Source organism: Amblyomma americanum, chromosome 3 (assembly GCF_052857255.1).
Source record: "Amblyomma americanum isolate KBUSLIRL-KWMA chromosome 3, ASM5285725v1, whole genome shotgun sequence".
Taxonomy (NCBI): domain Eukaryota; kingdom Metazoa; phylum Arthropoda; class Arachnida; order Ixodida; family Ixodidae; genus Amblyomma; species Amblyomma americanum.
The window spans coordinates 85,682,270-85,754,358 of NC_135499.1; the positions used below are offsets into that span (position 1 = coordinate 85,682,270).

At 48.3% G+C, this 72,089-nt stretch overlaps 1 protein-coding gene across 1 annotated transcript; it reads right to left on the reverse strand.

Moving 5' to 3' along the window:
• Positions 1–13,991: 13,991 nt before the first annotated feature.
• LOC144123876 (uncharacterized) lies at positions 13,992–29,583 on the reverse strand. Its single transcript, XM_077656599.1, has 2 exons — positions 28,916–29,583; positions 13,992–15,071 (listed from the first exon to the last, which is right to left on the reverse strand). Exons 1-2 carry the CDS (start codon positions 29,581–29,583, stop codon positions 15,056–15,058), a joined length of 684 nt encoding a protein of 227 aa, XP_077512725.1. The 3' UTR covers positions 13,992–15,055.
• Positions 29,584–72,089: the final 42,506 nt, after the last annotated feature.

Here is a 72,089-nt window from a genome sequence, read left to right on the forward strand (position 1 = left end):
AGCGGAAGCCACTAAGGTCTTGGACTGATGACCCCACCCCCAATCCACTCCGGTCTCCTTTTTACAAGTAAATGTTTGTTCTCTCTCTCTCTCTAGACCTCTCGGCCATGTTCTCTTTATTGCCTGTTTCGACTCGCGCTGAGAGCGTGTCTCGGCCATCGGCAGGGGATCTCGCGCTGCGTGCTCAACTGGTGCGGGTTGGATATCGTCGTTTTCGTCACTTTTCGCCTGTTCGTACTGCGCTGGTGGTGGTGGTAGTGGTTTTTATTAAAATAATAGTGAAAAGTAAGGAAAAGATTTTTGCTAGCCCCGGCATCTGCCATCGGTACTGAAGCACCTGAGCTGGGGCAGCGGAAATGAAGGATAGCAGGCAGAACGGAGAAATGATATGAAAGAGGCGAGGAGATAGGAAGAGAAGGTAGGGGGAGAAATAATATGTACAAACCATTTACTCAATAAGAAATGTGTCCATTTTGTGCGCGTGATTAGTTCATGTTGGAGGAATTAAAACACACGCGCACAGTACTGTGTTGGCTACAACTGGAGTGGTGCGTCCAGTTGTGAATCGTCCAAGGTAGCACTCGCGGAGCGTTCGGTCACTGCGTGTAACTACCTGACGGAGAACAAACAGACGGGACGTCAAGCCCGTCTGTTCGAGGAATGCACAACGGCTCACCAAGCTTCGCTCACGAGTGCGCGCACTGCCCCGCGGCCACAATAACGCCTTGATAAGTCTGGTAGTATGCCCAGCGCCCTATAGGCCGCAAGCGCCCTATAGGCTGCGAAAAAGTGGCTTCGAGAAAAGGAAAGGAGCATGTTACTGTCTCACTTGTTTGTGGACACCTGGGCAGTGGCGTGGAAGGGAGGAACACGCACGGAGTAATAACACCTAAGGAGGCACCTAAGGTCCACCTTAAAGGTATGTCGCGATAGCGTTAATAGCTCCATTCAGAGGCCTGGGGTGTTCTTTGTGCATGACTTCGGTAAGGTTCTGCCCATATGCCCATATATGCGGAATTGGTAAGTCTCTATATTCAAAGATCGCGGGGAGTTCACATACCGCTCCTGGCGCGGTGGTGCGGCGGTTAATATATGCTCAACTGCCCTGGCAGGTGGCTGTTTCAAACACAAAGCCAGGATTCTTGGTCATCAGTTTTAATTGAGAAGAAACTGCGGAATATTGTAAGGTATTACTGTAATGGAAATTTGAAGGCAATGGTCCATTCTTCCGTTGCGTAGCAAAATCGTTCTTTCGAAGTTTGTTCATTGCTCGCATCGACTAGACTGGCACAGAAAAGCAATGGGGAAGTTTTTTTACTCGAAAGCAAAAACGTTCATAGCAAACAAATGCAAGCCTGCCGAGAGGAGGCCTGCGGATGTGTCGATTGTTATAGCGAAATCTTGTGGTAAGGGAAAAAAAAAACTACGTCCATAAGCTATTTCCCGTTGTTAAATGCGCTTTTCCAGAATCTCTGGGTACGAGCCACGGGTGGGGCTTGGGTAAACTAGGTTGATCTCCCTGAGCAAAATCTCCGGGCCGATCATTAATTTAACTGCGACCTTTCAAGGTGGCCAAGTTGCGATGACGTCGCAACCCTTAGCGAAAAAAGGCTGTGATAAAAATGCATTTCGAACATATTTATTATTTTTTATTTATTTTGCATTTTTGTCCCTATGCTTAAATTGCCATTCGAATGCTTTCGAAGTATGCTAGGAGTATTATTTTGAACATTCTTATAAATGCATCAAAAATACGTTTTCTCTCCGCTTAGCATATTTATTATACATTAAAATATACTGAAAATACACCTTAAATAAATTAAAAATATACTAAAATACACTTTCAATACATTAAAGATATACTAAAATATACAATTAACACATTCAAAATATGGCAAATATATACATTGAACCCATTATAAGTATACTAAATCAAAAGAACGAACTTGTTGGAACGCTGAAATGGCGACGAGAATAAAAACATAAAAACATTGACCACCTCCAACCATCAGCCTCAACGTACCACGATTATCACTGCTGCTAGATTCGCCGAAAACTAACAACATGTCACCACGTACCCGCTGCGGTGGCTCAGTGTTTAGAGCGTTCGGCTACTGATCCGGAGTACCCGGGTTAAAACCCGACCGCGGCGGTCGCGTTTCGATGGAGGCGGTACGCTAATGCGCCCGTGTGCTGTGCGATGTCAGTGCACGTTAAAGATCCCCGGGTGGTCGAAATTATTCCGGAGCCGTCCACTACGTCAACTCTTTCTTCCTTTCTTCTCTTAGTCCCTCCTTTATCCCTTCCCTTACGGCGCGGTTCAGGTGTCCGCCGATATGTGGAACAGATACTGCGCCATTTTCTTTCCCCCAAACCCAACCAACCATGTCACCACGTCCGAGCTGCTGCCATTCCCGAGCTCCTCAGTCCACAATGACACCGCGTCAGGTGGCCTCGCTGTCACAAGCGGATCGCCCGCTTTGGTGGCTTCCGTACCGAGTGCAGCATCAAATATCCGTCAAGATGCAAGGCGATGCTCCTCCATTACGGTGGTGACGAATGCCGTGATATATATGACGCGTTACCTCCGACAGCCGCAGCCGCCGTCTCATCAACGAGCACCACCGCCCTGATCATACACCACTGCATTGGAACGGCTGACTCAACAGCTGAAACAGCTGACTCAACGGCTGGCGCCTGGCTAATAAGCAGGGCTGGAGTCAATCATTGGCGCAACTGTGCCTGAACCCAATGCATCACATATATCGCATCGCACCAAGAAGCCCGTATCACACTAGCCACGCTGTGCCACGAAGCGACATATATATAGAATGAGAACTAAGAGACTCGTCGATATATTGTAACCTCAAGAAACGCCTACTTAACCAATAGGAAAGAGGTGTGACGTTGTGTGTGTTTAAATTCGGTTTTGATTAGCGGTTGGTTCTTGGGAGTAGAAGACTCAGGGACATCCTTGGGCAGCATGCTGGGTGCGTGTGCCGGCGGAGGAAGCAGGTGATGCAACCGCGCGATGTAGCAGATTTTGTAATCCTGTGTAATCAAAAGAAAAAGCGTTACTGAATCGTTACACTGACTACCCATTTTCAAAGCACGAAATGGCCCTTCATACACCGATTGGCTTCATCATATAGTTCCTCGTTATTCTCGGACCATAATTGCCTTGTTCTTTGTCGCTGTTCTTTTATTTCTTTAAAGCGTATATTTACTACCGTAGACGTGCCAGCGGGCAATTAGAATAATTTTCCAGTATCGGCAAACCGGGAATCTTGCCCTATATCTGTGTACTAGAAATGGTTGGAAGTGGGACATAGCGTCTTCCACATACCACTTTCGTTCATTGAGAAGACTGGGCACTCACCAATGCACTGCTTCAGTCTCGCATGCTTTACGCGGCTAAGTCACCAGCTGTTTCTAATCCCCGTAAGTGCATGAGAAAAATGCCAATGGTATTCAGTGGCTTCCGTCAGAAATTATACGGTTTCTGCGGATGACCACTGGCATTTTACTTGAAGAACCACGAGAGCGAGATACTGAAGCAAACGGCGAAAAGAAAAAACACAGGACAACAGAAAAAAAGTATCACACGTGCATGTTCTTTCTGTATTCTCCTGTGAAGCTTTCTTCCCCATTGGTTGCTTCAGTCGCAGCCATGAATCAACTTTCCCGCAGTTTACGTCACTGAAATGCGAGAACGAGTCGGCACACACGTGTGGCTGCGTGATGGGAGCGTAAGAACAAGACTTTACAAAAGCCGTCGCCTCCCACTGGTATAGGGTCTACTGCAGCGGCTGCGAAAGTTGTCGTCAGTGCGCAGTGTTCTGCGCAGTGAACCCGAGATCCGTGACTCTCTTGGCATAGGTGGCGGAAGTGCTGGCAACCAAGGTTCTGCTTTGAAGTGAATCGAAGAAGGTAGCCGCTGCTTCCCCCTAATCTCCTGCAGCATACATCTTCATATAAAAAACGACAAAATTACGGGCACAACTTGAGACTACTTGCTTGCATTGAATGCGAAGTCATTGTTTTTGCTTTCTGTTTCCTTTTTATTTAATTTTCACTGTCCCCTCTAGTAAGGCGACGCATATTCTGGGTTCACCTTTGTCCCCCAAAGAAGAAACGCGGTTCCTTGACGTGTGAGTTGCGTGCTCGCCTCGCAGTCGGAAATTCCTGGGTGCAATTCCCCGCCACACTGTGAAACAATTTTATTTTTCTGCGACACCACGTTGACGTCATCAGAGATTTTTCGGGACCATTTTGCGGTCAACAACGCGGGGTTTCCGATGAGCGTTGCTGATGAGTCAGCAATATTTCTCATTAAAAAAAAAGTAAAGCGTGTACAGATCAACAACTTTCGTGCGGAGCCATCCACGAGTCTAAAACGTCTAAACGGCGTGCTCCTCGCGCTGCTGTTATCCGCACGAGCATCGCATACATGTGCGTTCGGGACGGTTCTGCTCTGCAGCGGCGGCCCCTGTCGGCGTTCGAGAGTGGCACGCAGCTGCAGCGATGAGCGGCTGTTGGAGAACACGCGTCCTTCTTCCACGAAACGGCTGCCGCTACAACGCCTTTCGCCGGAACAGCAATAATTTTTAAAACGCCCCGGTCGGTTGCGCGAGCGCAACCCATCTGAGCCGCTGTCTTCTCCGCGGCCCATAATGCGTGGGCCGTAACGAAGCAACGGGGAGACAGACACTCGACGGCGCCGAATAAAGCGGGGATGCGCAGCGCTAAGCTGAGTAGCCAGCAACACTCGCAGCGTCTGGATTTGACCGGGACCGGCAGCTCATTTTAGCACAGTGCGTGCACAGTATATGCTACCCATACAGCACACGTGCGTGTGTCCGGTAAAAATAATTTCTATAAAAGGCAACAAAGAAAAACCATTGTCGTATCATCTGCGCGAAACATCGAATTCATGCTCTCATACCGCAAGCATGGTAATCTCTAAGTGCAAATGATCTCTGTCTCTATTTGTGCACCGATAGCTATCAGGGACTTCATGAATTGTAAGCAACCCAACACTGCCTCTCTTGTGGGCGTCAAACAGGATGTTACTAAGATGGTACTGCGCATTAGGGGATTTGGAGTTACCTGCCAGGGAGTTGGAGCCGCCTGTCCTGTGCCACTTGTATGCGCTTATGTGGTACAGGTGGACCTCTAAGTGGATATACTCGTGGGGCTATTATGTCATAGCTTCAGCGCTGCTGTCGTTGTCAGCAGTACGCTCTGCGAGAGAGCGCGTCCTGCTGTATTGTTCCGCGCAGCACCGGCTCGGCGAAAGTCCAACGGTCCATTCGCCCATACTACACAAGACGTGCAAGTATAACAACACGCAAAGAGGAACACCACACAGGAAGGAGACACGACATCGGGCTGAGTCATGTCGTGTCTGCTTCCTGTGTCGTGTTCCTCATTGGGTGTTGTTATATATGCGCTATGGAGCAACTATAGCCCAGACTCTGAAGAACCAGGAGCACGAAGAGTGAGGATCCACAAATGATTTGGATGCGAGCATGTACTGCAGTCCTTATGAGCATTAGTTTCACTCTCGCCGCATCTACGATTTTCGCGTTCGGCGCACGGTCTTCACTGACATACACTGTCAGATCAGCAGCCACTGCCTTTACCTCCTTCGATGCCTTACGTGCGCACGAGCGCTGGTGCAAGTGCGGCTTTCAATGGCAAGGCCACCTGACTGGGCAGTTGAGCATCGCTTCACCGCTACACCACTGCGCCAGAAATGGTAGGAAGACTGCAACGGCTACATGAATGGAGAGCGTGACCAATTCCGCAAATGGACATTTAACCATTATCGCTATTCGAACAACTTCCACCGTTAACATTGGATATGAATCCAATGGAAAAATTTAACACTAGCGCACCTAGTTCGTATTTGACCTTACTACGCAAATCGACCATAATTTTTTTTTCATTTAAAGAACGTAGAGAACCAACAGTCAGCGACACGAAAATTACCACGAAAGTTATCCCCTTGGGTTGCCCGAACAGTTCAGTCTGCATGCTTTGCTCTTCATCAAGTGTTCAATACATAACTTAATTGCATGTTTAATCACTGATAGAAGTACTACGCGGCGAACAAGACCGCTGCGCGATGCTCCGGATTAATTACGAACACCCGGGGCTACTATCACCTGGGGGTCTGCAATCTCGACTGCAAACAAAATATTTTGTAGCTACCGCGAGGCCTGGCGGTATGACCTTACTGACATTCAAACACTGCGCAGCTGAACAGATGCTCGATTTCAGCACCCCCCCCCCCCCCCCTGGTTATTCCTACTCACCATTTATAATGGCGGGTGTACTGAGAATTGTACTAAGTTCCTTGTGTTCACTTACCCGAGCCTATGGTTTTACGCGTCAGGAACCTGCATCGGAAAATGAAAATGGGTTTTTGGGGAAAGTGATTGGCGCAGTATCTTTCTCACATTTCGGTGGACACTTGAACCACGCCGTAAGGGAAGGGATAAAGGAGGGAGTGAAAGAAGAAAGGAAGAAAGAGGTGCAGTAGTGGAGGGCTCCGGATTAACTTCGACCACCTGGGGATCTTTAACGTGCACTGACATCGCACAGCACACGGGTGCCTTAGCATTTTTCCTCCGCTTATGTTCATATTTTTCTGATAATAATAATAATTGGTTTTTTGGGGAAAGGAAATGGCGCAGTATCTGTCTCATATATCTTTGGACACCTGAACCGCGCCGTAAGGGAAGGGATAAAGGACTGACCGAATATGTTTTAGCATGGACCTCATGCGTCACAGATGCGGCAGAAGTAAACGTATAAAAGCGCCTGGTACCTTTGTTTACGAGCGTCAGGGTAATCCTGCGCAGCTTTTTCGCAGTGAAGCATTTCGGCTCTCCAACTAGATGATAACTTAAACAGCGACCTATGTCGCCAGCATCAGTCCACCCCTGTTATATTGCCGACGAAGGTGGCTGAGAGAGACGTTCGCAACGACCGCACACAGCCTCTGCTTAGGGAAAGCGTTTATGATCACAACTTGTAGGCACCTGATATTACTGTGCAGCAGTAGATGTAATAATAATAATAATAACAATAATAATAATTGGTTTTTGGGGAAAGGAAATGGCGCAGTATCTGTCTCATATATCGTTGGACACCTGAACCGCGCCGTAAGCGAAGGAATAAAGGAGAGAGTGAAAGAAGAAAGGAAGAAAGAGGTGCCGTAGTGGAGGGCTCCGGAATAATTTCGACCACCTGGGGATCTTTAACGTGCACTGACGTCGCACAGCACACGGGCGCCTTAGCGTTTTTCCTCCATAAAAACGCAGCCGCCGCGATGTAGAAGCCTGCGTTTCCCGCACTGAGTGCTGTTACCCCCGCAAAAATGCACAAACCGACAACCCGTAAGTTGACACGGAAGTCAAAGAGGAAGTCATGCATGCGTGCCTGAGCCTTGAAGGGCTTGCGTACAGCGTTATGGGAGCGCTCCCAAATTTTATTTATGGAAGCTGGCTTGCTGTAGTGGAATGGAAGAGTGGTTACAAAAACTCTGTATCTGTCACTTCGACCATGCTGAGGGAGAGAATGTTGGGTTGTTTTTACAACCACACCTCTATGAGCAACTTTTCATAGAGGAGAATAGCATTAGCCTTATGGCGTATATTATGTGACTCCGTCGTTCTCCCCTTGGTCAAAGAGGTTTTCACCCTGGATGCGTGCTCCTGACAATGGATAGCTCATAGCCACGTGCTCCAAGCAGGCTCGACAGAAAGCACGCTTGTGAGGGGGAAGTTTTATTTTTTAGGGCGAGAATACTATACTTCAGAATAAACCTTGGGCTCCTTGGTTTCAGTGACTGTTGGCCTCCTTCATAAACTTCATAACGAGCATCTCTTATCCCTTCCCTTGTCTGCGCATTAGCTTGACGAGGGCCTCGGTTCCGGCAGTCTTAGTGCCATACGGTCCTCGCACAGCTTCCGGCCTGGCCGTTCGATTACGTTTCATGTGGCACTAGAGGTAATACAGGACCTACTATGTCCGCCGCTATGAACGAAGGTGGCGCTAGTGAACATTCTCGAGGCTCGGTTACACTACGCATAAATTTCCCCCAAAAGCAGAAGATTGGACAGCCTTCTTCGTATCTGAGTTGGTAGAGCATTGGACGCGGATTTCAGAGCTCGTTCCCGACATAGAAAAATGCTTTTCCAGTACTTTTAAAATATTCTTCTTCCACAGAAGTACCGGCGGAATTGCTGGCGTTCAGCGCATCAGAGGAAAGCCGGAAGCGGCGCCGTCTGTGATTAAGGAAGAAATCCTACTGTCGCTCGATGGAAGGCAGCACGTAGCTATACGGGCATGGTCCAGAAGGACGGCACGAGGGGCCGATAAAATGAATCCCCATAATTTAGCACTATACCTTAGCTATACGCTGGTCAACTACTCATTTACCACGAGTATAATTACCACCATGGACAAGGAACGTCGCCATTTACCCTTGATACTGTCAGGTACCATAAGACGACGAAGTGGGCAAGCGGTGCGGGCAGGAGCGCTCGTGCCGTCGGATGAGGAGGCTGTCCGCGATTAAATCAAGCCATAGCCATCTGTAATGTCGTACTGTATTCGTTGGCTTTCCGTCATGTAACATTTGGCGGAGGTGCGGGGATTCATCGCCATCCTGGTCCTACGGTTTCGGCGTCCTGCGTGTGCCGCGGTCGTTGACCGTGTGTTCCTTGTCTGCACCGCCAGGCTCTGCCCCCGCCCGCCGGACCAGAACCGGCCTCGCCGTTTGCCCCAGCACCGTTCGCCGCCCCGACTAAAAGACACGACAGACTCATGATGTCGCCATGACCAGACCCTACGACCCCACCGATTTGAAACACGTGAGCACACAGCCTCTTGTCCATGCCGTTTTGTGCGTCCATGGACCTTGGCCATCGGCTCCAGGAGAACTGTGACCCGAAAGCTTCATCCGCCCAGGGCTCATCCGCTCATCTTCTCATCCGTCGTGGCGGCAAGCTCTTCATCTTATTCTGTTCTCTGTTTATCCCTTCTGCCATGCCCGTCGTCGCGTACTGCGTTTCATCGTCACTGCCGTTCTTCTAGTTCGCGCGATAGCTCGATGGCCCGGGTCGTGTCACGGACTACAAGACGAAATGGGCGTTGGCGTGGGCGAGAAGGCTCGGGCCAGTGTCCACTTCGTCAACTTCAAGTCCGTAAAAATATTCCATAGCCATCTGATATGTCCTAATAATAATAATAATAATAATAATAATAATAATAATAATAATAATAATAATAATAATAATAATAATAATAATAATAATTGGTTTTTGGGCGGGAAAGGAAATGGCACAGTATCTGTCTCATATATCGTTGGTCGAATATGTCCTGATACATGATTTAATATCTGCAGTGGGTCCTTGGACCTAAGATATTAAACTTATTTTTGAAATATGGCGGAGTGCTTGGCTTGAGGGGCTATGGCGCGGGTTGGCCCGGTATTGCACTGCCTCCGGGATCAGCCCGGGGCATATTAGCGCGCGCCTTTTCTTTCTATCTTTGCTTTCCTATCCTTTAACTCTCCTACTTTCAGCACGCGGCAGCGAGCGTGGCTCGGCTTGAGCCAGTAGGCAGGCCCGTGCACTTTCCTTTTTCTTCTTCCGCTCACCAACATACGTCAGTCAGTCAGTCAGTCAGTCAGTCAGTCAGTCAGTCAGTCACTCAGTCAGTCAGTCAGTCGGATATGTCCTACTGCATCCACCGGCGTGCTGTCATGTAAGATTAAATAAGTTTCTGTCGTGTTCTGAGTGGCCTACTTGTTAATGCAGCAGATAACAGCCCATCCACATCAAATACGCACCAAGACCTACACTTATTACCGTTTTTTTTTTCAAAACTGTAGTGAACTGGAACGACCTGCCCACAAGTGCTACCCTCCACACGGTCTCGATTTTTTTTAACACTGGCAAACAATGACTGTTCCATAAACGCAATTTTTATCCGCGCACCGTTTACGTAAAGCACTAATAGGAGAGGGTCTTGGGGCACAGTAGATACAAAATAAATTCCTTTTGGTTTTTTAGGTGCCCGCACTGGCTTGATAATTACGTTCACTCGACAATAACTTGACTCCCATTGTTCTGCTGTGGCTGGTTTCATCTGCTTTTGTTGAGGGCATTTTGGTTAACAAAGCTGCCATGCAGCTAAGGCTGTCGCCGAAGAACGCAGATCGAAGGAGATTATCACCCACTGGGGGGAACACCGCCCGATGTCTCAGAAGCCTGTTTTTGATGCACGCAACTCCCTGGCGCGACGTGCCCCCAGTCGCGCGCGGGCGAGCAACTTAAGCGCGCGTTTAATGTTGGCTCGACGAGACGTGCGACGCCGTTTCTGGTTAAAAGCGAATGCGGCAGCAGTTGCTCCGAATGAAGCCACTCGGCGCGAAACAAAAGACGAGCGTGCCTCCCAACGGCCGCTGAGCGCGCCGGGTGCTCCGGTCGCCGGGGAGCTGCCTATTCGACACTCAGGGTTTATGTCGCTCAAAAACTGCCTAAATAAACCACTTCGAGAGCGCAGCACGATATTAAGCCCCTCTAACTACAGATAACTAGAATAGACAGTGTAGCAAGCGGGGTTCTCCGCGTGTCAACAGCGGCGTCGCCATTTGCGGCCCGCTTGCAAGATAATCCGATCGCATCGTCTCCAGAAATGGGTGTATGAACACGCAGTTTGAATGGTAGCATTTTTTCGCCCAAAGCACTATCGGAGTACTGGCTGCGCAGCGGAAAAGAAATTTTTGGTTGCTTTATGCACCAAGCATGGGAGGCAACGCAAGTTACCAGTTCTATTTGAAGAAGTCAGCAACACCGTAGGAACGTATTCAAGAGCGAGCAACGGCAGCGCCGCCACTTCGTTTACCACTTGAAGGGCCAGGCATCCCATGGGAAGTCTCTACCGCACGCTACGCTGTCCCTTCTGGTACACTGTACCTAACGCAGATGATTTCTTTCGAAAATGGTCGTTAATTACCAGTGATGCTATTTGTCGGCAAACAAAAAATGCTTTGGAAGAGCACTATTCGCCTTAAGCCGGACACCGTGCCGGAAAGCACACGACAAGCAGGACTCGTCATGACAGTCGGTCTAATAACGCGCCTGGCTCATTCGATTACGCTAGGGGGTTAAAGCAGTCCCGAAATCTCTTACTTTGCTACTACGCTTTTTGAGGCACTGGCTCTCTCGTTTGGGCTCAGGCAATGCCCTGGAAGGTACAGCTGAGCACCAGGAGCTGTACGCGATATAAACACAGTGATCGCACAGCCATCATCACAGCCATTCGTATCATTTTATTTCTTTTTAAGTGAACAACACCGATGAGACCGTCCTAGTTTCTCTTTCTTATGAAGCCGGTTTTGTAGCTGGAGCTGCACTGGGCAAAGCAACGGTCCAAGAACACCGTTTTGAGAAATGAGCTTTCCTTACATGTTGTTCTATCAAAGGTAGGTTCGTGAAATTGAGGCATCAGGGCCCTTAGAGTGCATCCTTGGGTTGTATATATTGGCTTACATAAAAACCCGAGCGTATATAATAACTTGCAGCAGTTCATTCATATTCGGATTTTAAGAATACTAAAAAATGCTGTGGTTCCTAACTCATGAGTTGTGTGAGATAAGTATGGTCTCAGAAAGACCTCTTCACCCCCGTTCTGAAGAACCTACCTAGACATTGAATCAGGCATGCTCTGCTTGTCCCATATGATAATTCTATGAAAACGTGAAGTTTCGTCTCTTTTATCAGTGACGAGAGTACACTGGGTTTTGCTCCCCGCCTTCGGCGGCTGCGGAGGTGGGAAGGAGCCATGCGTTGAAAAAAAGCTGAATGAAATTGGCATGTTACCGAGGGCACAAGCACAACACTTGCGCCATCTCGTGAGAAGCATGAAAACGATAGCTGCTAGTTTCCCTGTGGACTCGCTGCTCTATGTGCTTTTGAGAATAGCTTTCGAGAAAATGTACTTGTGCGAGTGCCGCAGCCGTTGCTTATGGTCCTTGTAAGCTTAGAATTGCGTTAGAAGTTCTTTCTAGACATAGACTGGGCGTGAACTGCTGAGAATACGCAGCGCACACAGTGATTGTCGCGTGCCGTTTTAGGTACCTGAGTGAATAAAATTGTTAATTGTTGTTGTCGTATTTGTCAGAAGCAGGCGTCCTGAGCGCCTGTAGTTCGAGAATCCAAAGGCGCAGCCATCGCCTCGGCAGGCTCCACCTGTCGGTCAGCCGCTCCTGCCAGGAGGTCGGTAAGGGATTGGGAATAGCCTTACCTTGACAGACCAAATGCCAAACCAGGGAAGGGCGGTAACTGCTGTGTGGAAGCTGCGATGGACCATGCCTGGGTAAAGGTAGAAAAGCATTGTTGAGTCTGTAGGTGACGCCACACAACGGTCTGTCGTTTGCAGAGGGAAGGATAAGGAAGGCGACAGCATTGTCGAGGCTTGGTTGAAAGAGATGAGCGGGCATCGTCGTTGTTGGGAGCGTCATCTATGTGGGCCGGGAAACAGTGGCCTCGGAATAGTTCATGTCTGCGTGCCCGAGCACCAGGATAAGTTGGAATGCAGAGTGAAGCGTCATGAAGGCCCATATGGTGTCTTCGATGAGTGCGTTGCCGCCGCCTTCCTGACTGTGCAGTCTAACGCATTTTGAAAGTTATCTCTTCACTCTTGACCTACTCGGAATAAACTCCTCTAACACGATTCATTTTCGCAAAAACGTTGCTATGAAAACATCAGGTTAGCTAGCCGAAGGGTTCCTCTGTACTGCACCGTCATGTTTGTAGCGGACTAAGTGACCACTTAGCCAGTAAAATAAAAATTATTTGTCCGTTTCAACCGGAACGAGCCTGATGACCTTCAAGTCGCGTTAGACAGCTAGTGGGGCCCCCCAAAGGTCGGTATCCTCCAGCAAAGCGCCTTGAGATGTTTTCCCACGGCACAACGTCCGAGCTAGCAGCCCGTCCGCTTCTTCATTGTCGTCTTTGAGGCAACATGTTCTCGGAACCACTGTGCCTGGAGGTCTCATTTTTCTAACGTTTCGATTCTGATGAGCCCGTCCTCTGGACAACGGTCAACTTTGGGGGTTTCCTTTCATCCATATTCGCGAATTCTGTACTGAGAATGTGCTCTTTAGTGACACTGAGTGGTGGGGCGCAGTCGCAATACTCCGCTTGTTCGTTCGTTTTTTTCATTTACAAGAAATATTCCCAACGGTAACAGAGAGCTCGTCGTCATCATCATCATCCTCCTGGCAATGCCCAAAGCAGGACAAGGGCCTCTTGCATACCTCTCCAATTAACCCTGCCCTGTGACAGCCACCGCCGCCTTCTCCCCGCAAACTTCCTAATCTCATGCGCTTACCTAATTTTCTACTGCCCGTTGTTACTATTGCCTTTTCTTGCAGTCCAGTGGGTTGCCCTTAAGGACCATCGGTTATCTTGCCTTCGCATTACATGTCTCCCTAAGCCCATTTCTTATTTATATCTTTTCCATACCTCCCTGCGTTGTCCTCAATTTAAGCTGAACCTTTTGCAGGGGCTAATCAGCCGCTTGACGAGGCCCATTAGATCGCTTGCAGGGCACATCAGCGTAATAACAGATTAAAGCATGTTGACACAATCAGTAAGAGCAGGATGAATCAGTTTAAAATATCTAACATACTTGTTTGCAGTGCCTCTTGTAAAACTAATAACAGAAATATTGCATTTAAGATAAAAGTGTACAGTACCATTATACAAACAATAGTATAAAAATGCAATTTGCATGATAATTGAGCTCGACATTTCACTATACATAAACATTAGATAGACATAACGCAACACAACTACGTTGAAACACGAAAGAGCACAAAAATACTTTATTGCTGGCTTAGCAAATGTGTGTTTAACGATTTAAGCCTAAAAAGAAACGTTCTGTATTGACTGAGAGCAGACACCAAGTTGTGAGTTGTGTGCGTATATGCTTTGAGTACCAAAACGCACTGATTTATTCGCGCGAGTTGGTCTCCGAAATCTGTGATGAGGGCATTAGGAGATAGTGGTCGTGCAGGGAGATAAATGGTGGAAGGAAAGGTACTGATGGGAAGAGGAAGGGTAGTAGGTATGGGAAGAGGAGGAAAAGTGATGGGAAGAGAGGAACAGTGGTGGGAAGCGAGGTTTTGAGGATGTAGGTGTTGGGAGCACAGGAAGGAGGAGCGGCTGCCCATCTTACCAGTGGCGACAGCTGCTGGGAGCCCCGAGCCGGAACTTCCGAGATGGGGCCTCGACACTTGCATGTCTTGCGCCGACTTGGCTGCGACACGGATTTTGGCTGAGGGTGTAGGGTGCGGCCAGGGAACGGTTGCAATGGCGCCGGGCGCCCTTAGGTGAATTCGGCTTCTGCTTATGCATTCGTGAAACTGTCCGTCCGGTTGCTCTGCTGACCGACACATAGCCTCGTTTGCGGAAAGCTTCGACTGCTGAGAGCCCCTGTGCAGTTCGCGCAGGTCAGGGAGCAAGGGTGAGGTGCTCCTCACTGGGTGAGTTGGACGCTGCAATTCGGGCAGCCTAGTTGCACGGTTTCGAGCATATGTACACTGCAGCCTTCTGGGAGCCTAGGTTTTGCAGTGAGGGTGCACACTATAGGGGATGCCGCAGAATATTCTTACCCTTTGAACGTTGTTATGCTGACGGCCTTGTCGCGCTCTATCGATAATACGTGAAAGATCTGGGATCCTGGAGGGCCCAAGTTCACAATGAGTTCATGTTGAGTGTGCTGGAGTCGACACCAAACACCGTTTTTTTTTTTTCAGGCTGGACTCAGAAGCAGGAATTTCGCGAAAAGCACCGTTGATTATTACTGGGGTGTTTGAAGCATCTTTTTTTTTTTGCACGACAGAGGAGCGGAGACGACGAACCAGGCAAAGTTTCTCCTTTTCAAAGCTCTTCCTGAGTTTCAGCGTACACGACATCAGTGAGGCCGGCGGCTTGTCTTATCATCGTCATGCTCTGCACAGGACTCTTGTTCAGAGGTAGATGTTCCTGCAAACGGAAAACGATACTGGGTGAATTATAACACATGCGCGCGCAATTATCGTTGCGCAGTAAAAGCAGCCAAAACCCTGTCTTCACAAAGTAGTACTCGCCGCACAAAAAACACAAAAACACACAAACACAAAGCACAAACCCAATCCACCCGTGATACAATACTGGTGGGGTCGAGGTCTTCTATCGACCACAACCTCGGTATTTTGTGCTCTAAATACTTCGGCATACGACCGACAGTCATTAGCACCATGACGCACAGAAAATGACGCATAAAGATACTTGAGGGCAGTTAAGCTCCATCTTAAGTGTAGGACGCGATAGCGTTACTGAGTTAATGCCAATATATGCGGAATGGGCCATTCTCGTCATTACATTCATCGAACACTGGAAGCCCTCATACCAATCTTAGTGCAGTGGTGCAGCGGTTAAACAATGCGCCACTGCCCTGCGATGGCAGGTGCTGCCACCGGTGGAGCTTGTGCGATCCAGGTTGCCCTTCTCGAGCAACCACTCGCGAACAATCCTGAATTGAACTGCCACCTGCAACGGTGGGCAATTTGCTCACAATCCTGTGGGCAAGTTGTGTTGACGTCACAAGTTCACGTGACTTTGCGCCCCTGCTTCCTCCAAGAAGTAGGGTGGCCTAGTTGGCCACCTTAGCCCGGCCCAGCCGACGACGATGCAGGATTTTCTGCAGAACGGGGGCCCTAACTTACCGCGTTAAAACGCTAACAGAAGCGACAAGAAAAGAAAGTTGAACTGTATTTACGCTCTGTAGAAACTGTAGAAACTGTAGAAACTAGTAGAAACTTCCCGCAGCTTCTCGGGCTGCTGCGCATGCTACCTGTGTTCTGCCGCTGCGTTAGTCACGTGGCACTACCGGCGACCTCATGATCCGTCGGCGTCTGCGAGGGCGTGGGGACTGCAGTCCGCGTTAAATGGTGGAGCAGCCGTCCGTATACATAGCGGCCGCAGTCCCCTCCCACTGGAAATTCTCAGCTATGGAACGAGAAAAACAGCTCCTTTACCGATCGTACTGCGCAACGGCGAAGCAGCGAGTCTGCGCGAGAAAAAACCATTGGCGTGGGAAGCGGCGCTCGGAGTGCGTTCTGCGTTGTACGTTTTGCCGCTAGTGTGAGCGCGGCATTCCTCAACTGAGAATAGGCAATGGGAGGCGACAGCGTTCATTACGTAAGGACGCCTGCATCACCATCTAGTGCCTGTTGCAGTCCCATCGCGCTCGCTTTCGGCTATGGAGCATGAAGTGGCTGGTGATCTCACGTGGCTAGCACACCACGAAAACGCAGGTAACGTGAACATCACTCCGCTGAGCTGCGGGATGCCGAGCATGAGACGCCTCATAAGCGTGATAATGTAAATGTAAAACATTGAATAGATATGTAACAAAGCCCTCGAAATCTTGTCTTTCTTGACCACCCCTCCAGGAAAAAAAAAACGTTCCAGAGTCTCTGCTACAAGAGAGTCCTGAGCGGATAGGCATAGCACATCATATTACCGAAAAGAAAACGATTACTCATCTCTGAGAAATAATATTCACAAAAAAACTGCGAAAAAGCTCCCGCTGTAAAGAACATCAACGGTTAACGAAGCCCTCAAATGCAGCCGGATGAACTATCGGGGACCAAAGTCACTGACCCCTTTCCAAGTTCGGAAGAGTGCCGGACTTGTCGCACTGCATGCGAGCGCCACCTGACGACGCACACCTGTGTCGACAGCGGATCATGTAGTGCGGTAAAGTCCGCAACTTGGAAGGGGGTCAGTTACTTCTGTTCCCGATACTACTTTCATTGACTTTGAAGTGAGATCAGTGGCGTTGTCCACCCTAAATCACTTAAAAAATTAGCAAGCAAAACATGATGAGCAGGCTTATCATCTTATCATCAAGCTATCATGAACAGTTATCATTTTCCAGCCCTTTCTATGCAAATAAATCTGAAATATGCGGGAAAAAGTAGGAAAATGCCCGGCCGTATCACCAACATGCGATGGCCATTCACTAGTTGTGACATGCGATGTTATTTCTGCGCACAAGCTTCAAAAAATGCAAAAGTAAGACAATATGACGCAATAAGTACATTTCCTCGGAGTACTGAACTCCAGGACGCCCGAGAACCCAGACATCTCCTGTCGCCTCTCGACCTTCCACTCATAGGCCGCCCACAAAAACCAGTCACAGTGACCGCACTGCACGACACAGTCCTGGTTACTTCAACTAGGAGAGAAATTTGTACTGCAGCCAGGGGATCATGCTAGCAGAAGCACCCCTCTCCCCAAATATACGTACTACGTGCGGAATGCGCCCGCGCAAGAGCCGCCTGCAGGGACGCCGTAGGGGATCGCCCAAGAAGCAGTCTGCCGGTGGGGCGGCCGTATTTCTCGGCACTGCAGCCGAGTCGCAAGGAAGCCGCCGGTTGTCAGCGGATGATGGACAATGTGTGGAAGCGGTGGTGGAGCACGGGGCAACAGAGCGCAGCTATAGCCTTTCTCGGCCGACTCTGCGCTCGCCCGGCTGCAGACCCGACAGCGTCCAGGTGCGGCCCGACGGCCGTTTGTCGCTGGCGGTGTCATGCCCCAAAGCCTGACTCGTTCGTTGCAGGTGGTGTTGACTGCTCTTGCTTGCTGGTCTAGCTTGGGCAACTGGGCTGTGACCCAAAGCATGCGGGAAGAAGACGTGACGCCGGCCGTGTTGATGGATTTCCACGTTTCCCGTGCAAAATGAGGCCCAGTATGACATGTAACTGCACTCTAAACAAGACTACGCCCACGTGAGAGTAAAAAGGGAGTAGGCTGTCCACTAGTGTACTCCCATTTCTAAAAAGGGAGTGCGCTAGAGGACAGCTTATTTTACTTACACTTCTTTCTTTTTAGAGTGTGCCTAAACTTCACTGATCATTCGCAAATGAAGCATTTGCAGCTGCAGCAAGCATATCCGCGTCGCTGAGGAAGTCGTTGTTGAAGGGTATAGAACTGCACCAAATCAAATCAATTTATTTTCCCATCATGCACTACACATGGAGGGGGTGTAGGAAAAAGCTGCCGATGGGGTGCTTGACGAGTCTGCAAACCTCGGGTAAAACAGATATCTTCGACGGCAGCTGAAACCACAATGCCGAGAGGTTTTTTATATTATGCGTTGACATTATAGCGTCCAGGCATACCAAATAGGTCCAGCGAGAGGCTTGGACTGGCGTTTTGTGGAGTGCAAGAATGGGTATGTGCGGTAAGAAGCACATAGTTTCATACATTTGCACTCACCTTGGACTCTTTCTGCCACTGCCGCTTTGAGAGCTATGGTCCCCTAACTTACTTGCTTAATTATAGTTTGTTACGTTGTGGTGTTTCTGACTGATATCCGGGAGGTAGGATTGCACCATTTGTCCAGAAGCGGGTATAGAACTGACTTCAACCTAAGAGCAGTGTGAGACAAGGGTTGAACGGAATACTGTGGAACGGGTAGTAGCTCTTTACCAGAAGACTAATGCGGAGCACTGTGTTGTTACATTTTATTTGTCGCCTCGCAAAAGTTCTCGTTCTTGGACACAAGATCCATCAACACATAGGCACGTCACTAGTGCGTATATCTGTACGCGCATTCCTTGCGTGTTCACCCACGGAAACACAGTCGTTGATTAAGGTGTCCTGATGACCTTCGGTCGACATTGCATTCTGTTAGATCGCCTGAAAAATATACTGGAAAGCTGGCTGCAACATAAAGAGCACTGGCATGGCTCCGTGAAGGGGCCTCTGGATAGATGCCGCCACTGACCCAGTGCAGAGACCTCTGTAGACGTCTTGTGTGTAGAATAACAACGCTCACCGCGCACCACTGCATGCCCTTCACCGCGGTAGAATGTCCCCGCGCGGGAGGTGTTCTTTTTTGCTTAGCACTGCGCAGTAATGCACACGGCGCGACAAAATCTTGCTACATTCAACGACCGCATGCGTTGGTCGATGAAAACAAAGAAACCGGCCGCAACCGACCACGCGTCTCGGTCACACTCCGCGGGACGGGCGCGCAGAGGCGAGGGAGGGAAACGCGCCGAAGAAACAATTACCGTTACGAATCACTCGGGGTCTGCGTAAGCCGATCAGTCTTCATGTGCCGCCCGCCGAGAACGACGCGGCGGACGGTGCGAAAAAGAAGGGGGATCGCGGCCAGGAAGGTGAGCGACGGAGCTGGAAATATGACGGGGAAGGCCTGTCAGCCGCGCCTAATCAATGGACGCCGACACGGTGGGGGGCCGCCATGATGGATTCGCCCGCCGGGAGCAAGGACGGGCACGAGTCAGAGGTGGCTTTAACCAGCGCTGGGAGCAGTTGGGAAACAAACCTGCAGCACCAGCAGCGGCATCGCCATCAGTACCGCCAGGAGAAATAGCGGCAGCTCGGCAACACCAATACCACCGCGCACAGTTGGGCGTTCTGCGGAAAGTTCCGTGGTTATGTCCTTCCCTGGACGCCCACTTCCCCGCAGGGTGGCAGCACTGTGGCTTCGTCGACGAGGGCGCTCGTTTGCTACCGCACGTGCGTGAGCTCGACGGTAGCCCATCGGTGCTGACCCTTGGCCCTGGCCGAGGAATTAAGCTAAGTGCCGTCGGAGTCGTTCTCCCGCTTTTACCAGCAGATTGGTCGTTGTCGTCCGCGGGAAACTGCAGCGCCCGAGGACCTCGTTTGCTCGCGGGGGGTGAGAAAGTGATCGCCGGGAGAGGAAAAGGGCGGACGGGCCGAAATCCATTAGTTCGCGCGCGAACACTCAGTCATTGCCAGGTGTCAATTTGGGCCGTGATTTGTAGCCGTGGCCCGGGCCCCTCAACAGCAGTCGCTGTCTCCACCTCTGTCCTTTTTACCTCTCATCTTTATTTTCGCAGCAAGTCTAAAACGTCAGCCTTGGACCAGGACCAGAGGAAAGCAAAACTTTATTTTAATGTTCTTCGTCGTTCAGGGCAAAGAAAACGCGGCGGCAGTTGCCACCACGACAGACGGCATGGAGCTGTTCCTGATTCAATTTTCTTGCTTAGTGTATCAAAACGTATGTACTCATTGGGTTCGATCGATCACAGCAGTCGTTTCTATGGCATATCAGCTATAAGCAGCAGTCACGCTGGAGGGCAATCATGTCTTCTGTTATGACGAAAAGATGAGCCTAATCAAGCACCACGGAAGCGCAGTTTCTCACTGCTTCATATTAAAGCGCATTATTTAAATATCAATACGCGAGCTAACAACTTAGGAGATCGCGTAGGAGTTTCAGTAGGAAAACTTTATAACACGGAATGACGCCGCAGTGGCCACAGTCTTCTAACATCAAGCATTGCAGCAACTGCAAGTTTATACGCGCTTACGTGCAAACACGGAAGTCGTTAGTCGCATTGCGGTGCCTTTTTTAAGTACTTAGTTGTCTTGTTTCTTGGCTTACGTTGGGATATGCCGTCTTTCCTCATCGTGCTCTCGTGATCAGGACTTGCTGAATTGAACCTTAATGTCCTGGATAACGATCACAGTGCGGTGTACAGGTAAGCAAAGAGAACAGAGCAGCTGAGATGACAAATCAAATCAGAAAAAGGTGCTGATGCTCGAAGAAGGCGACCCGAATGGCGCCATGTGAAGACATGCATTGTTTATTCCTGACGCCATACACTGTTGCAGCAGTAGCCGATGACACGCGCATTGTCATGGCCCCTCTCAATAGGCACTGTCATTCCGGTTTTAATGACATTCTTAAGACTTGATCTCGGTCAGTCCAGGAGAGGTGCTACTCTTTCTAGCAGGGTTAATTTATTCATCTCATCAACCCTATCAGCACGACAACGTTAAATTGAAACATGCAGTTAAACGTCTATCTTACCTGCCGATCCATCTCTGCACATTGGTTACTTCATTCCGATATTTCATATAATTCATTTTATTTTTATTTGTTTGTAACATTCTTTCAGGCACAAACGGTCTATGATAACAGGGCAAAAGGCAGATGCTCTCTGCCTGACGAGGTCCCTGTCACCCATACAGTGCTCAGATATGTACAAAGGATTACAACATTATGCAACATTATACATCGTACAAGTGCTCACGTAATAATAAAAAAAATGACATCCAATACAGAGTTTATTTGGTTTTCAAAGCACGTATGCTTAAATGCTTTGAAGTGGAGAGTATGAAAATTTGAAAGGCATTTTTGAACCTTTTAAATGGTCTACGTTGCTGTGATATGTCAAGAAAAATGGGTGTGTATTTAGAAAATTATGGATTAAATACGTCAGTGTTTGTGTGCCATAGCTTGTTCTTATGACAGGTAGTGTAAAGACGTTCTTTCGAAAGTGGTAACGTGTAGTATTGGGCAGGTGCAAGTTTGTTAACAGTGATGGATTTCACATGATTTCGTTCTTAATATGAGTAGCAAGTTTCAGCTCATATAACTGGTTTATTTTTAGCACATTATGTCTTAGGAACACCGGTGCCGTATGTTCCAGCCGCACAAGGTTTTAGATGCATCGCAGAGCTCGTTTCTGAAAAACGATCAATTTGTCATGATTCGACTTAGACGGTAGACGGTAGTTGTTTATATCATCACGCCGACCTCCTTTATGTATCACTACAACTTTGGCTATCTTCGTGCTATCAAGAAATTCACCGCTAGCTAAAGCTTCATTACAAACATGACGTAAAGGAGCCATAAAATATCAGCAACAGCTATGATCGGCTCGTTTTTGAAGTCATAAACCCCAACTGCTGTGCTCTTTTTAAGGACGCAAGGAAGGACCTAACTTCAGTTTCCGTGCAGGGGTTCAGAAAAATAGGATTCGGGCTTTCAGCACACATACAGTTTTCTCTTTCCTCTTCGGTGCCACTAGAGTGCGAGTGCACACCAGCGTTCAAAGAATGGTCATTAAACTTTTGCGCTAGCGAAGTATTGCAGTATTCAGTACAATTAAGCATGCAATCGAGAACGGCCTTATATGAAGCTCCAGCGCAGAGTTGAATTTAATTTTGTAACGTGCGGATCATTTGCTGTGAGTTTCCAACTTTTCCATTAGGAAGCAATACAGCGGAGCTATAGCCTGTCTCAGGCCAGCAGGGAGACGTCGAAATAAAAGGTCGGAATGGCGCCCCAAACTTAAATGAGTCAAAACTGAAAGCGAAGCGGGTTGGTATAAGTTCATAAATTTCACCTTTCTCTAGTGTTTCGGTTTTGTTTTGCACTTCGTCCTTGTACAAACGAGTCTTTACGTGTGTGTCGCGCTTCGGTAAAGTAGTATGCACATCAAATTTCGGTTGCATGCTTTTTTTTTTCTCTTTGCAATGACCCGTACTACATTAGTATACATGATTCACCATCTGCTCTTTGCCTACGACCACTAAATAATTTATAATCGCATTTCTTTTTTCGTTTGGTTCGGTTTTGGCTTCAACAGCCAAGTGGTGGTTATGACGTCAAAGGTCCGTATAGGTCACGTGAAGCATCAGAAAAACTGCGTTGCAATCATTGCTCCTTCCCTCGTCGTGTTTCGGCTCTTGAGGCAGGCTGGTTTCATCGTTGTAGTGAATTAAAACGACGAAACAGAGATTATTTGTACTGCCAAGCACCTGACCCGCGCCACCTCCGCGCAGAGCAGAGAGGACGACAAAGCAGACATGGCGGCGTAAGGAGCGCTCGGGCTGGGCAAAGTTTCAGGGGTCCCCCTCTACGTCTGCGACTATCCTTCTTCTGGATGGTGACCATATGGTAGTTTTTCTCATGTTTCACGTCACCTATAAGGGCCTGCCTTTATAAAAATGGTCCATAGACAGTCTATAGACTATGTTGCCTTGCTATAGATATTTATTTTTGTCTATTCATAGTCTATACACTGCCCATAGACAAAAGTCTACTATAAGTGCATGGCCATAAATCCATAGATTGTCTATAGATTGCCTGAAGGATTTGTATCGCCTATAGACTGTTATCTACGGTTTGTTTATAGAGAGTCTAAAGACTTTATAGACAGAAGTCTATGGACAGTCTATAGACTGTCTAAAGATATTTTTGTAAGGGTGACGTTATAGCCATTGCTCGTCTGTTGAAAACGAAACCGGTGAGAGAAGAAATTATATTATAAATTATTATAAATTATTTATCCGTCGTAGTGGAATACCACGTGATGTATATCAAATCCTTACGTACCTTTACAAAGAAGAGAGCACGCAACTAAAAATTAGGTGTCTATACTCATTTATGTATGTCCAAAAAGCAGCTACATCTCTCGGTGGCTATAGGCCTTCAATAAAGGGAGATTTACGAGCGCGGACTCGCTCGCGCACGACCCTCTTGGAGCCGGCATAAACTACGAGTCACGCAAAATGCTCTCCCCTTTGTGCGACAACTGTCCATCACGACGGAGCTGCGACAGTCGAGGCGCGAGCTGCGGCTCTCTCATGAATAAGCAGCACGGACCGCCGTCAGCGGAGCCGCAGTACTGCGTTAGGCCTAGACGTAAATGGGCGGTCACGGCGACCCGGGTACACCGACGCGATCTGCGTGCTTTGAGCCCCGCTGTATGCCATTATCGGTCTGTGCCGACGCCGTTGGGTGCCGGCAAATGGAGCCGCCTGCGCCACGGAGTATAGACGTATCGAATACCACAGGGAAAGTTTAGGGCAGCCATGCTAGCAGCGCACTAAGGATGAGGCACAACAACAAGAAGTACGACGGGACAAGGCGCTGAAATATCAACATTTATTTTGAAAGACGAGGCGGACCAGTAATTAAAAAGTGCCCGATCAGGCCACGCCACGTGACCGCGAAAAAAAAAAACGAAAGATGACGCAAAAACTACAGGTGCGAAGAAGCGAGGGCAAGACCTCACGTCTCCAAGAAGGGAAATGCAGAATCAAAACAAGGCAAAAATATATCTTCCTACAAAGGAAACCAACTCAGGTAAAAAATTTGCGCAGCCCAAACTTTCAAGAAGGTCAACCAAGCACAAAAAACCAAACCTAGAGCCACCTGGAAGGCAAAACATATCGCTGAAACTATGACTATACGCAGGATGAAAAAACTTGATGAGCACGGATAAGCCAACACCAATACTGGTCCGCCTCGTCTTTCAAAATACGTCGCACTTCTTGTACTTGTGCCTCCTCCTTAGTGCGCTGCTAGCATGGATTTTAACCAACTAGCCCAACAACAATATTGCTTTAACGCACCGACGCTCATTAAAGACGCTATTCGGTTTATTTCGTTAGATGAAACACCATTTCGATAAGGACATAGATAATTCGACAGTACTTGAACCTGGAAAATTCGGTGAAAATGTGCACGCCTCCGATTCTCAGCTTCTTTAGAGTGTCCAATAATTTGTAAGAATTATCAGTGTCCGTTTGTACTGTGCAATGCTGTCTTATTAAGATAAGTGGGAAAACGAGGGCTGGACTTGAGACGGGTGCCACTACGTTGTCCTGCTCGTTAAGTGAGTGCCTTCAACCACTGACGTGGAATTACAGGCCATATGAGGCGATATTTATCTGCTCACGTCATGCACATGTTTGCATCTGCCGCACGCATACATCATAGCGACCCTCAGCAGTGGAAGCCCTGCAGACCTTATCAATTTCTTCCGTGATTTCAGGATTTCAGCGGCCGTGTGTGTCTTTCACTGTGGCTGTCCCCTGTCTTGTGCCTTGCTTTGTGTATCCACCATTCAGTCTTGATTTCGTCAACCTTGTGAAGGAAGGACTAAAGGTCGACCTCAGCTGAGAGAAAAACGGTCCGATGATCGATGGCCTGGTATCTGAAGCGTGAAAGCCGGCTGTTCACAGCCGATCTGCAGCCGAGGTGAGTCAGTTTCAATTCGCGTACCCCGCTACTAGAAGCGACCGCGCACGCCCCTATAGACAATCATAATCGGCGCAGAAATATTAGCTGTGGTTTAAATACTGTTCAGACTGGTTAGAGAGCAAAAGCTCTGGTGTATCAGGCAACAAGACGCGGCTTGGCGTCTGTTACGTTGAGTGCGTACCGTACAACTGTCAGCATTGGAGCTCGTCGAAGCGCCTGCGTCTGCATTCCTGTCCATGTCGCCGCCGTCTGTGGCGAGAGCAGCCTCGGTAGGCACCATTTCAACGCACCGATTGTCGCCATGCTAAGTCACATGACTTACATTGCGTTATACCATATGTGACGTCATCCGTTAACCCTCTGTTATTCTTACAAGTCGTGAAATTCTTTTTCAAGGTCAAGCTGAAGGTCACGCCAAGTGTTTAGCACTTGTAGTTATTCGTTGCTGTAGCAAAATACATATCAACATATCAACTTACATACATATCAACTTATTAATTACGAAAATTAATCTGTCTAATTAGTGTTACTTACTTAGGCTAAGCTTCCTGTATCCAGTGATGTATACGTGTGGACATTTTTATGTTGACTACAGATTATGCTCATTGCTGTGCTAAGACGTCATCATGGTTAACCACACTAACTAGTACATGCCTATATACTATCTTAGTCTAGAGATCGAGCGGAGCTACGCCGCGGCGAAGCGCGCTCGGTGCAGCGGTCACCTAGCTGTTTCTAGACGCATATCCGGTTGCTAGGGACGCCGTTGCTAACCGCCTGCTACTCCGCTCCATGCTCCGGAAACACGCAGCGAAACTTTGGCTCGGACTAGTGTAGTAGCTACAGATTTCACTCTAAAGGTAATATATGCTTCCTATACCTTCCGGATTGTTGTTTTGCGTGTATGTAATGCACCAAAGTCATTTATACACAGTAAAAAAAAAATGCACACTTAAAGCTTCCACGCCAATTACTGCGCCCTTTCAACCCCCTTACTTTTTCCTGTTTTTTAGAGTGCGCTCAGCCCGTTATCACCTTTAATGCACTCATGCACCTTTCAAAGGTGCACGGGTGAAAGGGTACTGCAGCTCATTCGAGGTCAACGGCGCGTAAGACGGCGGGAAAACTCGGAAGGCGAAAATCTGAATCCATTGAATTTTATTTTAATGCCTTACGTAAGAGGTATTACATGAGGGGTGGGGCAACAATAAATAATTATTGTTTATATTTAGCAGCCGTCTCTGCGAATACAGAATGTGGGAGGCTCGCGGCTGGACATCACTAAAAGTCACAGGCCTGTTATGATATTGTAATGCGAGCGATCCATCGCTAGCTGGCTTGTGGTCTTGTAGAAAGAGACATATTAGAGTTGATATTTTGTAGTGGATTATCTAGCTAACCACTATGCCACCGCAGCCGTGCCAAAATGGTTAGTGCATCCCCCTGTATGTGAGAGGTGCTGGGCGCGTATACGTCGGAGGTACGTTTTTAAGGTTTACAGTTTATGGGATTTAAAGTCCCAAAACGACTCAGGCTATGAGGGGCGCCGTAGTGGACGGCTCAGGAAAATTTCGACAATTGCAACAGTACATGGGACTCAAGCGTATAGCCTCCATCGAAATGCAACCTCCGCTGCCAGGATCGAACAGGCGTGTTTCGGGTCAGCACCCTATAGAGTCATAACCACTGAGCCACCGCGCCGCGAGGCATCATTTTCCTGGAGGGCACCTGAAGTGCAGTTTCTCCTGTCGGTGCTTGACAGCGCTCTTGTAGTGGACGACGACGTCAACGTTTAAAGAAGCAAAACTTATTCAAGAACTATGAACAGCTAACGCTGTAACCACCGGGCCCACCACAGCGGGGGGCGTAGGGGTAAAGCTTCCGCCTCCTGTGCGGGAGATGTTGGGTTCTTTGGTGAGAGACGCGTTTTTACCGGTGGGTGCCCGGCGGTGCGCCCTCCGAGGGTGCCCTGAGGGTTATCCGGAAGTCATCGGCAACGACGCCACTTTTTTAGGCAAGAGCCGTGAACAGCTAACGCTGCACAAGAAAAAGCGACGCCGACCAAAAGGAAGATCAAATGACGTTTCGGCTTCTTTACTGGTGCTTTGTTCTCAGTGAATGGAAAACGTAGTAGCGTTGGTTTAAGTGCAGGCATGACGGAATCTAGAAATTTTGAGTTCACAAGGTGGTAGGTTTCCCTCGTTTAAACTGAGGGTGTGGTGCGCTTTCGTTTGTATAATCTCTTCGGGCCAATTGCAGTAAAAAGTAAAAAAATAAAGTCACACAAGTTTAGCAGAAGGCGTCTGCTATGAAGATCACGCTGCAAGGAAAATACAGCGGCTTCATAGTGTGTCATCGCCAAAGACTCCTGAGTTCAGCTTCATGCCAAAGAGGATGCTATCCATACGGGCCCAGGCCACAGAGGTTATGCAGTCTTGGAAGCGAGCTCCATCTGCCGGTTGGACAGAGAGAGGAAAAAGTGGAGACGTTAGACAGTACGTTCCGGTTCGTTTCCTTGCCCTGGGGAAAGGGAATAGTCGATGGAGGACGTAAGTCACTTTGGCAGTTCTTGTGGCTGCGGTGACACAGTTATTTCTGCCACTCTTTCACCTATAGCTGCCCACTGCTAATTAATCGGGGGGTACCACTGCTGCAGAGACAAAAAGCAAAGATTCTTCTTTAAGAGGGTGCTTACAGAGTGCAAAATGGTAGAGAGTTTACTGACGACATTCGGTAAGCTTGATTACCATGTAGGCTTTGTATAAGTAATGACAGACGCAACCTACTTCATACACATGCGTAAAATAATAGACAAGAACGCGATTACAGTTCTAAGCAGAATAAACAATTAACACCTCAGTGAAGCGCTAACACTGGACAAAGTGCAGAGGAAGGTTCATAAAAGAATATTCCTGCATAATTAATTTTAAACTGCTGAGTATCAGGGCTTTAATTGCGATAAACTTCGCCTGGCATGCTTGTTATGGTAACCCTAACCATTTGGGACTATATCGATGCCATCCGAGCCATCCGTTGTGTCGCTTTGGGTTTCTTGATTCAGAATGAATGCGGAAGGTGCGCTAAAGGGACAATCAACCGATTTTTATCGGCTATACTTCATTGCCTGCAATCAAAAGCTTCTTGATCTAAAAAAACATACCCTGTTATAGAGCTAGAAACAATTCACAGCAATCTAAAATGTTTTTGTTTTCCACGGAGAGCCCTCTTTTATTTTTGTATGCGGCATATATGCAAAAATTGTCATTACAGACGCGGCGACTGCCCGCATCCTAGGCGGTAATGAGCGTGACAGACTGGGGCACATAAGTTTGCTTAGAACTACATTTTAAAGCTCTAAGGCTGTTTTAAAAAGATATCACTAGAATAAGATAGCTGGCATTTGTCACATATATCACTAACCGTATTCTGTCGGTATCAGCAATGCTGATGACAGCGACAGCGCAGCAGTCTGCCTTTTCTTTAAAACGTGGAGGGAAAGGAAGGTTAAACATTCGAAGACGCGGTGGCTTGATGCGAGAGAAAAGTACAGGTGCCTGAAGTGTCTGCCGACAAAAAGCACGCTACGTACTGTTCTCAGTCAAATTCGTAAAATGCAGTATATCTGCTCCTGGGGACATATTCCGAGTGCCAGTAGAGCAACAAAGTTTGAAAGCACGCCTCAAGGGTCGATCTAGCCTTGCTTTCATCTGTGGATGTAAAACATTAATTACTAAAGAAGCCGCTATTGTTACCCTGCTTCCTAGCACCACATATCGAGACCTACCATAATCTGCTAATACCTGTTTACTCGTCTCCGTTATGAATGGAAGAACTGCTGGTTTGTCATATTTGTGGCGGTTCACGCTCGTTAAACACTAAGCCAAGTGATCCGAGACTTGGATCCGCTTTCATGCTATGCGGGCTTACGGCTTCTTTAGGTTATCATCTCTAGGTTCACTTCGACACCAACAACAGTGGACGCCGCTCAGAAGAGCTCGCCCCTTGCCTGAAGGGTTGTGGCCGTCGTGGACGCAATGCGAGCCCTCCCGGAGATCGCCGGAAGTGTCCAAGCCATCCAGAAGAGCGACTTCTGCGCAGCGGCATCCAGGCGGTGGGAGTCCCATGCGTGCACAGTTTCAGTTGACCCACGGTGGACGACCTTGGCGGTTCGACCTTGACAGCAGTCTCGCCGGAGGCTGCCGTCCAGCCAACGCTTCGCTGCCAGGCCGAGAAGGGCCAGGCGCAGATTCCAGCGCGGCTGGGCGGCCGCTGCGGCGCGCGACTAATCCTCCGGGAACCGCTGCCATCCCGCTTGTAAGCCGCAGTGGTGCGCGCGGGGGCCACGCCGTTACCGCCGTGGGACGCCGAGTGACGCACCTCCCGCTCCTCGGAAGGGCAACGCGGCGGCCCAGAGACGTCCTGCCCCCTTTCCCCGAACCTGTCACTGTTCTCGCCCCTGTCGCGCTTTTTGCCCAACGCCTCGGGAGGGGAACAACAGCGGCAACCTGTTTCTCCGAAGCGTCGGAGATTCCTTTCCCTCGCCTCTGCGAGGATCTGTCGCTCGCCGATCGACTGGAGCCAGGGACGCTGCGAGAAGTCGCGTTTGGCTCCACGCACGGATTTCTGAAATGTGGTGCGGGCGATGATGCGGAACGCTGTCAAGCCGGCGCTCATTTTTGATTGCTTAGCGAATACAACGTCGGGAGCAGATATACAAGGAGCAGTCAGGAAGTAATCTTATTACTCACTCAAATAAAACATATAGGATACTGAGGATGAAATGTGCTATGTCAAGTTTCAACACAGTACCAATAGCGCGTTAAACGCAGTTGCGCCACCGCGTCACCGATGTCAAGATCACAAAAGAAAAAAATTCTTCAAGTATACCTTACGTACACCGCTTCTTACACGCCACCGTTCGTGCTGAAGACACTACCACCGCCGAGGGATTACGCCGGGTTCGGAACGCACTCCAGAAGGAGAACTGTGGGGGTGTGTGGATCAAAATTGAACCGAAAATGGCAGTGTAGCTAAAAACAGAATCGAACAGTAATCCAGTAGTGATCAAATCTGGTCGAATACAAACAGAATATTTTTACGAATATTCGCTCTCACAGATATTCGTAAGAAACAGCGAAGCTCGAGCTCAGGCGATGAGGTATGCGTCGCTTTGGCTTATGCAGTTACTGCTCTAGCTCTCAAAAAGAGCAGCAGTGATCTGAACTAAGGTGCACCCAGCACTACGTCAGCATAAACAAGTGAATGTTATGACTGTTATGCCGTGCATTAAAGCAAATTGTCATTGCTACTGACGACAACAGCGAGTAAACTAGCGCTATATCTCAGTATGTGAGACGGGAGAGGACTATGTAGCAGTCATTGCCTTCGAAATCGGCCATCAACGCGTGGTTTTCTGAGCCTGCCTGAACACTGCTGCGTCACCCAACATTCGATGCCATGTATGTACAAGCATTATGAAAGTCACCAAACGAATGGCCCTTGCTGTGGAGCTGAATCCGCCATTCCGCGCGGATCGATTGCGGCCTCATGTTGAGCAGTGCCGGAGTGGACCTTGTTTTACATGGCTCATCGACAACGAATCCCGGCGTTGTTGCCCAGAAGCAATAGTCTGAAAGCCACAATGGCGTCACCATCGTCTCACTTGACGTCAGCAGTAGACCATACGGTAGCAATCGGTGATCATACGCAGTGAAGGAAAAACATTAGACCAGACAGTATAGTACTTCGTGATAGTGATGGCTAGAGGCAGTGATCTTTAGTTATAGTGAGAGTGATAGTTTTGGAATGCGTCGCTAAATAACTATGAGGTCATTAATGACGCTGGCAATCATAAAAGCATTTCGGTTGAAGGCCTTCGGTGAAGGTTTTGTTTGGTTTGGTTTTGGGGGTTTAGCGTCCCAAAGCCACTCAGGCTGTGAGGGACGCCGTAGTGAAGGGCTCCGGAAATTGCGAACCACCTGGAGTTCTTTAACGTGCATTGACATCGCTTTTGGGTGAAGGACACCCTTCGCCTCTTCCCTCCACATCCTCTCCCTCTGCTCGGCGGACCCTCCCCCACGTGGCCTAGAGGACCTCAAGACCTGGGGGAATTGGGAGACCCTGCTGCGCTCGGAGGACGCGGCAGTACAGACCATCGCCACCCTCCGGGCTGCTAGTGTTATGGACCCTAGGGACATAAACACTTGAGTGCAGTGGGGTCGTGCGGGTACCCAAACTTCCTCTCCACCAATAAAGTTTCTCTCTCTCTCTCTCTCCAGGGTAATGGTGTTCAGGTTGGAGATTATTCGGTCAAAGGACTTTACGGGGAAGTCCTTTAGGTCAAGCGATGCTTTCACACTGACAGCACGTTAGAACAGGTTGCACCGTAACTTTTTTGTGTGTTTTGTAAAATTCGTCACAGAAAACCATGTCGCGCTTTAATCGAACTTGGCGCTAATTATTCGAAAACCGCCCGAGAATTTCAAAGCAAGTTCGATTCGTTTCGGATAATTTTGTGTGTGCACTATTTATTCATTCATTCAGCGAATCGAATATCAGGCTATTTGATTCGTTATTAGAAGCCTTGGAATATTCACACACCCCTATATAATAGTGATCTATAGGTGGTTGCACGAGCTGTGTATGGCCTTGCATTATCGCAAGACCAGTCTCGGGAAGTCGAGCTCAGGAACTCACACCGGAACTCAGGGCGCCGGCACGTTTTCACATGACTGCCAATCCCAGTACGAATCGCTGTTCACACACTAATTAGTCCGAGAAGCACAATTCTTCGCGAATGGCCCTCTACGATTCCAGAACAGAGCGAGTAACTATAGCCGACGGGGTTACTCGAAATTTCAGCTTTGGCCAATATTGATGCCACCAATCCATGCTTGCACGTTCAGTGTTTGGCTAGAAGTAATGCATACCCAGCATTCGTCTCGTGTGACGGTACGCTGTAGCCGCCCATTTTGTGCACCTTTCAAACGCCATGAGAGCACCGCACACGGGTCCACGTGGCGTTCCTTCAGTTGGGAGTGAGTTGTGCTGGTGCCTACCAAGTGGAAAATTTCGGCTACTGCAAGTCGCCCCAGATGATTGGATGTGTCATGACATTCCTAATTCGATCTCCTTGAGACACCTCGTCTATGGGTGATCGCCGGTTGTCGTGGATCATGGCTTCGACACCAGCGAGAATGGCGGAAGTATTCTCAGTGCGTAGCCGTCCGGGACTGTGTGCCAGCCAGTGCTCAACCTCTTCTTTTCACGTTTTTATTCCACTCCTAAGCCTGCTGACGCGGTAAACAGGCAGTCAACTGCTGTGCCTTCATTCTTCAATGAATGCCAGCTGGATTTTCAGCCTCAATTTTCAGCAAACAAATTATCGCATCCTGCCACACTCTGCTGCAGGCTTCCAAGGAGGCGACCAACTTGGATGTGCTGTAGTGAAGCCATGTCTTCCGTCATGCTCATGACTCGCGCCACAGTGCGAGGTGAGAGAGAAGAAATCTAGAGCAGAACGCTGTCCTTCGTGACTGCGATTTGTTATCGCTCTTTTAAGGTTACTTTTTGATTGACCTAACATGTTTTTGTCCGTAGGAAAGTAGGAAATTTGCGTCCAGAGCTGTGTAGCAGCTCTCTAAAAGCCACCTAGGATAAAAAAATAAAAAACATTGGCCTTAAAGCGTAAAGCACATGAAAGGTAGCCAACCGGCGTTTTTTACCACCGCCCCATGGAAAATCGAAAGGCTGCTACGTACGGTGGACAACACTGATTATTATTAACGCGACAGCGTTAACGGCCCCGGCCGTGTCGCAGAAAACCCGGCGTCATCGTCGGCGTCGTTAGCCGAGAGCAAAAACTCCACGAAAAATGTTCAGAGAAGCAACCTGCATGGCAGGTGAGCCACCTAGATCACGTGACCATGTGATGTCATCTCAACCAGCCACCCGGATTCTGAGCACACTGACCACCATGGCAGGTGGCAACACCTGCCACTGCAGGGCAGTGGCGCACCAGCTTAACCGCTGCACAGCTGCGCCGTGAGTGGTATGAGGGATCCCAGTGGCCTATGAATGTAAAGTCGTGGATGAACAATTGCGCATATATCGGCATTAACCCATCACCATCGTAAAAAATTGTATTTATTGTATGGGCGTGTGTATGTTTGTAAACATGTACGCCTGTGTGCATGAATGCATGTGCGTGTCTGCATGTACGTATGCATACGCATGTATGTGCCGCAGTGAATACACTTACGGTACCCTCGACTTTTCTTCTGCGCTCAATCTATATTTCTCACTAATGCGCCCCAGTTTAGTCACCGAGTTTTTCTACGGGACAATGTATAGTCAGCAAACCTGAGAATAGCGAGCTGCTCCCCACTTAATCTTACCTGCCTGGTTCTTCTTAATGCTACTATAGCTAACCTTATCGCAGGAACGCAATGGTCTACCAACCTTCAATTTTCCTTGCTGGCGTTTCTTACCGGTCCTGCTGAGATCTCCGGTGTGAATTATTTTAATTATATGCACATGCTTGCTCAACACCCTTATTGGGCAGTGTTTTTTTCAACTTGCGGCTGATTTGTTCGAGCCCCACGCAACAAGACATCAACTGAACGGTGAAGGAAGTATGAATATTGCTGCAAAGTTTCATATGTCTTGTACCTACCCACTCACGGAAGACTGCAGCGTGCTAACGCCGGACACCTGTTTATTTTTTTTTATTTTTTTTTTTGGGGGGGGAGGGCGTTTGGGAAAGGAGATGGCGCAGTATCTGTCTCACATATCGGCGGACACCTGAACCGCGTTGTAAGGGAAGGGATAAAGGAGGGAGTGAAAGAAGAACGGAATGAAAAGGTGTGTAGTGGAGGGCTCCGCGATAAGTTCAACCACCTGGGGATCTTTAACATGCATTGTCACCGCATAGCACACCTTTTGCGTTTCGCCTTCATCGAAACGCTGCCGCCAAAGTCGGGTTCGAAACCGGGAACTGCGGCTCAGTAGCCGAGCTCTCTAGCCACTGCGTTATTCTACGGGACAATGTAGTCAGCAAACCGGAAAATAGCGAGGTGCTCCCCACTCAATCTTGCCTGCCTGGTTCTTCTTAATACTACTATAGCTAAACTTATCGCAGGAATGCAATGGTCTACCAAACTTCAATTTTACCTTGCTGACGTTTCTTGCCGGTCCTGTTGAGACCTCTGGCGGGAATTATTTTAATTATATGCACATGCTTGCTCCACGCCCTTGTTGGGCAGTGCTTTTTTTCAACTTGCGGCTGATTTGTTCGAACCCCACGCAACAAGAAATCAAATGAACGGTGAAGGAAGTAATAATATTGCTGCAAAGCTTGATATGTCTTGTTGCACCTTCCCGCTCACGGAAGACTGCAGCGTGCTAACGCCGGACACCTGTTATTTTTTTGGGTGGTGCTTCATTTCCGTTTTGCAGCAGTGGGCAGCATGCTATCTTCGACGTGTGAACGCCCCCTCAAGGAAGCTTTCAACGTTTGTCATACTTTAGCAACAGAACGTCGCGGTCCCTTCATATCCTGTCCTTCCTTGAGTACTGCGCATATAGCATATCTTGTGAGCTATCATATCTAAGGTTTCTTGGCCGGTATGTAGCAAGTTGCGTCTGGCAAGGGTTAGTTTCCGCGTCTGTCTCGCACCGTTAAGAACGCGCTTGCCAAGTGCAGCACGGGGACGAGTAAACCTGCGGCCGGCGCGCTCCTGGCGGCGTCTCGTTAGCGCCGCGGATTAGAGGCCGGCGATCGTGGCGCAGGGGGGCCAGCTGTCAGGAGGGAACGGGCACACGCCTTTATCGGCGCAAATCCTGAGATTTGTGGACGTCCGCGGCCCCATAAAGCGGCTCATGAATAAGGACCTCGGCGCCGAGGGGTGACCGTCCCGGGGAGGAGGAGGTTTAAGAGCAGCGAAGGCAGCGCCGCCGAGCCGGCCGCGCCTGTGCCCCGCGGTGGACGACGGCGTCCGTGCTTTTGAGAGTGGGTCTCTTGTTTGTGTTTACACCCCGACGGGCACCTGTGCCTGTCTCGGAGGGCGAACGTCTTTTTCTGGGCTCAGTGCGTTTATGATGCATCGGCTACGCCGTGGAACGCAGTGAATGCCGGTTACCGCGACCCTTTAGATATGACAAAACGAAGTGCATCTGTGAGCCAAGCAGCGTACGCAAAGATATACCTGTTGGTGATTCCCAATTTGTGTTCTTCTATTTCTCAACGAATTGCGTCTGTTATATTCTTTCTTAACTTGGGCATCTAGTAGTACTTCTACATTAGAGTGAAGTGAAGTGAGGTTGCTCACAAAACTCAAGGCGAACTTAAGCTCCGCGTTAAGAGCATGACGCGATATAGTTATAAATGGCTAATGTCCATATATGCGGAATTGCCCATTCAGGACTTTACATTCATAGATCCCTGGGAGTCCTCATACCACTCCTTCAGCAATGGTGCAGCGCTTAAGGGATGCGCCACTGCTCTGCGATGGCAAGTGCTCCCAGTGGTTGGCCTTGTGTGACCCAGGTTGCTCTTCCGGAGCGATCAATCATAAATTTAACTGCGACCTACCACGGTTTTCAGTTCGTTCATTATCCGGTGGGCAGGTTGCCATGACGCCACGAGGTCACGCCCCGGAGCGGTCGCTTTCTCCGGCCGTCTCCGGCTGCGGGGCTTCACATGGTTGCCGACGCCGGACAATTTTTTCCCGAGATGGGGTACAACGTTCTGAGTCTATGGCGCATAACAATCTTGGGAGTATAATGTCATCACTAGCAGCTGACAGTCCCGTTGAACGCCACAGCTGGGTATACATGCCATCGGTTAATATCGGATAGTAGAGCTGAAGTGCATACGTGTACGTTCTAAAAGCGGGCTTGTTGTGGCTTCACCGTGACAAACCGTTAAGAGCATGAATGACATAAGCTATCACAGATTTTAGGTGTCTAGCTCTTCACAAAACTTGGCCATAAAAAGACTTGAGCAAATATAAACGTTCTGATGACGGGCACTTTCACCTTCTGGTGGATTGTCATGGTCACCGGTTATACTGTTACGTGACGGCCAGCCGAAGCATGGTAATGGCAGCTGGTCTAGCGCGAGCGCTCCGTCCCACGCCACTGCTAGCTTCGTCTTCTTCGTCATACTACCCGGGGCCACCGAACGATCGTCCCGATCGGTGACAAAAAGACGCGCGAAATGGAAATGGACTTCAAAGGATGGTGGGACAGGACCGATAAAGTGGTGTGGTGCTGGCCGCCGCGATGGAGGAGATGGCTGAAAGATTCGTGGTCCGCGAAGCTGCCGGGCCGCAGGTCACCAGGAGCCGATGGCCGAGGCCCCAGGACGCGTCGAACGGCATGGGCAGGAGAACGGTGTCGTCACGTGTGGGCAGCTTCTCGGGTCGGTGGGGTCCGCAGGTCGTGTCCTTGCCTCAGGTTCAATTCGTCGTTTCTTGCGGTCTGGGCGCTCGACTACTGATCCGGAGTTCCCGGGTTCGATCCCAACCGCGGCGGCTGCGTTTTTATGGAGGAAAAACGCTAAGGCGCCCGTGTGCTGTGCGATGTCAGTGCACGTTAAAGATCCCCAGGTGGTCGAAATTATTCCGGAGCCCTCCACTACGGCACCTCCTTCTTCCTTTCCTCTTTCACTCCCTCCCTTATCCCTTCCCTTACGGCGCGGTTCCGGTGTTCAACGATATATGAGACAGATACTGCGCCATTTCCTTTCCCACAAAAAACCAATTATTGCGGTCTGGGCGGTGTACGGGGCGGGGGAACAACGGCCGGATCGGTTCGGGTCTGAAAGGCTGGGGCACAGCCAGGCGACGCAGGCCAAGAACTCACGGCCGGCGACCAAGGCTGACGCATGCGCCGAAGCTCCAGGACCAGGATGGGGATGAGCTCCGCACCTCACACCAAATGTTACGTGATGGCCAGCCGAAGAATGAGACAGGTTGCCTGATGGCAACGAGATGATTTAATGGCCGCTTATCTAGCGCGAGCGCTCCGTCGTTGTTGTTGGTGCCTCAGAAACGATGGTACATAACCACGGTGGGGGATTGGCCAGGGTTTGGTGCACCGTCCACGCCACCGTCAGCTTCCTCTTCATCCTCACAATGCCACCATTATTTGATGAGTTGTCTCTGCTGAACTACTGAACGCCACTGGCTTTAATGGAGTTGACTTAAATGGAGAATATAAATAAACAAATTGCTCAGTGCATACATGAGGGGCATCACTGTTGTCAATGTCTTAGTTTGTTGTGTGTACCTCATAAGTTTTGTACGTCTTGTTCTAATGGCGCCTAGTTATGTTCTTGTGACCCTGTACGCCATATCCTCTAGTTTTATTTGTATGCGAGCATACTTGCTCGTGGCTCGCAGCTTTTGTGGTAGAGATTTAACTTTTTGGAATGGGCCTAAAAAGTGCGCAGCATCGGTTTGTCATAGGGATAAGGAAATCTGGTCGCACGGTAAAGGCGTGATACGCAAGTCTTATAGTCATGCGTTTGATTATGGCCATGATGGTGGCAGCTAGCTACCTTGTGCATATCGTAACAAGCAGTTACCAACCATTTTGGGGTAGATTTAAGAATGCTTGTTAAATATATATGACAGAACTGTTAGGAGTGCTTTTCTTTTTTTTCACGTTCCAGCTCTTTACCATTCGTGACCCAGTGACTCCAGGCGTCAGGTGCGTGCTTATTCCTTCTAGAGTGCACGTGTGGAATGTGAATGGTTGGCCCTCTGTATGGCCACGCCAACACTTAGCCCCATTTTAAAACTACCTATTGCCAGTGCGCATCAGTAGACGCGTTTGCTTTCGAGAAACTCCACCACGAGAGACAGCGTCTGACTGTTGGACTGGCATGTTATCTACTTTCAAGTGTGATCCAACTAGGAACTTCAACATCAGAGCAACACTCCCTCAGATAGAAAATAATATCAGTTCGCACACTCCTCAAACAAGCCAACCGGCCTGCTCATGGCTCTCGCAATCCTTTCAATTGGCGTGCAACCGCGAACCGACCTCGCCGTTATGTGCGGTCTCGTATCGCATGTCGGCTGCACTCGGACGTCTCAAGGCGCAGCCGCGCGGAAACACGAAAGCAAGGAGCATCCCAGAACGAAACGAACAAAGCGCAACGGGCAGGCGGCTGTCGGGGCAATGAGTGTTGTCACGCAAATGAACGCGTGCAGAGCTCGGCAGTGGGCGCGCGGCCTTGCAAGCGCGGCGATCCGCGGGCGACACGGCCGCCGCGGATACAAGAGCGCCTCCGCGAAGCTTCGGTCCCGAGCGCGTAATCTTCATTTCGATGCGGCGCCGCTCGTGACCCAGAGACAGCGCGACGTCGTCCGCCGAGAGTCGGGGTCACGTCGTGTCCGCCGCGCGACTGCTGCTGCTGCTGTGGCCGCCGGTCGCCTTGATGGGTCTCCTCCTGCCGCTGCGCGCGGATGAATGTCGATGCCATCACCCCGTTTCGTTTTGTCTGGCCACTCCGTGCTCTGTCGTGGGCGGAAATTAACGACTTAAGACAAGAAGCCGCTAAGGCGAATGCCAGAATGGCAGTGAAGGCTCCGGGGTCAGCAGCTCCGAAGGCTTCGTCACGCATGTCGTGAAGGACGAACGCACTGGATGGCACATATTCCAGTGCCACCGTGATGTAACCTGCGATTATGCAATTGAAGCTTGCCGTATAGAGATCTAACTTTATTGGTGGATACCTGTGTTCGAATGATGCAGCACGTGACGCTGTCCTTGCCTGGTGTCACTACAGAAGCAAGGCATGAGCGTTCCGAAACAGCAGTCGGGCAGTTGATTCGTTGGCTAATGGCAGTGCTGCAGTTTACTCAAAAGGTGTAACCGGTTTCCACAGTGTATTATCAGCCTGAGGTAATCTGGTGTACGGTAATCGTGAGCAATAATATATGTTATAAAACATTCTAATCAGTGTGAAGCTTGAGTACTAGGTATAAATCAGTCCCTTTTAGAATTACCCTAAAAATACCCTGCTATCATCTCTGCTCAAAATGAACCTCTCGACCCCTTTGAATGCGCTATGCTCTCTGCCTATCCCCGTTCGAGCTAAGTTCAGGATAGTTGCAACGCAACTGTACGGTGACAAGAGATTGCACTTTTCATTAACTTCGATGAATCAAAAGCATCCTTGACATTCTATAAAGTTGCCTCAAACAGCTTCCACTCTTTTAGTCCAATGTGTTTCGGGTAATCCCCTAAAGATGCGCAAAATTCAAAGGCATTGGTTGCAAATTGGCATCGCTGTTCTGTTTTCGCTAAGAATAGCGAGGGCTGGAAGCAGGCACGTATGCAGGCAAACATTTTCTGGAAGAGGGTCCTGAAAGAAGTTTTTGTATTGAGCGGAGTGCTGCAAGGGTAGGGGATGGTTTCATCAGTCTCTCTTTTGGATATGTGCTTGGGTGGAGGATTAGTAACTGCATCTGTCACTTGAACAGACTCGATGTATCCGATTAGCGACGCAGTCCTGTTTCCACCGGCCGTGTTGCGGCGAAGACGCGCTCTCACCTTGTCGATTGTTACGCCGAAGAATACAGTCCCATCACACGCTGCTTATGGGTAGAAGGTGTCGCAGGAGCATAATTTTATCTCGGCCGGTGTTTTACGCCGGTGGGTGAAGACCCTTCGTCTGTGGGTGGATTAATGTGTTTCGAAAGAGCCGAACAATCGTAACGGATGCAGAGCACTCGTGACACCCTTATGCGGCCACGACCATGAGTTTTTAAGAGAGAACTTTAGAACTGATTCGGGACAACCGAAGGGCAACAGCTGAATATTGCTGATGGCAAGGGAAGAGTGCGGAAAACACCGAGGAAAGAATAAGAAACTGTAGAGGCACTGTGTTGTCCAATTCTGCACTCAGCGTTCCTCTTTTCTCGCGCTGTTTGTTTGTCGTCATTCATTTCGCATCGTAGGAATGACAAAAAACGTTGCCCAAAATTACGGAACGGGAGCAAGAAGTAATACCTATATTATATAACTACAGATGAAGAAAATCAGAAGGAACTGGTGGTGTGCATAAATTGTGGCTAAGTATATAAATGGTCTATGAGTAAATTCTTCATTCTGAATTTTATTCGGTCACACTGACTCACTAAAGACTCGGGTAGCTCATTTAATTGCTCTAAGGCGGGGGGCACATGCACGAAAGCCGCATGGTTGAAAGTGTTTTCAGAGGGGATTAAACGCTGACTGGTGCGAGCAAACCTTTAACATGTGTGCACCTCCTATACATCGATCGACCCGAACGAAGTGCGTTAAGCCGCAGCGGATAACAAACACGTACTAGGAATCGCAGCGCCCTCTATCAGGTGCGTGACCCCGGGAGACATGCGGACTCGCCCCAAGGCAAACAAGGCAAGAGTCCGGCACGGAGTTGCGCGTCACGCGACAGCGGTTTCGTAAGCGTTCGATTCGGCCGCAGGAGCTAGAGTGGACACAGTGGCGTCCTCGGTGGCGTCCTTTCGCCAAGGTTCCCACCCGGAGCTTCCACTTCCGTTGCCGCATATTTGTATCATCACGCAACGATTATACGCGCTTCCAGAGGGGCCGCTGTGAGGAGGTCCCCATATACGCCGGTCACGTCGCGAGTACTTCGTCCCATCAATGTCGCGGATCGCCCTTCCGACATGGATTCATTTCTTTCGATACTTGACATTTCGCCCGAGGGACATTGCAGTAGGGTGTATACACGAACACTTGAATTCACGGTTTATGGTTTTTGGAGGTTTAACGTCCCAAAGTGCTATGAGGGACACGGAGTGATGGGCAGCGGAAATTTCGACCACCTGTGGTTCTTTAACGTGCACTAACATCGCACAATACACAGGCCTCTGGAATTTCGCTTTCATCGAAATTTGACCTCCGCGGACGGGATCGAACCCCAGTCTTCGGGGTCAGCAGTAGAGCGCCATAGCCACTGAGGAACCGCAGCGGCACTCGAATTCACGAGATGGGCACAAAGGAAATCATAATAATCGTAATGAAGCAATAGCCCCGTCAGTCCTATCTTATTTAGCGTTGCCTGCAAGAACTTGAGGTCAGGGTGCTGGGACACAGAGCCGAATTGAACCAAAAGCAAGAAAAGAAAGCAACGGTACGTTACAAGTGCAGGAATATTTTAAAGAAAACAAATAAAAAATCCCAGATCACTAGAACACATAAAAAAAGCAGCGATAAGCTGTGAAATAAACACCACCGGAAGGAAAAAAAAAAGCGGTGGTAGATAATGAATTAATCAGCATTTATCGTCCGCAGGAACAACCGCATTTGCTGAAGGTTGCAGTACCTGTGTAAAACATTCCTCGCCAGGCCCCACCTCCATCTGGGGATTCCAGGGAAGAAATACCCTACAAAGCTCGGCGCCGAGTACGGCCGAGTAGCTACCTCTCATCGAAACTCTTACTCAGAAGCACTCAAGTTGCTGTGCATGGACGTAACGTGAATAGTTGTATAAAGTTTTTCCTAGCCTTCCTCCTAACCGAGTCCCTGATCTCCCTCGTCCCCTGTCCAATCCCGTTATGCTACCTGAGTCGCAACAGTCTCTAAGACCAAAATCAAAGACCACGACGCAATCACTAGATCCACTTTTATTCAGGCTGGACCAACGAGCCTTCGTGGCATATCGCTAGCGTCCCCGTCTCGTAATCCAGATGTCCTGGGTTCGGCTCCCATCCAAACTTCAGTTAAGTCATTTTCTGTTCACGTCAATTCTGTTAATTCTGTGCTTCGATGGGAATTTTTCGCTCACGGCCAACGGCACCGACGACGAAGACACCGGCTTTGCTGCGACAGAGGGCCCCCAAGGCTGCTGCGTTAGAATTGGGAATTTGTGTTTAAGTAGCGCGTTCGGCTGATGCTGTCATATGGAAACCACAGCGGTGGCCAAGTGGTTGAGCATCCGCCTCGCATGCGGGAGGTGCGGGGTTCGATCCCCAGTGCCGCCGGGCACCCACCGGTGATACAATGGGTACAAGCTTTCCCCTGGTCTGCTGCTCGGCTTCTTTAGGGTGAAATGCTTGGGAAATAAGTCTTTGACCCCACCTTGAGAAATGGAAAATACCTTGTGTCATGGCGCCCTTGGGCCGTAGATGCCCTTGCGCTATAAAAATAAATAATCATCATGTCATATGCAGTTCGTGTTCGTATGCTATCCCAAAATGCGCTCTTCGGAAGGCTATCATATTAAAGAGAGAAGTCTTCCCCCAAGCGCCCAACCAAGAGCTAGACGACGTTCGCGCCCTGCGCGCAGCACGTACTAGGCCAGTTCGCGGCCAAAGCTGCGCGCGTGTCCGCTTGCGAAAGTCCGTCCCGCTGAGGCGCAACGCGACGCGGGGCCCCCGGGAACCAATTGAGCGATCCGCGGCGGCGGCGGCTTAGCGCGCCCACGGGGACAGCAGCCGGCGACCTGTTCCGCGTGTGTCGCAACGGCGGTCAGTCGGTCGGCCACTGGCGCACGTGTGGCCACCCCGCCTGCGGCAACGCGCAGGGACGGATTTCTGCAGGAATATGCCCTGACTGCACGACCCGCGCCCCGACACGTGCGCTTAAGTGAGCGTGGATGACCGCTGCCAGAAAGAAGCGAGGGTTCCCTGCACACACTACAGTTCCTTTGCGAAGTGGAGAAGGCGCTATTATGACCCCTAGACTTATCGTTCGGTTCAGCTTTTATGCGTAGATGCTTTCCCGAAGTGTTAATACCCTGTTCGATGTCACGGTACACTTTTTTTGTCAATCACGATAAGGCATGCTCGTGGCATCATCACGCTATTACTCCACGCTCACGCCGGTGATGTATTCTGCACGCAGCAATTGTATGGTGAAAACAAGAGATGGATGAAGCAGCGGCATTCTATCAACGATGGCGGACCGTGCGTGTTCCCCTACTGTCCGTTAGTTCTATCGTTGTGTGGTTCCGTCTTCCCTTCATTACTCCTTTCATTCCTTCTTTTCCTTCGTTTTTATTTCTTCTTTTATTTCTTTCCTCCTTCCTTCCTTCCTTCCTTCCTCCATTCTTTCTTTCCTTCTTTCCTTCTTTTGCTCTCTTTCCTTTTTCTTTCCTTCATTCCTTGTCCTCTTTTCTTCTTCCTTCCTTCCTTCCTTCCTTCCTTCCTTCCTTCCTTCCTTCCTTCCTTCCTTCCTTCCTTCCTTCCTTCCTTCCTTCCTTCCTTCCTTCCTTCTTTCTTTCTTTCTTTCTCTCTTCCTTTCTGTCCTTCTTTCCTTCTTTCTTTTTTCTTTATTTCTTTGTTTCTTGCTTTCTTTTCTTCTCTCTTTCTGTCTTTCTATCTATCTTTCATTTGTAAGCCCAAGTTGAACACAATAAAATAAAAAGCGTGCTCATAATTGCTCATCTGCATCTTTTTCTGCCCCCCCCCCCCCCTCTCAAAATATCAAACCTCAATGAAGCCATATTGCGGTTTCAATTTCAGACTGTGGAAGCGACTGGGTGCAGCTTCAGCCTTCGGCGCAAATCGGCTGCACAAGACGTGTTTTCGTAACGTTTTTTAACGAGTGTGACGTCAAGCGAGACTTGTTGACATCATACGTTGCCTGGCTTCTGACTGAATTTCTCGAATGCTGTGTCTTAGCTACTTTTTATATGACACGATCGAGAGCCGACGTCAGTAAATACCCCGTTTCGTTGTGGTCCGAGTGGCTAAACACACAGTGGGGGAACAAACTGTAACGAATGTTAAATTAAAATCCAATCTTCATGCGACAATTAAAACAATGGGTTAGATTGGAAACGAATACCTCTGACGTCAATATTCGTCGAAGACCGAAATTCCATCTCACTTTATTCGCAAAGGAATCATTTCTACATTTCGCGTGTTCCAAGAAAAGCTAGAGCGCTTTTAACACCTGACTGCTTAACATCTTTTTAGAAATAATGGTTTTAATATCTAAAGCTTAGTTTAATTACCACCCATTTCATGCTGAAACAATATATTCGTTTATTTAGTCGCTTTTCCTTTGTATTCTGTCTTTCACTTTTGAATGAGAATTGTTGAATATTGAATGCTGTAGTAAATTTTTCACCGTTTGACTGTGGCAGACTATCGTCTGCCTTTACTTTTTCATCCTGAAATGTTTCTGTGCAGTTCCTTCTGCGATTGAGTAATAGAATTAATGGCTCTTGTTCAAAAAACTCCATTTTCTAATTTCAAACAGGTCAGCGTTAATTCTTGCCATTAGGAGTAAAGGCCTTTCTCTTTCTTGCAATCTTACTATTAAGAAAGAACCTGCAGTATAATTCAGAAATCTGCTGCATGAAATAACCCCGCGAACATATGCTTCAAGGGGAGGGTCGAAGGTGTATTGAAGGGGCCCTTCGCGCTGAAGGCACATTTTGCGAATGCACACCCCGTTAGTTGCATAACACGTAAAAGAGGGATGGCTAGATTAAATGTTCACGACAGGCGATATACAACAGCGTTTTAGCGTTTAAGTAGCAGTGGACACGTATTCCACATAAACAAACAAGAAAAATGCATATTCTTGATAGTGTAGTTCTGTTCCCGATCTGGACTAGTTTATTGCTCTGTGGTTTGCCTTTACAGGACCGGCCTGTTCAGAAGTTTAAATAGCGTAAGCATCATTTCTCTTTGCATTGAAAAAATTGTGAGTGCTCCTGCCCTGTGCAATGCATATTGCTCTCTAAGTGCGAAAAATCACGCGTTTCAGGGAAGGTGATCACTAATTTATAAAATAGAGTTTTGGAGAAGCTTTTTGCGGTCTAGTCATAACAGTGTTCGCGGACATGAAAAGACGCGAGAATGACCTTAACTAGTAAAGTGGTGAACTAAATTGTAATAGGTAACTTTTTAACCATTACCAATAGGCACCTCATGGCAATTAGAGATTTGTAGCCGGCCGTGAGTAATAGTCATATCAGTTTTTAGAATTTCGAAAACGCGATTACCCTCCCAGCTGTGACTCAACAAATTTTGGCTATACATCGCGACAAAACGCATGCACTTTCGAGAAGCATGCAGGCAAGCGTGTGTACTGTTGCTTCTTTCTATGTACATGTCTTTTTAGGGCTAGTTACCATGTCAGAATCCGTAAATAAACTAACTCATTTAAGTGTATTAGACAAAGCAACCACTCCAGTGCACGTAACTAGTCGGAAAAGTCAAATTCTTGTCGAGTCACAGCAGGCAGTGTAATCGCGTTTTCGAAATTCTAAAAACTGATATGGCTATTACAAACATCCGGCTGCAAATATCTAATTGTAATCAGGTTCCTATCAGTAATAGTTAAAAAGTTAAATATGAGAATTAATTTTAGTTAGCCACTTTTCTAGTTAACATGATTCACCGGATTCGCCAAAAGACCTGTCTTTCGCTCAAAAACCTTATTTTAAAAACAAATCAGAGATCCCCTTCCTTTAAACACCTGGTACTAGCAGTGAGAACAATTTCATCGTTGCACAGTTAGCTGCCTAAGACATGAAGGTGCAGTCCCAGGCGTGTTCATTGAAACGTAGTGGCTGCCGCTGCCTTGGCCTCTTATTTGCATAGTTGGCGGGGATACCGAGCCGGTAATGCGCGTGCAGCCTCAATTGATTTCTCCGGAAAGAGTTAGGCTTGTGTCATGTCTTCAGCACTGTTTGGTGAGCTTTCTCGCTCTTTCCTTTTCAAGACAGAAAGGAGGATAGGAGAAGGAAAGGGTAAACATTAAACGCGAAAGCTACATACATACACATACATAACTACATATCACAGGGACTTTTTTTGCGTCTTTTCTCATCGCACTCGATAAGGAAATGCTGATGCAGTGTCAGTTGCATGGCGCACGGCGCATGTGATCCCACTGGGTCCACAAAGCTCATATATCAAATTCAATTTTTTATTGCGTACATATAAAGAGGTCCCATAGTCTGTGGACAGTACCGGTACCCCAGGAGGGTAACATACATGGAGTAGAATAAAAATAGCACGTTCACATTTTTACAAGGAATATCAAGAATAGTTAATTCGTAACGAATAAAGGAAAGAACGCTAAAAGAACAAAGTGCAGTGGAGCCTTATGCATATAAAATAAAATCTTTCGATAATGTTTTGAATGAAAAAAACGGATAACGTTGTTTCCGTGACAATGGCAAAGGATTCCAATATTTAATTGCAGCAAAGGAAAACACGGTCTGTCTTTAATTAGTGCAAGCGTTTTTTTAGTAGAAGATTGTTATTTGAAGAAAACCTAATAGTATTATCAATCTTCAGTAGGTTGTGAATGACTAATTTGCAATCTACTTAATTCTTGACAAGTTCTCAAAGCATAATGTCAAGATGACGAATAAATAAATGATGGATAGATGAGATGTTATTTTCACAAAGAACAAAATTGACGTTAAAGCCAAAAGGCACCTTCGTGATTATACGGGTCGCTTGATTTTCTATATGCTGGATAGAAGATATGTGACAGTGGTAAGGACACTGTAAGGCCGCACTTCACTAACGCGTACATCTTTTTTATATTCCCTTAGCTTGCGGTCACTGCGGGCCTCCGGTCTACGTGGAAAGCTCTCAGTGAAGCTCCGAGCTCCCCCCTACCCACGTGCCACTCCCCCCCCCCCCCCCCCCCCCCCCCCCGCAAGCAGTGGCAAAGGGGCAGGTAGCACTGGCTGCTTCAGAGCACCGCTGTGAGGGCCGAAGGCACCTGGCTTTGTTAAGCGCACCAGGAAAGCATGGGAGGCGCACACAACGAGCACGTGCTGTCGCTTGGTCTTAGGCAGCATTCCCACTGCGGCAGAATGCGGACCACCTCGCATTCCTCGATGGGCCCCTTGTTTTCCTTTCTTTTTTTGGCATTCTCGATGGCACCGAAGCGTCGCGGTTCTCCGCCGTCTGACATTCCTGCGGCGAGCCAGTGGATCAGTGATCCCGCCAATTAACTGAAAAACTTTTCATCCTTCGAGAGGCGACGCGCGGTTGCGGCAGGGAAGGAGAAAGCATCAAGCATTAAGGGCGAGAACTCCCCCCGGGGAGAGGGTTTTCAGAACGTTCTCGGTACGTGTTTCTTTTTCTTTTTAGCCAAGCACCGGGCTCGAAACTGGGCCCAACCTTCAGGGGCTGTGGCTACCTCCATTGGTTATTATCGAAGCTTAGGGCGGGCCTCGAAATATAACCGCCCTAACTTCTTTGTTTGCAAAAGCTTTAAAACTGCATGTAAAATCATTGGAGGGCAGTTTTGTCTAGTTGAGCTAGAGGCTCCGTGCAGTGGCACGTAATTCTACAACCCTAGACTCTAACCTCGCGTCGATGAGTAAGGGCTCGTAGAGAGTATTTCTCTGTGTGAGAATTGTCTTTGTCAGTTACAGCTTGACTGTCTGTGTGACTCAGCTTATAACGCAGTTTGCCAATGTACACCGTGTAAATATATTTCTCTTTAATTGTCTCCATCATCTGGCATCTATCATCGTCTGCTCCTGCAACACAGTCGAATTCACGTTTGGAGAGGTCCTGTGCCCCTCCGAAGAATAATAATATAATAATAATTGGTTTTGGGGGAAAGGAAATGGCGCAGTATCTGTCTCATATATCGTTGGACACCTGAACCGCGCCGTAAGGGAAGGGATAAAGGAGGGAGTGAAAGAAGAAAGGAAGAATGAGGTCCCGTAGTGGAGGGCTCCGGAATAATTTCGACCACCTGGGGATTTTTAACGTGCACTGACATCGCACAGCACACGGGCGCCTTAGCGTTTTTCCTCCATAAAAACGCAGCCGCCGCGGTCGGGTTCGAACCCGGGAACTCCGGATTAGTCGAGCGCCCTAACCACTGAGCCACCGCGGCGGGGTCCGAAGAAACGCAAAGAACCATCTTTGAATTTACTGACACTATACGTAAGTTGAAGATGAACTAATCCATAGCAGAGTGATACCAATGCGTGATGTGCAAAAACTGTCGCTCTTTAACTGCTCTTCTTCCACATGCAGTTTTTCTCTGGAGATGAGTCATTTGCGCGTTAAATTTAACGCGTGCGTCAAATGGTGCGCTCTAAACACAAACACACCCATACTGGAGTAAAAAGGGGGTAAACTGTACTCTAGCGCACACCCTTTTATAAAATGGTGTGCGTTAGAGGGCAGTTTTACTCCCTTTTGACTCCTTCTGTTTAGAGTGTATACCTAGGAAAGATACCGGGTCACAGAGGGGAAAGGTGGGATTCCAGGCGTAGAACAGGGGGTAAGCGTATGATTTTATAAGTTTACCTAAAAACTATACACTATCGTTTGGAAGAATTAATGAATTAATTGTTATCGCAACACCATTTCACTGCATCTCTGAGTAATGCATTTATTTGTAAGGTCAAGTCGGAGATGAATTTATCGCACAAAGTAGAAACGGTATTCATCTCTCTTGTTGCTCTATGACTTTCTCAGACGAGATAACGGCAGGTTGGAAGCTGTTCTGAGAATGCAGCATTTTATCACCGGCAAAATGACAACACTACATGTATTCAGATTTTTGTGCTCGTTGATGAACCACAGGTGGTCTAAGTTAATCTGGGACCCCTCACTACGCAGTGTCTCAGAGCCGCTTCCTTAGAATGGTGGCCTATGATCCAGTAGTTATCGATCTGGCTAGATCTTGATTGCGGGTTCGCGCACTTTATTCACAAGCGTCATCGACAAAAGTTCCTGCTACCTCAGGCTTCTTGTTTAGCTTCCCTATGGTTGTGTTTGTATTTCCTTATGTGAAGGATACAATTTCATTCACAGAACTCTATATCACCGTTATTAGTCAGATTGCTCTCCAGATGATCAATATTTCAAAATCGGCACACATTTCCCTATCTGTTTCATTACAGTTGATAAGTAAATAAGACACGTCTCGGCCCACCTATTCACGGCTGTTTTTCATCTGTCTCAGGTGCTTGCTCTGACTGTGCGTGGTGAACAACTGCTTGGTGCTATGCCGACCATGACAACAAGAGCACTGCCAAGAGAACCGGGGTGGGAGGGCGTGATGAGGTGAGCTTGGTTTCATGGAGGGGAGCGGAAGAGGCGTGCCCTACCATTAGCATCACGTTTCGATATTCCAGTCATGGTCTTGTCTGCCCGAAAGTTCTCCTTGATTATGATGCTGCGATAACCTGAAGTTTAACTTTTTGTAAACAGTTCTAAGTAAACGTCAGTATTTGAAAGAAGTTTGCATATTTTATAGCCCTGAATGGAAAGCTGCCAATTTGGGCTCCTTTCATATTCAGCGTTAAAAAATTAGCTATTGGTTTAAGATATCTGAGCAGGAAATATCATGCGAAAGCACCGTTTTTTGCAGGTGGACACTACCGCCACGTACCTGAAAGCGTGATTGAGGTGTTCATTGGTCGAGGGAGCCAGTTATCGGCGTCTTCGACTTTTTCATCATCAGTGGCAATTCACCGAATGTACGCCGGCGGCCTAATCTGCAGTGCCGAGTTTTTGCACCTATGTTGTCAACGCCAACGCGTATTGCTCTAGTACCGTCCCTTAAAAAAATTTATTTGAACAGTCTGTAGACTCTCTATAGACTTCTGTCTATAAAGTCTACAAGCTGTCTATAGGCAAATCATAGAGAATTGCCTATAGGCAATAAAAATCTCATAGTCTATAGATAATATATAGATTTATGGCCCTACACTTTATAAGACCTTTGTATAGCTATAGACACTCTATAGACTACGAATAGAGGAAAATAAATATCTATAGAAAGGCAACAGAGTTGACATGAAGTCTGTAGACTCTCTATAGGTCTTTTTTATAAGCGGTGTCTCTGCCACAACATTGTCCACGTCGCCGCATGCAACGCATATCTATCTGTCACTATCGCCACATAGCTCAAAGCACGAATATTAGTTTCATAGTAATATTTGTTGATGAAGAAGACGATTTGCACTGCACAGCGCGAAAATGTGTTTCAGATTAACATGAGGCGTGATCGGCTGTGGCGATAGCCTAATGCTCTCGAGCAGCGGTCAGAGAAGTTCGTCTGCTCGCGCTGTTACCGGTTTGAATCCCGGCCGCAGCAATGTTTATTTTATTTCTTTATGGTTTGCCCAAGGTGGCTCTCAAGGTCAAGCATCACAGAAGCCTTTGAGCCGGTTTGATCTTGTGGAGTCGTGCTTTCACACTGATACCTTCTTGAGGTTTCATTCTAACACATACTTGACGAGATTAAAGGCAGTGTCTGCGCAAAACAAAATATTGCACACCTCATCTCTGATTTTCCTGTTCTGTGGGGTTTAATGTCCCAAAGCGACTTCGGCTATGAGGGACACCGTTGTGGTGTGAATAATTTCGACCACCAAGTGTTCTTTCACGGGCACTGATCAAGTCGCACAGCACGCGGGCCTATATCGTTTCGCCTGCACTGTATTGCGACCGCCGCGGCCGGAATCAAACCTGCGTCTTTCGGGTCAGCAGCCAGGCGTCATAACCACTGGGCCACCTCTGCCTGTTTCTCTGTTACGCGCCAGGTCTTGTTTTGAGAGCGGGTAATTCCGATTCCGCAGTCGATTCCAGGGGCTCTAGAGAGCACTCGATACGCCATCCAGCGCAGAGGGCGAGAAGGGACGGGCTCTCTCTCTCTCTCTCTCCGCCAGCCTCGATAGAGGTCGGAGGTCGCCCCTTGCCCGCCGCATTGCGTAATGAGGCTGCGAAGGACGCGGCGTGCACTTAATCTTCCCGAGAGCGGAATTAACAGGCTGGAAACGAGCCCCATTAATCAGCCAGCAACTGATTGCGCTCCGCGCGCAGCGTAGCTGGCAAAACACGCAATGCGAGAGGGGGGGGGGGGGGGGGGGGGGTGGAGGGGGAGGGAAGGGGAGGCCTCGCCACTTTCCCGCGATGCATGCGAGCGTCTGCCGCGGCCGGGAATGAATGGACACCCGTGGCGGATTCGCGTCTCCCAAGCGTCTCATCTTCGCACTTAATTTGGAGGGAAATGCCTTAGAAACAAAAAAAAAACAATAAACAAAGTGGAAGAACTGGGTGGCGGAGAAAGAACATATTGCAATTAAACTGTGGCTCGTGAGAGCTCGCTTTCGGTTCTGTGCGTCCGGTGCGGTATTGCAGTATGGAGGAGAAAAGAGAAATATCTATGGATAACAGCTGCCACATGTGTTATAGGAAGCTGTAGTTAATCTTTGATGTTAATTATTTAGGCCTTCTACAAGCAAATGATTAGCACTAATGCTGGTCGCCTAAAGGAGCCTTTTCCACGCACTCTTAAAAAAAAACCGGTAGTAATAAGGTAGCATGTGCGGCACTTATTAACTCTTACTGCATTTTACTACGTTTTACTAAGTATTAACTAACCTCTCCAAGGTGGTTTGTAAAGTTGGCCCTCACCACCTTTTTACTATCTTGTTACTACCTTGTTAGTAATCGTTCTTTCAACCATAAAATAAACTCACAGAAGATAATTGACACAGACTGCTGTGTAAATAAAGTGGTTTCGTAGTTAATCCTTTCTGCAGCGTCATGCGGTTACGTAAGCTGACTTGCTGCTAAAATTGCAACTCATAATCAAGCTGGTATCTGAGCTCAACGGGTAAGAGCCATATAAGACGGTAACTGAGAGGCAGATCTGCGGAGTACAGAAGGCGGAGAGAGATTTACTCATTCAACTCGCAGTTCGCGTGTCGTGCTTGTGCGAATCTTTCTGATATGTGCTTTTCTTGCATTCTAAACCTTTGTGTGGCCCGATAGGGCTCTTTGATGCCGTCGCCCCGCATGATTTCTACACGCGATGCCCAGTATGTCAAAGCCAGAGCGTGTTATTTACTACAAGAACACTGCGGTAGCTTTCACTGATGTCGGGCACTGGTTGAATTTAACATATAGCTTTTTTCCTGGTGTGTACTTAAATTTAACAAGCCAAGTGAACACAGTGTTCTAAAACCTAGCAACATAAGTGAAAAAAGTTTCTACCCGTATTCTTAGTAAATACTCCTACGTTTTTGTTCGTGAGTGTAGTGTTCTTCAGTAGTTTCTTATGTAAGTAACTTTAACTAGTTCTATTTTTACTACCTCCAGTTACTAAGAAGGTAGTGATCTGTGTGACAAGTATCCGGTTAGAAGTTACTTAGTGAATTCTCCAACCCTTTTCTTGAGAGTGTATCCGACAAAAAAAAGAAAAAAACAATCAGGGCAAGTAACTCAGTGCGGCATACAAAAACATAAAAAAAGAACTTCAAGCAAGAAGTTTCAGTCGCTCCAGATACTGCTTAGCCGTATCGAAAAGTCCGCTATAATTCAATCCTGCTCAAAACCAAGGTCCACCACCAGACAATCAATTTGAGAAATGAGATGAACTGCGTCGGATCTCTAGCTGTGTTTTCTGTGAGATTCCTTTTCGTTGCCTTTCGTATTTCGGCGCTAGTAACCACGGCGCGGCTGTTTAACAAGCGCCAACTAGCCCAACTTTCTCGTCTTTAGTTATTCGTCTTTTAGTTTTCCCCAATATACCATGGATCACCACGGGACAAAAGTAATGTATGGGCGATTGGTCTGCCAGCACAGAAAAATATAGAGAGAGGCATCGCACTCCCCTCATTGGTGACTGGTGAGGTAATAAGCACAAGTTCAGTGCGCCATGGGTTGTACGGAAAGTTTGGCAAGCCCAGAATAAGCCACCAAAACTTTCGTTCCTTTGCTCGCAGATCACAGTTCATGTGCGACTTTTCATGGTGGCGACCGCGTGAGGGAGTCCCAGGCACCTTTTTCGATCCGCGACAAGCACACGGCTTCGAAAGCGAAGACTTACAATACATGTTAAGTTCGCTCTTGCACCCGTGCAGTGTTCTCTATGTTATTTTACATTTGGTTCTATAATACTAGTCCGCCCATTCGCAGACGTTGATACTGAACTAAAATCTCCTTTCCCAGAAGGTAGGCTCCTCTCGCTTTGACAATAATTACAGATGCGGATATAAATTCAAAAATAGAACTTGAAGAAGCGAAAACATACACTTTAACAAATTATACAACGTCTATAAAACTGCGCATGATTGCAAACGCTCATCATATTTGAGGGCTGAGCAGTCAGCAGTATTGACATGTGAAGATTGTTTGGCCTATTTATTGAATACTACTTATGAAATCAAGCAATTTTTTGTACTTTTTCATTAGTAATAAATTTCCGCCGATGCTGAGCAGAACTTTGCACCTCATTGTTATAAATGACCGTTTAAGATTGGGAATACGACGCAGAGCGTGAGGCTGAAATGTTTGCATATATAGTAGTATGCAATCCGACAGGATATAAATAAAAAGCTGAAGACGCTCATTCTTAACATCACCAGCCACTGCATGACAACAGCTAGCACCAGCAGCTAGTATATCCCCCGGAGGCAACACTAGTACCAACCAGGTTCCTCTCACCTCGCCCCCCCCCCTCCCCCCTACTCTGTCCACGTTTCCGCAGCTTCTAAAAAAAACCAACGATTATCTGCTTTTGCAATACACGCCCTAATGATTTCCATTGGTCGTGTTTAATAATAATAATAATAATAATTGGTTTTGGAGGAAAAGAAATGGCGCAGTATCTGTCTCATATATCGTTGGACACCTGAACCGCGCCGTAAGGGAAGGGATAAAGGAGGGAGTGAAAGAAGAAAGGAAGAAAGAGCTGCCGTAGTTTAGGGCTCCGGAATAATTACGACAACATGGGGATCTTTAACGTGCACTGACATCGCACTGCACACGGGCGCCTTAGCGTTTTTCCTTCATAAAAACGTGTTTTGCAGCTTGCATTTTTCTTCGTTAATACGCGCTGCACTCTTGCGATAGCGTTGCCCAGATTATATTCCTCTCCATCGCTGTCTGCGCTGTCCTTCATTTTAACGTGTCGACATATCTATTTAGTTTCCAGGTTTCAACCACACCATGCCTGAATGGCACACGATGTTAGTAGCTAAACGAGACTTTTGCCAATATAGGCCAGCAGTCTCATCATCAATATCCAGAAGTGAGCTGCTACATGCGCTTGCTCCACCACCGCCATACACTAAAGCAGTGCAGGAAAGTGCTATACCAATCGGTAAGTTGTCAACTTCTGATACACCGTTGCCTACAGCGTTCATTCAAATAAATGCCTTCTTTGTTTTCTTCATTTAAGCGAAATATTTTGCAGAATAATGCCTCAGCTGAGGGTCAGCGCTCTACCTATGCACTCATAGCTTTCTACAACTAGTCTGCCCCCTTCTGCACTGTTAACCAGAGTCAATCTATACCAGGTCACCAAAAATGGCATTTCTAAGCACCGTCTACAGCCCAGAATCGCATGGAACATCGCAAGGTATTCTACTCCACTTGGTTCTTTCTTCAGATAGTTGAGCCAGGAACAATACGCTCAAAACTTAGAATGCGAACTGTGCGCATTTCGTGCATTCACCTCCTAGGCTCATATTGAAAGCGCAACTTTTGCTTTTTTTTTTGCCCTTACTTTCGTGTCCCGGTACAGACGAGGGAAGTACCATCAATGAGTTCTGTACCAATTAAATCGTACTTTTACAGGTTCGCACTCCCCCACGGAACCTTTGACAAACCGAAACTACTCCGAGATCGTCTATTGCGGCATCGGCCACACTCATTATAGCCTGCCACACGCCACACACCGTCAACTACCGGGCGCCTGGTGCGTGCGTAGCGGGAACCAGCTGCCTTTCATCGCGCCATCGTTGCGCGCAGCACTGGGCTGGTGCGCCCCCCCCCCCCCCCCCCCCCCCCCGCTACACGCCCTGCTCCCTCTCGAGACAGATGGCGTCGTGAGGACACGCCGTGTTATTGCCTCTACGCCCTTCTGGCATCCTTTCTTTTTCTAATGGTTTGCCTCGCCGTCTTTGCCTGTTTGGAATTGGAAGTGAAACAGCCCCAAGCCAGTGAGCAGGCTACGCAGAGGTCTCGCGGAGATGGCGGGGAGGAAGAGGAAGGGAGGGGAGCGCCTGTGCAGTTCTCTCTCTCTCTGAGCGTTACCGCGAGGCGCAGCGCATCCCTTGCCCGCGCTTCATTTGCGTCGACGAGGCACAGCGCACGCATCAGCGGCCGAGCCCCTCGGAGAGCTGAACCCGCGCCCTCATCAGGGGCGCTTTTAATTGCGAAACAATGGCCGTAATGAATTTACAAGTGGGTTCTGGTTGCAGGAACTGGTCCCTGCCCGAGTCATTAGCGGATGACTACTTGATGACTGCCGCCCGGCAGCGCGTGCGCGGGCCCAGAATCGACGACTGGCGGCGCCTCATTTCCCCGAGGCTTTCCAGCGCAACTTCTTTCCTCCCGTCGGCGAGGGCGTGCACGATGGAGGTCGCCCAACTCGCTGCCGTGATTGTTCCCGTGCAGTTTTTTTCCTCTTTCGTCTGGAGTTCGTTCTGTTTCCTTTCTCTGTTTATGTTTTCCTCTATCGTTCTCATTCTCTCCCCCCCCCCCCCCCTCTCTAAGGTTTAGTTGTTAATCTGAAGCAGTGGACCGACTCACGGGGGGGTTCGTTGTGCTCTGGTTCGTGGTGCGTGCGCTATCAGTGACGTATAGCTTCGCGTCTCCCGTGCACTGTACCCCAAGAGTGCAGTCGTGGTTGCAAAGCGAAGCCGGAAGGTTGCATCAAGTAGATCCATCAGACTTCTCCTCGTTGAAATTGTTCGCAATCAGGGATACTTGCGCAGTGGATAGGCGAACAAAGCAGCTGAGAGCTAAGTCTCATTTTGCAACCTTCCAGTGATCGCACATCGTCCAAGACAAAAAGAAAAAGGAAAGATTGACGCTATAGTAATTATAACCGTTTTTTCGTATGTGATAGCAGCTGTATGATGACCTAGCAGAACTGCGCTTCCGTCTGTTGCGTAATTTTCCGTTCTTGACACGCTTAACTGCACAGAGATGAAGAGATGACGCCTTTAATGCGATAGCATTAGAGTTGTCACATCAAAACCCCGCAAATGTCCGCGTCGAATTTCGTTCATTGGTCGATAGGGGTCACGTGACCTCTGCTGCCCATCGTGGCAGGTAGCAGTTAAACTACTGATAGATCAAGAGAGGTCGTGTGACTTTGTGACGACATCATAACCTGCCCACGGGGTTGTGAGCAACATAGTTTCTGACAGCAACCTTCATCGAAAATGACAAAAGAATTAACGTAAACGCACACAGAAGTTGCATTAGAACCTGCGACGAATGTTAAATCTACTGCTATCGCTTTCCATTCTTATGGTAACTTAAGCGTCTCAATCGTTTTTTTTTTTTTTGTGCGTGTGTGTATGACGCCCCGAAAAAAAAAAGGACGCCTTTGATCCTCGATTTCGCGCAACTAATCGAAATTTTAATACCAATTCTATCGTTGCATACATAAAATAAACTTTCTAATTAAAGCGCCCGGGCTACCTCTTGTTCATTTCATAACACTTGAGAAATACGTAGGATTCGCCAGAGGATGATGCTCACTCGGGGAATACTAAATATTTCACATTTGCAGTGCCCTATAGGAGGTCGGCAACAATCCCAAAGTTACCACGTTTGACCGTTCTTGCACTGCGTGCGATAGGCCTCGGTTTCGACAGACGCGCAACACACAGCCAGGAATAACGCTGCGCTGCTGCTGGGACATCAAACGCGAAGTTGGATGGAAGCAAACGACAGAACAGCGCTAACAGACGGGAAGGAAGAGAAGAACACAGGCGCTGTTCTTCTCTTCCGTCCTGTCTGTTAGTGCTGCTCAGTCGTTTCCAGCAAAATGCACTAACCAGCCCGACCAAGCCCTCTTCTATAGATGGAAGCAGTATAGAGACGGCGGCGGCACGGCAAATGTGTCGAAGGCACTGACTCGGTGCCTTTGTCCCAAATTTCACTTCACGACAAGGAAGATGACTACCATAAACAGCACACACGTGCTTGTAGATGAACACAGTTTGCTGTGCACTCTGTCAATACGATGTAAAGGACGAGACACGCGAGTGACTCCTGTTTTGTTCTTACTATTTCCTCACCTATTACCGTAAAAACAGTGTCGGCGTTTTTTTTTTTTTCGACCCGCCGCGGTGGCTCTGTGCTTAAGCGCTCGGCTACTTATCCGGAGTTCCCGGGTTCGAACCTGACCATGGCGGCTGCGTTTTTATGGAGGCAAAACGCTAAGGCGCCCGTGTGCTGTGCGATGCCAGTGCACGTTAAAGATCACCAGGTGGTCGAAATTATTCCGGAGCCCTCCACTAACGGCACCTCTTCCTTCGATTCTTCTTCCACTCCCTCCTTTATCCCTTCCCTTACGGCACGGCTCAGGTGTCCGCCGATATTTGAGACAGATACTGCGCCATTTCCTTTCCCCAAAAATATTTTTTTTAATAGTTCCTAGCAGGACACACTCTCGGCCGACAAATCAATGAAGATATTGATTAGCAAGCCCAGACTATACGGATAGGTTTTGAGATGTCCTGTGACAACACCTTTGAACTACAGCTACACCGAGTATAGACGACCGAACTATCGGAACTTTTTCTTTCCAATTCTTGACACATTACTTATTAGGAGAATAGCTACTGCAGGTTCGTCGGATTCGGTGTCACTATGATCTCCATAACATCAAGTTACACGCTTGTGCGTTGAATCTGACATCAAAATGAGACCGAAAAGCAAGAAAATTCGCCCCCGCCCCTACACTCTTGCATATGCGAGCCCGTGTAGATATCGTAGTGTTATTAGGGTGTTTTATGCTTCAGCGCGGCATCATCCAGCCCTCCCGCAGCCCCTTAGTCTACCTGTTGTACTCGTGATGAATAAGGGCGGTCTTATCCGCTTCTGCGTTGATTACCGAAGCTCAACAAGATTACGCGCAAAGATGTGTATACGTCTTCCATACACATATTAAAGGTGCCCCAGACTGCCTGCAATGCACGGAATTATTTTCTTTTTATCTGCGCTATGGCTATTGGCAGGTATCCAAGGCTGCTGACAAAGAATGTGGCTTTTGTTATACTCCCGACGGCCTCTATAAATTTAACGCCACGACATCCTGCTTAAATTTTAATTGTGCAACATGCCGGCCTCACTCGCGCGCATGATGAACATAATTCTCAACGCATCAAGTGGCGCACGTACTACAAAGAGAATGTCGTCTTCTTTCGCAGCATTGATCCATCGTGGCTGCTACATTAAAGGGGAAGTAAATAATTCACTGACGCCGTAATATTTGCATCTCTACTGCGTGCGAACGGTCAGTATAAAGCCTTGCAAACTTGTGCTGCTCTGCGACCGGAAGCATTAATGGTGGTGAGAATTCTAAATACGTCCAGCGTTTCGGCAGTGCGTATAAAGAAGAGTAAAAAAAAATGAAAATGACAGAAAGTACAAGACGTGGGAAAAATAAGAAAGGAACGGAGAAATGCGAGTCGTTTTCGTGCTTTAGACGTGTTTTTCTTCTAACAGTTTTCTTTCCATCCCCAGAGAGCTTCAATTTCCATCCATTCACTCATTGGCCTCTCTTTTCTTTTTTGTCACCCGAGTCGAGCGGCCCCACTTTGCGCGCAGGGGTATTCGGGGGGACACATACACAGCCGGGGCCCACGGTTCGAGCCGTGCTTCGCTGGCTCGTCAAGCGATGAGCGCCGGCAGGCGGCGCTGTAATTGGCCCGAACTCTGCTCACGAGCGGGCCCTGCACGACTTTGCTCGTTAGGCCAATATTGTGTTACCTCCAGCGCGGCGGAGCGCGCACCTTCCGGCACGCGTCATATATGGCTGTGCGCTATAGACGCTCACAGGGCCGCTCCGAGTCAGGTTCGTGGAACAGCGGCGACAATAACGGTTCGTTTTCACTGCGAAGAGCACGAGGACTGTCACGGTGTGGCAGAGGAAGCAGAAAGTTCGGAAAAGTTGCTTCTCGCCGCCTTGGAGTGCGCCACGCTGCTCAGTGGCGTCATGCAGAAGGCAAAGAGAAAGAAAGAGAGGGGAATAAACACCGCCTTACGCATTTAATGATGTCTACAAGCACAGAAAATGCAAGATGAAGGCTTGCTTCTTACCGTGACGCTTCGCAGGGAGTCGATCTGGAGTAATCTTCCGTGTGATCACCGCGACAAATGTAGCGGTCGCTCCCACCGCAAACGGATGGTCACCTTCGCTTCTTGCCCAAATCCTGACGCACCTACACCTATGCCTGACCCTTCTTCCTCGATTTGGTCTCTTCGGGTGTGGGAGGCGTGCCTTATTCCTTATTTGTCATTGGAGAGCTTTGTCATAGGGAGGTCCGCGTTCGGACACCGCTACCCGCTTACGCACGGACCTAGCTGCGCGTGCACCCCGGAGCCATCAATATACGCAGGCGTAGACAGCTGTCAGCGGTAGGGTTCGCGCTATGCTAAAGCTTTGTGTTACCAGGGTTCCGGTGCACCGAAGTTGAGCATCAGTGAACGTGCAGAAAGTAGCGGGACGCCAGGAGGGAACTCGGACTTCGTGTGCATAATCATTGTGAAGTGCAAGTTTGTTCGACGTGTGACAACACTCCCAAAGCGCCACCCATCACTGCTAATTTGCTGAAACAGTACTTGAACAAGATCCGGATGCCCCCGCAGGCGGTTTATCAAGTTCGTAGGAAAGTCCGCAAGACGGCCTTCTCCGCTGCGATCATTCAGAGTCATGAAGGCGCCTGTTCGTTTTGCACCGGCAGCTCTCCCTAACTACCGGCCTCCAAACCACCATTCGTTTTCAAAGATGTGCGCTTAGTGCATGCGGTCGCCTGTGAAGATTACGCGCCAAAAAAAAAGGAATACTGCAGAGGAAAAAGAACGCGGAGAGATGAAAAAAAGGCATGTAGTGATTAAGGGGTGTAGTGAAAAAGAGAAATTATTAAAAGAAAAAAACAACGAAACCTCCTGGAACGGAATGAAACAAAGAAGCTTTTGGACCGATATGATGCATGCCCGTACCCGATATCTTCTTCCTCTTCGACTTAGATTAGTTTAGCACTCCTTACTTATTTCTTTTTCCTTCTTCCCCCGCCGTCTTTTGCCCGCTGTGTTCGCGCAGCACGGCCTGGCGGCTCGCGTGGCCACAGCTCATAGATCGCTGGTCCGCCTACGTGATCTGTGCGCATGGTCCCCCGTGTGTGTGTATATATATCTATATGGTCACGTACTCGAGCAGTCCCCCTTTCCGCGGGGTCCGGTATAAAGAGCGTCCCCACAACTCTCGCGCACAGCCGAGAGGAGGCGCCTTTCCTCGACCGCAGACGGCGAAACTCGCGCTCTTGCTCCCGCGGTTTAATCTCCAGCCCAGGGACGCGCTTACATAACTCAGGATTCTGGTAGCGTTATAAGTCGTTCTGTCTCCGTCTCTCTCGGACACGCGAACGCACGCACGCGAATGAACGTCTCACTTGGCTCGCGTGACGCGCCATCCGTAGCCGCATCCGCAGAAAGCATAACCGACCCAGTAATGAATGATGGTTCCTGGGCGTGATCTCGTTGGCCCGCGTGAAGAACCGATTTGACCGGTGCTGCTAGCAAGGGTCGGCGCCTTTCCGTATATCTCCACCGGGCACGGCTGTGTACGTATAAACACGCGGACGTGATAGGTCCCGGAGTGCGCGCGCAACTGTAAGGGCGGATCTGCGCTGCTCCGTCATCGTTTAATGAGAGTTAATCCGGACTCACGTTATAGTCTCCCCTCGATGTCACCGCGGGGTCCCATCTCCCGAGGGCGGCTCGCAGTTGGCTTACACGCGCGGGCCGATGTCGGGAGCTAACCGCGCGGTATGCCTACAACTCTGTTGGGACCATTACTTGGGAGAAGAGATAACGCCTGATCTAAACCGACGCCGGGAAGCGTTTAGCGCGAGGTTTGGCGCCGTACGCTCGCCATGACCACGGCTGCATGCGTGACGGCCGCTACTGGTTCTGTCGGATCGGAAACGGACCTGCAAGAGGAGGCACACATTGCATGCATGCTGTGCAGGTAACGCGCGTAACGGCGCCCTCGCTTCTGTTTGCACCGGCGCCGGATGTCGCTGTACTGAAGAAGTAACAAGGTAGCAATCCTAATACAATTCAGCACCGCTACCAGCAAGATAACAAACGAAGGTTTTTATTATTTTAGATAGTGACATTTTGATGTATGCTTCCTTTCGAGGGAACGCGCCTGCAATAGGCAGATTAGTTGGAAGGGAATCGAGGTGCTTTGCAAGTATGCATCGCTTTTGCAAGCTAGCCAATGCGAATGCATGCTTAACCAAAGCAACCTCATGCCACATGGCAGAGGACACTCGTATGGTTCCAGATGCGGAAGCAAGTTAGCTGTTAAGCTGGGGCGCACTTGAATGCAATCAAGACCCTGAAATTCGTAGCTGTACCTCAGCACGACGACTTACGGCTATACCATCAGTCACGCTGGAGTGGGCGTGGACACGTTTTAGCCGGTTGGCAACAGCTGCAGAAGAGGCCGGGAGGTGCAGGGACGAGGTCGGCACAAGACTTCTTCTAAGTGGAGATGAAGTGAAGATTATCTACGCCCTTTTTGTTGTCAGTGGCGATAGCGCTACCGCGACCTTTTACCATCATGAGTGGTCAAAATCGGGCGCCAATCAGAATAAGTTCTTCGGATCCAGCAATCGCGCTGAAGAGGCTTTCTCCGCATGTGTCCACTCAAGATTCGTTAAGGGTTGGCCGACTCCTCCGTAGTATTGCCCAGCGCGATTGTCCAGAAATGTGCTTATTACCACTGCGAACGCGCCGATCTTTTCGTTCTCTTAAACGATCGGCGATTCGGCGAGTGCCGACAGATAACGAACCCATATATCGTACGAACCACTTAGCAGATAAGGCCCAAACTATGGGGCAAACGTTAAAAAAAAAGAAAACTGAAGGTCTGCTTTACAGTTCTCTGCAACGATCGTTTTCCCGTAGCATGGGTTTCTCTTCGAGTTCACGTCTGATACACTGTGCTAGGAAGCAATACCATTTCTCAACTCCGCCATCAATGCCGGGGCCTAAGAGCAATACGGCTGAAAACAAGACAGGGAGGAGCACCAGTTCATAACACGGCAAGGGGGGAGGGGGGGGGGGGGCGGCTGCAGATCTATATACTTATTATCAGTACTATGTACTCGGCGGTCAGTGCTATGAAGACATAACTCCAGCCTCCTCAATGCACGTGTAAAGGCCTAACGCTCGCCTTGCCCATCTGGTTGCGCCGTTATAGCATCGAAGAAAAAAAAAAAAGGGGGGGGGGGTGAACACGGATAAACGGTGGGCGTGGGCGCGAAATCGACGTTGCGGCTATGCCTCCAAGAATTGGATTGCAACGCGTTGCTAGTGCGTTCCATCCTTCCTCCTACCAGGGGCGACACTCGTTACGCAATACGTTATCCAATAACGATCGCCTGGCGCAAACGGGCGCGAGGCAATGATGCTGCGATTGGGCCCAATGAAGGCAAGGGAGGCCTTCGCTTGTTTCCCGACTTTCCTCCCCCCCCCCCCCCCCCCCCTATCGGCATATTACAGCGCACCGCGACTCACGGAAAGAAAATCGCGGACAGGATAAACACGCCTCCCTGTCGTCCACCGCCGGGCGCAACTGCGGATCACGACGGAGGCGTCCCAAATTGTTTTCTTCTCCGCCGAGCACCCACTTCCTCCTCCTCCTCCTCATTCCGAGCTCCCTTTCCCTCAAACACCCTCACCGAGAGCTGCTGACCGACCGGCAAAACGCTTTGGATTAAGTGGTCACAGCCCGCACGGCACTTGGAGCGGTGCTATTAGACCCGCAGTAGATACTCGCCCGCTTGCCCAGCCAAGCGTCCGGGGACATTAAGAGAAAGAGGGTAAGAAAGAAAGAAACTGACCGTTTCCGCGTTCCGCCCCCCTGCGCTAACCTCCTCTGCGTCCTACCATTGGCTCGTTCCTGGCATTTTTTTTTTTGTAGCTGATCCGCCGTCGTTGTATCTATATAGCGGCGTCGTGTCTCTCGCGTACACAACTCTTTCATTACAATTTCTGCTCTTTTGCGCACTTTGAAACGAGTTTTGTGCGCGTTTGCTTTTTTCTTTTTCTTTTCCGCTGGCTCTCCTCTTCCTCGACAAAGTCGTGATGGAGCCGTTGGGAGGCGGAATGTTTTGAGGGGCGGCGTGTTTTTTTTCTAGGACGGACTCGGCACACTGCTCCCCCCCCCCCCCCCTCCTTTTCTCCCTCGCCTGTTACGTGATCAAAGCACTATTTCGTGCGCTTTGCAAGTTTTGAGGCGAAGTTCGCTGTGCGTTTTCAGAAATGTCCCGTCGCACAGCCCTGGCGGAACAAAAAGGCGCTCGCTGTGAAGTACCATCGCTTGTTTTTCCCTGACGTGTACTCTACTCAACGGATGAAATATTCACAAGAAAACATAGGTGCCAACACAAAAACACGCACCTATTATAATAGCTCTAGGAGGGAAAACAGAAGCGACGTCGATTAAAAGATCTAAATGTGAAACATCGCGCCTTCGTAGTGAATTTACCCTGCGCTATAGTATCAATCTTCCCCCGGCTATGATCACCTTTTTTTGCTCTCGTTTGTCCGTGTTTCGTTCGTTGAGTTTAGTACGTGGGATGTTCCCACGTGCACAATCACGTCGTCTCATTGTTGTTGTTGTTGTTGTTGATTTTCAACGTTGACTGGTGCCTATAGGCTCGCGAGGACGTTAAAACGACGGACGTTCACCAAACGTCGACCCGAAATTCCGCCCTTGAGTGCAGCGCGGGGCAGAACTTCATGGCAAGTCTTCCTGAGGACACGAACAGAAGCCGCGGCCGATCGTTCGGTATGCAAGCAGGTTTAAATTTCTGTTTATTGGACAGGGCTTATCATGGGAGATCTGCACAGAACAGAATTTCTCTCCTTGTCGTCAGGGGTCTGAACTACGAATGTAGTGTAACACAACGAATACTTCACAAATCATGGTGTTTAAAAATCGGCGGCCAGGTCTATTGGAAGACGCGCGCACTGGGGGAAAAAGGTTAGCCAGTCAGAATTCACTGAAGAAGCGTAATTAAACAAAAACAAGGTAGCGTAAACTAACTAAAATTATAAATGTGTGAACGAAGCTGGAGAGAAGGTATGGCACGGCACACAAAAAGGCGCTCGCGGTAAAGTATACATCGCTTGCTTTTCCCTGACGTATACTACCCTCACCAGATGAAGCGTGAACAAGAAAACTCAAGTGCCAACACAGCTCCCTTAGTGGTTTCATCGCTGGTGTGATGGAGATGTTCGAATATTGGCTTCGAACCCACTTAAACTTAGCACGCATGCTGTGAAAAACTGGCCGATTTTTTCCAAGCTGTGCGCTAAATGTAAGGGCGCCTCTGGCGACAGCATAAAGCAAAAGCCGGATAGCGTACACAAAGCCATTTTAAAGTAACTTCGGCGCCGGAACCACGCATTCGCGCATACACGTGTGGTCGCTTGTTTCCACGCCTTTGGCTGCACGCCAACGCAGCCCCCTTCCGACCACCCTACTCACTCTCCATCCGCAGTACGCACGTTGCGAGAGTACGCTTCTCTGCCTATAGACGCTCCCAGTTCTTCCCCTTGGCGAAGACGTCACTTCGCAGACCGCACTTCGATTACCGTTTAAGGCCTCTTTCTTAGCTTTTCATTTTTATCCGTTCAATCAGTATATTGCATCCTGTGTAATCAGGCAGCTTTGATTACCCAATGAACTCCTATGGGGTTTGCACATATTGCAAGCAGGAGAATACAATGACAAAGCAGATGCAATATGACATGACGCGCAAAGATGAAAACACTTGGTGAAATGGAAGTTCTGAAAAAGAAAATTTGCTCTGAAATCTAGTATTCTGAAAAGTGTGCTTAATTATTGCTTAACGCCTTTAACTATTGCCAGTATTTGATAACATAATAATCCTGATATGCGTTGTGAGCTTAAAAGTGTATAAAGATAGCAGTGTAGTTAAAAGCAATGCTGACTCCCTGACACGCAAAAGAACTGAACAGTAATAGGTATGATGTTTGCACTCGGACAAAGCTGGAACCATATGCCCTGATCTCCGTGCTCCTTGCCATGTCGCAGTTGCCACATTCCCTCAGGAGTCGGGATGTGCGAATGGTACTTCTCCCAAATGGAATCTTCTGCAATGGCTAGCTACAGGCTCCCGGATTCTTCATCTATTCACACTTGTCTCGGTATCTACCTGCAGGATCTCGTTCAGACAGCGACCCTTTTGGCAAACGTGTTCTTGGCCGCATGCCAGGGATATCTTGAGAATTCTACACGCGTTTTTCACTTTGTACAAGGATGTCTCGCGGTGCATGAAATGTCAGCATTGCCGTGATCTTTTGCTGCCGTTCCATTGCGCCATTGCTTGCAGCATTCTGGGAGCCAAGGCAACCATTTTGATCCTGTGGACCACCACACGTCTTAGAAGGAGAGGAGAGAAGTGGCGCTCGCCCCAGTGATACGACAGTACGGCAAGTAACCAGCGCCAATTCAAAAATGTGAGGCACACCCTTTTCTTATTTCTCCCTGCACTATACAATCATTACCCCAAATTTTTCTACCCAATGGCAGCTGCGTTTGGGCTGTTGGGGGACGTCGTCGACCAGCTGGTCATGGCCCTGACCATGGCCCCTGGTAAATTTTGTTATGAGGTCAGCACCCTCTTTCTCATTGTTTAATGGTTAACCATGAACGCATCGCCACAGCAACCATCACCCAACTCGTAACGCATTGCCTCGCTGGTAGATTGAGAGCGGATAGAAAAGAGGTGGTCTCTCCGGCAGCACTGTTTGTATAGCGGGTAGAGAGAGAGATTTGAAAAAAGGAAACCGGATCGGATTGCGGGTGGGGTCGGCAGTCCAGAAAATACTTTATTTAAAGTAACATTCGGGCCTACAGGTTTAAAGTCGCATTCAGGCCATGATCCTCCTGTAGGAGGACTATGGCCTGTAGACCTGAGTGGGCACCTGAGGGTATGACGTGATAGCTAATGGTTTAATGCCCATATAAGCAGAATTCGGCATACTGTACTTAACATTCATAGATCGCTGGGAGTCCTCACACCACTCCTGGCTTTGTGGTGTAGGGGTTAAGCAAAACGCCACTGCCCTGTGATGGCAGCTGCCAAAGGTGGGACATGTGCGATCCATGTGGCTCTTGCTAGCAACCTCTCGGGACCAATCATTTAACTGCCACCTGCCAGGGTGGGCAGTTTGCTCAGAATCTGGCGGACAGGTTGAGATGACGTCACAAGGTCACGTGACATAGCTGGTCCACCTACCTCCTAGGATGCGTCTGTGGGGATTTTTCAAGATATTTCGCTCATGGTCAACGACGCTGTCGATGGCGCCGGATTTTCTCCGACACGAGCTCCCTAACGCTATCGTGTTAAGAATTGCAAGAAACGGGACAGGCCTGAGAGAGTTAAACAACACCCAGTAAGTAACGTTTTCCGACGCAATTCCCTTTTGGTGCCAACACATCCATATGCTTCATTGTCTTTTCACTTCGGTGGCTGTCGTATTTCCACTGCGGCGAATGGCAGTGGCGCAAGTTTTAGACCGCTAGCTGAAAGACGCTCAACGTCACTTACGCGTGTGAATAGTTGTCTCGTTGCATTGCAGAGACGAATGCGGCGACCGACGAGGGATTTGGGACCTCTGCATCGCTAGGTAAGTTTCGCGAAGGTTGGATGCTCGGCACGTACAGCCCATTAATTCACAATAAATAACTGCGAAGCTGGTTCGTGGTAGGGTCTATATAACGGACAATGCCTTAACGCTTACAACAAATCTTTGAAAATTCATATAACTATATACTGTTGGTCAATTCTGAGAGATTGTATTGAAATATTCTTTTAACGCTATTTTGAATGCATTGACTCTGTTTTAAGAGTTTTTCAAAACTGGCCCGTGCTTTGTCATTGAAACTGTTCGTTCAAGGTAAGCTGAGTTTTCGTTGTTCCAACATTGATATTTCCTTGAGAATTTATAACTTTTAACTTTAACACATCATATGAATGTTGCCGAACTGTTATTTAGAAGTGTCGTCGAAATGCCGTTGTGCTGAAATTACTTTTATTTAGTTGTATAGCAGTGATATCCAGCAGCTGCTTTTTATTTCAAACAATTAGAAAAGTTAAACATCAAAACCTCGAATGCTGCCTAATGTGTGACAAACAACTTGACACAAACACATTTAAATGAAAAAGCTATACTCGCAAATAAAAAAGGTGGAGGAGCCACTTAAGCTCCGTCTTCAGGGTACGACATCTTAATGGGTTAATGCCCATATTTGAGTAAATGGGCAAGTCTCGACTTTAGTTCCTTAGATCTCTGGGAGTCCTCGTTCCACTGCTGGCGCAGTGGTGCAGTGGTTAAGCTATGCGCCACTTCTTTGCGATAGCAGGTGCTGCCACCGGTGTGGTTTGTGAAACAAGGGTTGCACTTCACGAGCAAGCTCTCATGACCAATAATTAATTTAACTAACATCTACCACGCTGAGTTTGCTCACAATTTGGTGAGCAGGTTGTGATGGCGCCGGAAGGTAACGTGACCTAGGACTCACAATCGGCTGCAAGGCTTCAACCTGTGGCCATCACCGACGCCGCGGGACAATTTTTTTCCAACGTGGGAATGCTAACGCTCTCGCGTTAAACTAAGCTACCACCTGTATCTCTACGTAATATTTCCTTAATCGGACATGATAACGGAACTTCTAACATTTTCGCTGATAAAATATGCCTCCACCAAATGACCACATTGGAAATAATATCAAGAATATTTTTAAGTAAAGGGAGAACCGCTGGATATGTTTTTCAGCATAAATATATGGGTTCTCTAAAGTTGTTTGTCGCCGAGATATTAGGCAGATTCACGCTTTTATTTTTAAACCCTTGAAATGTAAGAACTAAAACGCAATTGTTTTGAAACCTTATGTCAGTAATAAAACTGGTTCCGGCACAACGACAGTTGAATGACATTTCATTATTTCTGCAACGCGACAGCTCTGCAATAACATTTCAGTTATGTTTAAAACAACAATTATAAATTTAATTAATTATTATTCCAGGCACAAATCTCATTTAAGAAAATCAAATGCATTTATTGCACTGAAAATGTGTCTCAAAATTTAGAAAAAACTTTGCGGCATTCCATTGCGCATACAAGCATATTGTACAGGCACGAACCAAGATGAATACGCCTACAGAAGAAAACGAATTCATTTTCCAAGGCAGGTAAAACATCAAAATACTGAGCAGTGCTTTAGACTCTTTGGAAGGAACATCGCTACTCTCATTGCCAAATGTCTGGCTTGACGTCGTGCACAGTGCAGATCTGCCCGAATGGGAAGAACTTTATTTTTCGTCTTTGGTGCTATGAATTCACCAAGCATTGACTACTTTGCCGAACAGCAGGTTTGAATTCATGTGACATGATATCCGATGCATTCAGGAATACGTTTGCCATGTACAGCCTATGCAGGATAGGAATCGGAACTGTTTTGTGCTCCACTACAGACCAGTCGGTAAGGATATGTGTACTACTTCTGCGCTGTTTCTCTTTGGCTAACACACTCGCAGGTGCAATAGAAAATCCGCAATTTATGGTTAGAGCTTTTGCCAAGCTATCTCTCAATGAAAAAAAGGCATTACTCTGGACTGTCAGACGGGTGTCTTGTGTTGTTTTCAAGTCAGTTTCGAATCTGTATTACATGAAATGGAAGTGACTAAGATAAACTGCTGGATTTAAAGAAACAAAGGTGTTCTGAGTTTTCTACATCCAGCGTATTTATTTTGAACCCTATCCAAAAAAACGACCTTTGTTCAAAAATGTTGTTTCGACTCTATATGGAGGAGATGCTACAGCCTGTGCATATTTACCCGAATAAAAAATGCGCTCTCAATTTAGAGATACGTAGTTAAAATAGTACATTAAATTCCTTTCAATATCACATTACTTTGTTTGTTTTTTTCACATTGAATATCTTACTGGAGGTGCGAAACGGCGCATTAAACTAAAAATTACCAAATTGGTAAAAGGCAAATTAAATTTCACTTTGTGCAAAAAATGCGCTGCTAGTTGTTGCAAATTATCCTGTGAAATGTGTGTCGAGTTTTTCACGCCGACTGTGCCTCACAAAATTTAGTGTTATTTAATCATTTCTGGTTTTGTCCTGAGACGGCCATATTTAGGGTCATCATGACATCATTCCTCTCTTTGCAGGCTCGACGCATAGTGAGGTCATCGTGCAAGAGCTGGACGAGGAATTTGAGTGCAGTGGAAGAGTCCTCTTGCAAGAGGAGTGCAACGATTACTTCAGCTATCAGTTCGCAGGACAGCCCCTTTAAGCACTTTATGGATGTCTTAGCCGTTCTACAGCAACTTGCCGATCTGCATTGTCCAACCTGAATCATCGGCACGCAGCTAACTTGAAAATAAATGATTTTCCCACAGCCTCGGGCACCATGCTCTTGGGTCCTCCTTTCCTTTAATTCCCGGGATGACTGGTAGCAGCGCAGGCCATTCTGCGTGCGCTAGAAGCGTGATCCTTGTAACTCGATGCAACAAACCGGTCTTTTTCCTGAATTCTTAGGCACCCTCATTTATGAATATTTGCTAGTTTGAATGGTACATCCAGAGTTCCAGTCATTGGGCAATGGGTTATGTTGCATGTGCCAAATTTCGAAAGCAGGATACCGGTGTTTGAAAGCTGGCTATTAATGTTTGAAAGCTGGATACTAATGTTCGATAGCTGGATGCCAGTGTCCGAAAGCTGAAAGCCAGTCCGAGGCCTTTACTGGCCCATGTCGCGGAACGAATGCCGTGCCTGCGTTGGCCCCTCGATCGGCCGCACGTTGACCCAAAACTGGTCTGAAAGTCGGGCCAATGTGTCAAAATACTAGCGCTTTGCCCAAATGCCAATGTAGGACCGCCGTTCATACCAATTTTTGCCAATGATCGTCCAGCGTTCGCCCAATGTTGTGCTGCCTGGGATGGGCGTCTCGAATAATGGACAGCTTTCTCTGGATATTAAGGTTTTTCAAGGTATTTATGCCTCATTAAAACGGGAACTCGATGTTGAGACAGTGGAGTGGATGGAAACGCACTGAGCTCATTGCGGCCCATATTATTTTGTGGGGTATTTAAAATATGGAAGCCATGTGAAGGAAAAATTGACAACCGAAACAAGGCACTATACGTACGCAAGAAGGACTCCTAAATCTGTTCGTAACGAAGCCAGTTCATTCCTTGTTCGCCCTCGGGTGTGTCAAGACAGCAACCTTTACGGAAGCCAAGAACAAAGAAGTGCAGACCCAAGAAATCACATCGGCTCACACTCTCCGCATTACTATTCATTTTAATTTCGTCCAGGCATTATTTACCTCAAAAAATTCCTGTGCCCCCAATCCTTGGCCAATCCCCCTATGTGGGCATGTGCCATATTGTGAGGACAACAACAACCACAATTCTCCGCATGCCTGATACAGCGCTATGACAGATATACTTTGACAGACTATAGCTTATACGATGCACGATACACCCGACGCATGATCACATCACATCACAAAACACTGCCCAACAAGCACACAGAAACACGTTGGCGAGCTGCGGAAGGCGGGAAAATAAAACTGAGCACCATTGGCCCACAGAAACGTTCACGTGGGAACGACGCTGGACCGCAAGATGGAGCACGGCGCTGCTGACGCCACAACTATTACACAACAACCAATCAACAGCGACTTCCAATGAGTGTTTCATTTTGATGTGCTCAATAAAAATTTTCTGCATTCATTAGTGAGTGAACTCAAGGACACAACAGACGTTTTACTGAAAGGTCATTGAATCAAGAAAGGCAGGATAAAATGTCAACAGAAAAAGCTCAAGGCTCAATTCTGTAAGGGTGCACACCTTTCTTTCAATTCGCTCACTTTCCATTCTTGCTTTATTCCTTTCTCGTCTGTATTCCACGCGTGTGCGTGTGAGGGTAGGGCGTGGCAAAAAATAAGGCCCCGTGTGTGATGTAACTCACCTTTCTTATTTCTTAGCCCCGCCCGCATCACAACATGCAGGACCGCTGTAGCACACGCCATCATGTCACCGCGCATGCGCCAGAAGTGCGCATTTGTGGAGGCGCCCGCGTCGCGCTGGCAGCCGTGAACGACCGTTGTGCAGCCATATGTAACAGCTTATGTGTCGGTCAACTTGCACATAGTCTCTGTTCTTCTTGATTTCACCAGTGCACAGAAGACGCCTCCCGCCCATGGAAGCGTACAGGCAAACGCGCCAAGCATGGGTCCAGTACCACACAACACCATCCATCGGCGTAAACATGGGCGTCCCTCAGATTGCGCACCAATGACAGGGAGCGCTTTCTAGGTGGAAGGAGGAGACTCGGCCAAGGCTTCGGCTGGCTTCGACGGCGGCTTCCTCAATTAACCGCTGCTGAATAGTGCGGGAACTTCATTGTGGCATTTGCTTGTGCGAGCACACGCAAGCATGCGCGCACAAAATTTATCCGCTTGGATTAAAGCAAAAAGTGCCCCACTGCTAGAAACTTACTACAATCCGACTTCTTAATATTCACTCTTTGGCTTTTTTCGCTCTATGGAATACGAAAGAGGCGCAACGCAAGGTCAGAAACATAATTTCCGTCGGAGTATCGCGTGCTGTTCTGATGCTGCTCCCATCATAGGCTCGCACACCTTTTTACTCTGGGTCCCAAGAAAAGAAGAAAAATGCTGGGAATTTTCGCGCTGCCGAACCGATGTGACGACGGCTCCCCTCCCTCGCCTCCTGCTCTGACAAATTTCCCTGCTTCCAGAATCGCACGGTCAAAGCTGACACATTGTGCGGAGCACCGATACTGTCCGGTCCGCCTGTCTCCTACAGCTCAGGCGCGCCATGCAAGATCGGATTCTTCAAAAACCTGGGAACATCGCTGTCTCGAGGATAAAACTCTCGAGAATTTTGGCAAACCACCAGCCACGACCGACGTGGATCACATAGGCACGCAGGGAGTATTCCATACTTTGAGAAGTGAAAGAGTTCCTGTAATTCAATTCTGAAGGAGTAAACTCTTGTCCTCTATGTCTCCGTCCGCTTCCTAGGTATACCGCATTCCTGACTATAGCCGCTGTGAGCCGGAGGAATGACGCATTCTTTATAAAATTG

Excerpts from the sequence above, each read along its gene's own strand:
- LOC144123876 (XM_077656599.1), bottom strand. The coding sequence starts at position 29,583 with ATGAGCGCCGGCTTGACAGCGTTCCGCATCATCGCCCGCACCACATTT.